Genomic DNA, 72,089 nt, shown 5'->3' with positions numbered 1-72,089 from the left:
CAGTTGCATACAGAGTTACTTGCGACTCAGAATTAGGCTGTATATGAGGAAGTACACAGTGATTTGGTACAACACAGGTGCTGATTCAGAGGGGGACACTGTTTCCTTATTTCCTCAGTTTGCCAATGGTTGGAGGACTGCACATGTGTCAGAGATGTAGTGTGCTCGTGCCTCCATACAGCTGTGACGTCGATCCCTAACCCCAGAAGCCATAGCATGACTGACAAGCTGCTGGCGTTTTGGGGCATTGATAGGGAGAATTCCATAAAACTGTGGTATGTCGGCTCCATTTCCTGGAGGTGCCGTTGCCAGAGTCCTCAGATGCAATTTTATTGGCCCAGAAGCGTAGTTTTGCTGTACATCCTGTGGAAACTTAGGTCTACACCAATGTTCGATTGGCCAGTGATGTTTGCACGTTAGATATAATGCTGCATCTTCCAAAACAGCCAGCGGTGGCCATTTTTGTACACAAGACGTCAACTGTGACATTAGCATGTGCTCTGCGATCCGCCGCGACCAAAGATGCAGCACTGACCCACACTGCATTCACTGCTAAATACACCCAACAGTAAGCAGTAACTTATTTACTATAGGATGGAGGTGAGAACTTGTATCTGGACCATGGTACTGTGCCACCTCGCCAGAGCCAATACAGTGCATGGTTGCGCTCCTGTGCCGGCCCCGCCCACTGAGTCTGAATTACGTTATTACATCACGTCGAAGTGGGCATGACTGGCAGCTCTGGTAAGTGCAGCGTTGACTGGGCACCCTGTGGATCAGCTGCATATGCCGTGCAGGGTGCCCATCTGGAGCATACACAGGACTCTCAGCAAGTGCTGGAGCAGAAATTCTGGCTTCAGAGTATGGTTCCAGGTACCCTGCTAGCCAGGAGTGAAAACCGAGGGGGTGATGGTGCCACCCACAGAGCCACTGCGCTCTGGGCCTGATTCAGACTCGGACGGTATCTCCAGTCTGTTCGCAATTGCCTATGGTTGCTAATCTGCGTGCTGCTTACCTGTTGCAATTGGGTCGGTCCGTCCCTGGCTGTACATCCCTATTGACTGCGGAGCTTCCACAGGATACTAGGCTGTGCTGCTGTAATTTTTCCACTTCTGTGAGATGCGTTCTCTTGTTCCCGGCTGCAGTGGTAAAGGCCGGGAACTGAGAGCGGGTTGGTGGTGGGCATGTGCATCACTATGAATTGGCCAATAGCAGATCCGGGAGGCAGAACGGGGATGGGCTGCTTTTGCAGTGAGGTGGCTGGTCCCTGGGGCGGAGCCAGCAACCAGGAAGTGTATTAGTAAGCTGGAGCCGACCCCAATGAGGGAAAAACTTTTAATATATGTATGAAAAAAATTTAAATCTGCATATAGCAACCCCCTGAGCTGTCAGCCCACCAGGAAAGTACCCGGTGAAGTCTATGGCCAATCCACCCCTGGCAATAGCTAGTTACGGCCCTGCATCTCCCTTCTAGGTACTAATGGCCCTGGTTATATACTTTATATATAATATATATATATATATATATTAGGGGTGTGCACTGGCCACTTTTCGTGTTTTGGTTTTGGATCTGGATCTTTCTTCGTGTTTTGGATCTGGATTGGTTTTGCCAAAACCACCCTTCCATGGTTTGGGTTCAGGGTTTTGTGTTTTGGATCTGTATTTTTTTTTAAAAAAGCATAAAAACAGCTTAAATCACAGAATTTGTGGGTTTTTCTGCTCCTATGCTATTATTAACCTCAATAACCTTCATTTCCAGTCTATTCTGAACACCTCACAATATTATTTTTATGGCCAAAAGGTAGCTGAATGACTATGCTAAGCGACATGAGTGGGCGGCACAAACACGTGGCCCATCTAGGAGTGACACTGCAGTGGCAGACAGGATGGCAGTTTGAAAAACTAGGCCCCAAACAGTACATACTGCGAAGAAAAAAAAGAGGTGCAAGATGGAATTGTCCTTGGGCCCTCCCACCCACCCTTTTGTTGTATAAATAGGACATGCACACTTTAACAAACCAATAATTTCAGCGCCAGGGTCTGCCACATGACTGTGGCTGAAATGATTGGTTCGTTCGGGAGCCCACAAAACAAGCTGGCAATTAATGTGTCCCTGCACAAACTGGCTCTACGGAGGCAAGATGTCGTCCTCATCCTCCTCATCCACCGATTCCTTGGATAAAACTGGAAAAAGGGATTTAGGTGTCCCTGGACTGCTTACGGTCTTAGCCAAAGTTTCTGAACCTGACAGTAACTTTTTATGAATGCGCTGCAGGTGCCGTATAAGGGAAGATGTTCCTAGGTGGTTAACGTCCCTACCCCTACTTATTTCTCCTTTACATATGGTACATATGGCAAGACAGTTGTTGTCCAGATTTGGATAGAAATATTGCCAGACCAAAGAGGTGGAATGTTTGGTCTTCTGCCCAGGCATGACCGTGATGGGCTTTTTCATCCCACAGACAACAACTGTCTCCCCCGGAGCCTGATTTAAACAAACCACATCACCATCAGAATCCTCCTCGCCAACTTCCTCCTCAGCGCCAGCTACACCAGTATCCTCATCCTGTTGTACTTCAACAGTGACATCTTCAATTTGCATATCAGCAAGTGGACTGTGGGTGCTCCTTTCAGCACTTGCAGGGGGCGTGCAAATGGTGGAAAGAGCCACCTCTTCCCATCCAGTGCTGGGAAGGTCAGACATTGCAACTGCCACCACACTTGGACTCTCCTTGGGGATTTGTGATATCTTCTTAGAACGCACAGTTCTTCGCTGTGCTTTTGCCAGCTTAACTCGTTTGATTTTTTTAGCGGGAGGAGGGCTTCCACCGTCATGTGAAGCTGAACCACTAGTCATGAACATAGGGAAAGACCTTAGCCGTTCCTTGCCACTCCGTGTCATAAATGGCATATTGGCAAGTTTACGTTTCTCTTCAGATGATTTAAATGTTTTTTTCAAGGTCATTTTCCTGAACTTTGTCATTTGGGATTGTATGTGCCCTCTACTATGACATTGGGCATCGGCCTTGGCAGACGACGTTGATGGCATGTTATCGTCTATGCCATGACTAGTGACATCAGCTTCAGCACTAAGAGGAAGTGGTTCTTGATCTTTCCCTATTTTATTTTTATCGGAGAAAGTTTGGTCCTCCATTTATGTTATATTGATATATACGTGCAGCTAAGGCGCACACAAACACAGAAAATAATATTTTATTTTTGTTGGAGACTAGTGCACTTTATGGGTTACACCACCCTTTAAGAAATGAGCCAGCCGGCCCTTTACTTATGGGACACAGGCGCACGCTTGGCGCTGCTCCTTTGTTGATGCACGTGCAGCTACAGCCCACACAATTCACAAACACAGAAAATATTTTTTTATTTGGTTTGGAGTGCCCTTTGGGGGTTACAGCACCCTTTTGCAGTCAATCCAGCCGGCCCTTTATTTATGGGATACAGGCGCACACTTGGCACTACTTTGTTGATGCACGTGCGGCTACTGCGCACACAATTCACAAACACAAAAAAATATATTTTTTTATTTTGTTTGGAGTGCCCTTTGGGGGTTACAGCACCCTTTAACGGACAAGCCAGCCGGCCTTTTACTTATGGAACACAGGCGCACGCTTGGCACTGCTCCTTCGTTGATGCACGTGCAGCAACAGTGCACACAATTCACAAACACAGAAAAAAAAAATTTATTTTGTTTGGAGTGCCCTTTGGGGGTTACAACACCGTTTAGCGGTCAATCCAGCCAGCCCTTTATTTATGGGACACAGGCGCACGCTTGGCACTACTTTGTTGATGCACGAGCGGCTACTGCACACACAATTCACAAACACAAAAAAATATATTTTTTTATTTTGTTTGGAGTGCCCTTTGGGGGCTACAGCACCCTTTAACGGACAAGCCAGCCGGCCTTTTACTTATGGGACACAGGCGCACGCTTGGCGCTGCTCCTTCGTTGATGCACGTGCAGCCACAGTGCACACAATTCACAAACACAGAAATTTTTTTTTTATTTTGTTTGGAGTGCCCTTTGGGGGTTACAGCACCCTTTAGCTGTCAATCCAGCTGGCCCTTTATTTATGGGACACAGGCGCACACTTGGCACTACTTTGTTGATGCATGTGTGGCTGCTGCGGACACAATTCACAAACACAAAAAAATATACTTTTTATTTTGTTTGGAGTGCCCTTTGGGGGTTACAGCACCCTTTAATGGACAAGCAAGCCGGCCTTTTACTTAAGTGACACAGGCGCATGCTTGGCTCTGCTCCTTTGTTGATGCACGTGCAGCCACAGTGCACACAATTCACAAACACAGAAAAAATATATATTTTTTTGCACTTTGGGGGGAGCACCCCTGATGGACAGAGCACCCCCTGGACAACACTACAGCACACCTTTAGGACTGGGACACTGCACAGGACTTTGGAGTGGACACAGCCCCTATGGAGAACTGACTGCACAACACAGTCCAGCCAGCCCCTATGGACTTTGAAGTAGTGGACACAGCCCCTAGGGACAACAGCAGCACAGCGCAGCACAGCACAGCACTACACTGCACTACACTACACTACACAGCCCAGCCAGCCCTAACTCCCACCCTCCCTCTTTACTGTCCACAGCCGAGTGAGAAAATGGCGCCGACGTGGGTACCTTATATAGGATCCAAAACCTGCGAGACCCAGAAGGCGGGATGATGACGTTTTGCCTCGATTTCAGATCCGAGTCAGGCGGGAAAAGTCGAGCCTGACTCGGATCGGCCTCGGATCGGGGGGGCTCGGGGAGCTCGGGGGGGTTCGGATTTCAGAAATCCGAACCCGCTCACCCCTTTTATATATATATATATATATTAGGGGTGTGCACCGGCCACTTTTCGTGTTTTGGTTTTGGATCTGGATCTTTCTTCGTGTTTTGGATCTGGATTGGTTTTGCCAAAACCACCCTTCCATGTTTTGGGTTCTGGGTTTTGTGTTTTCGATCTGTATTTTTTTTTAAAAAAGCATAAAAACAGCTAAAATCACAGAATGTGTTGGTTTTTCTGCACCTATGCTATTATTAACCTCAATAACTTTCATTTCCACTAATTTCCAGTCTATTCTGAACACCTCACACCTCACAATAGTGTTTTTATGTCCAAAAGGCTGCACCGAGGTAGCTGGATGACTATGCTAAGCGACACGAGTGGGCGGCCCAAACACGTGACCCATCTAGGAGTGACACTGCAGTGGCAGACTGGATGGTAGTTTGAAAAACTAGGCCCCAAACTGTACATAATGCAAAGAAAAAAAAGAGTTGCAAGATGGAATTGTCCTTGGGCCCTCCCACCCACCCTTATGTTGTATAAACAGGACATGCACACTTTAACAAAGCAATCATTTCAGCGCCAGGGTCTGCCACACGACTGTGGCTGAATTGATTGGTTCGTTTGGGCCCCCACAAAACAAGCAGGCAATTAATCTGTCCCTGCACAAACTGGCTCTACGGAGGCAAGATGTCGTTCTCATCCTACTCATCCACCGATTCCTCACCCTCTTCAGTGTTGTGTACATCCTCATCCTCACAGAGTATTAACTCGTCCCCACTGGAATCCACCACCACAGGTCCCTCTGTACGTTCTGGAGCCTGGTCTCCCTGGAAGAGTTGAAAATTCATTTTGATGAACATCATCTTCTCCACATTTTGTGGAAGCAACCTCCTACGCCTTTCGCTGACAAGGTTCCCAGCTGCACTAAACACTCTTTCGGAGTACACACTGGAGGGGGGGCAACTCAGGTAAAATAGAGCCAGTTTGTACAGGGGCCTCCAAATTGCCTCTTTTTCCTGCCAGTACAGGTATGGACTGTCTGACATGCCTACTTGGATGCTGTCACCGATGTAATCCTCCACCATTCAGTCAATGGTGACAGTATCATATGTAGTGACAGTAGACATGTCAGAAATTGTTGCCAGGTCCTTCAGTCTAGACCAGATGTCCAAACTTGGTCCTGCCTGCCCTGCATCACCGCCAGCGGGTTGCTTAGGATAGCTAAGTTTTTTCCTGGCAGCCCCAGTTGCGGGAGAAAATGAAGAAGGAGCTGTTGACGTGTCACGTTCCGCTTCAGCTGACAGTGTGTTCACCAGCAGGTCTTTGCACCTCTGCAGGCTTGTGTCGGCCGGAAAGAGAGACACCACATAGGCTTTAAACCTAGGATCGAGCATGGTGGCCAAAATGTAGTGGTCTGATTTCAACAGATTGACCACCCTGGAATCCTGGGAAAGCGAATGAAGGGCTTCATCCACAAGTTCCACATGCCGAGCGGAATCGCTCCGTCTTAGCTCCTCCTTCACTTTCTCCAGCTGCTTCTGCAAAAGCCTGATGAGGGGAATGATCTGACTCAAGCTGGCAGTGTCTGAACTGACTTCATGTGTGGCAAGTTCGAAGGGCTGGAGAACATTGCACAACACAGAAATCATTCTCCACTGCGCTTGAGTCAGGTGCATAACCCCTCCTTTGCCTATGTCATAGGTGGATGTATAGGCTTGTATGGCCTTTTGCTGCTCCTCCATCCTCTGAAGCATATAGAGGGTTGAGTTCCACCGCGTCACAACCTCTTGCTTCAGGTGATGGTGGGGCAGGTTCAAGAGTGTTTGCTGGCGCTCCAGTCTTCAGCACGCAGTCGCTGAATGGCGAAAGTGGCCAGAAATTTTTCGGGCCACCCAAAGTGTCTCCTGCATGCCCCTGTCGCTTTTCAGAAAATTCTGCACCACCAAGTTTATTGTGTGAGCAAAACATGGGACGTGTTGGAATTTGCCCAGATGTAATGCCCCCACAATATTGGTGGCGTTGTCAGATATCACAAATCCCCAGGATAGTCTAAGTGGGGTAAGCCACAGGGCGATGATTTCCCTCAGTTTCTCTAAGAAGTTGTCGGTGGTGTGCCTCTTACTGAAACCGGTGATACACAGCGTAGCCTGCCTTGGAACGAGCTGGCGTTTCTGAGATGCTGCTACTGGTGACGCTGCTGCTGTTGCTGCGTATGGTGATACATCTACCCAGTGGGCTGTTACAGTCATATAGTCCTTAGTCTGCCCTGTTCCACTTGTCCACATGTCCGTGGTTAAGTGGACATTGGGTACAACAGCATTTTTCAGGACACTGAGGACACTTTTTCTGATGTTTCTGTACAGTCTCGGTATCGCCTGCCTAGTGAAGTGGAATCTAGACGGGATTTGGAACCGGGGACACACTACCTCCATCAATTGTCTAAATCCCACTGCACTAATGGCGGATACCGGACGCACGACTAACACCAACATAGCAGTCAAGGCCTCAGTTATACGTTTTGCTTCAGGATGACTGCTGTCGTACTTCATCCTCCTCGCTAAGGACTGTTGGAGGGTCAATTGTTTAGTAAAAGTAGTGGTGTTCCTCCTTCCTCTATGGGATGATGAACGACTCCCAGCAGCAGCAACAGCAGCAGCGGCAGCAGGAGGCATAGCAATGCAGGATCCTCCGGAGGAATCCCGGATAGGAGAGTCAGTCATGCCAGTGACATGGCCTGCAGGACTACTTCCGATCCTGACTAAGGAGGAAATTGACGAGGAGGGAGTTGACGGTGTGGTTTGCTGGCGCTTGGATACAACAGGACAACGGGATTTAGGTGTCCCTGGACTGCTTACGGTCTTAGCCAAAGTTTCTGAACTTGACAGTAACTTAATATGAACGCGCTGCAGGTGATGTATAAGTGAGGATGTTCCTAGATGGTTAGCGTCCCTACCCCTACTTATTCCACCTTTACATATGGTACATATGGCAAGACAGTTGTTGTCCGGATTTGGATAGAAATATTGCCAGACCAAAGAGGTGGAATGTTTGGTCTTCTGGCCAGGCATGACCGTGATGGGCTTTTTCATCCCACGGACAACAAATGTCTCCCCTGGAGCCTGATTTAAACAAACCACATCACCATCAGAATCCTCCTCGCCAACTTCCTCCTCAGCGCCAGCTACACCAGTATCCTCATCCTGTTGTACTTCAACAGTGACATCTTCAATTTGCATATCAGCAAGTGGACTGTGGGTGCTCCTTTCAGCACTTATAGGGGGAATGGAAATGGTGGAAAGAGCCACCTCTTCCCGTCCAGTGCTGGGAAGGTCAGGCATCGCAACCGCCACCACACATGGACTCTCCTTGGGGATTTGTGATGTCTTCTTAGCACGTACAGTTCTTTGCTGTGCTTTTGCCAGCTTATCTCGTTTGATTTTTTTAGCGGAAGGAGGGCTTCCATCGTCATGTGAATCTGAACCACTAGTCATGAACATACTAGTCATACTAGTATGACACACACTTGTCATAGGGAAAGACCTTAGCCGTTCCTTGCCACTCCGTGTCATAAATGGCATATTGGCAAGTTTACGTTTCTCTTCAGATGATTTACATTTTTTTTTAAGGTCAATTTCCTGAACTTTGTCATTTGGGATTGTATGTGCCTTCTACTATGACATTGGGCATCGGCCTTGGCAGACGACGTTGATGGCATGTTATCATCTATGTCATGACTAGTGGCAGCAGCTTCAGCACTAGGAGGAAGTGGTTCTTGATCTTTCTCTATTTTATTTTTATCGGAGAAAGTTTGGTCCTCCTTTTATGTTATTTCGATTTGATATATACGTGCAGCTAAGGCGCACACAAACACAGAAAATATTTTTTTATTTTTGCTGGAGAGTAGTGCACTTTGTGGGTTACACCACCCTTTAAGAAATGAGCCAGCTGGCTCTTTACTTATGGGACACAGGCGCACACTTGGCACTGCTCCTTTGTTGATGCACGTGCGGCTACTGCGCACACAATTCACAAACACAGAAAATATTTTTTTATTTGGTTTGGAGTGTACTTTGGGGGTTACAGCACCCTTTAACGGTCAAGCCAGCCGGCCCTATACTTATGACACAGGCGCACGCTTGGCGCTGCTCCTTTGTTGATGCACGTGCGGCTACTGCGCACACAATTCACAAACACTGAAAATATTTTTTTATTTGGTTTGGAGTGTACTTTGGGGGTTACAGCACCCTTTAACAGTCAATCCAGCCCGCCATTTACTTATGACACAGGCGCACGCTTGGCGCTGCTCCTTTGTTGATGCACGTGCGGCTACTGCGCACACAATTCACAAACACAGAAAATATTTTTTTATTTTGTTTGGAGTGTACTTTGGGGGTTACAGCACCCTTTAACGGTCAAGCCAGCCGGCCCTTTACTTATGACACAGGCGCACGCTTGGCACTACTTTGTTGATGCACGTGCGGCTACTGCGCACACAATTCACAAACACAGAAAATATTTTTTTATTTGGTTTGGAGTGTACTTTGGGGGTTACAGCACCCTTTAATGGTCAAGCCAGCCGGCCCTTTACTTATGACACAGGCACACGCTTGGCACTACTTTGATGATGCACGTGCGGCTACTGCGCACACAATTCACAAACACAGAAAATAATTTTTTATTTGGCTTGGAGTGCACTTTGGGGGTTACAGCACCCTTTAATGGTCAAGCCAGCTGGCCCTTTACTTATGACACAGGCGCACGCTTGGCAATACTTTGTTGATGCACGTGCGGCTACTGCGCATACAATTCACAAACACAGAAAAAATATTTTTTTTTTAGCACTTGGGGGGAGCACCCCTGACGAACAGAGCACCCCCTGGACAACACTACAGCACCCCTTTAGGACTGGGACACTGCACAGGACTTTGGAGTGGACACAGCCCCTATGGACAACTGACTGCACAACACAGTCCAGCCAGCCCCTATGGACTTTGAAGTAGTGGACACAGCCCCTATTAACAACAGCAGCACAGCACAACACAGCCAGCCCCTATGGACTTTGAAGTAGTGGACACAGCCCCTATGGACAACAGCATCACAGCGCAGCACAGCACAGCACAACACTACTCTGCACTACACTACACTACACTACACAGCCCAGCCAGCCCTAACTCCCACCCTCCCTCTTCACTGTCCACAGCCGAGTGAGAAAATGGCGCCGACGCGGGTACCTTATATAGGATCCAAAACCCGCGAGACCCGGAAGGCGGGATGATGACGTTTTGCCTCGATTTCAGATCCGAGTCAGGCGGGAAAAGTCGAGCCTGACTCGGATCGGCCTCGGATCGGGAGGCTCGGGGGGGTTCGGATTTCAGAAATCCGAACCCGCTCACCCCTATATATATATATATATATATATATATATATATATATATATATATATAGAAAATTTATCTGTTACTCCCTACTAGGCAACCAACACCCGCTTATGCTTATGTGGGCATATAGGTCGCTAATATAGCAATGTTTATTATCCATGTCCTGCTTTGTATTGTACTGTAAGTCGCTGGTTACTTATTTGTTCATGTACCTTGTAAGGCGCTGCGGAACACTTGTGGTGCCATATAAATAGATGATAATTATAATAATATATAGAGAGAGAGAGAGAGAGAGAGAGAGAGAGAGATGTTTAATACTGTCACATGTTTTCATACATTAGTTTATATTAATCTGCACAAGTGACTATGAGACCGACCTGTGTACACTCCCTCACACTTCAAGAGACTAAAATGAATCGCAATCTGCATATTTATGAGCATCAAACGTAAGCAATAAAATAAAGCATTATTAAGAGCATGAAAACAGCAGCAGTCAGAATGTGCAGTTTGGTAATGCAGGTAAATTAGCAAAAATTGCCCTTACAACACATTTATGCGAAGGGGCTTAGTGTCAGATGGAGTGGTTCCAGGCAACGTACAAACGAAATCTACCGATACCACACAAACAATAAAAGCATCAACTTTCCATTGTGACAACAGCCTCTTAGGAATTGCTATTCAGACAGCAAAGTGCTTGTCAAGATCAAAATGCTAATTATTCTTTGCTGAAATAGTCTCTTGTTTTCATCTGCAGAGGCGATATTATGCAGTACATAGCAGCTGTACCTTATTATGGAGCTGCTTCACTGTATCAGTGTTTTTAGCCACAAGATGTTTTCTGATGAGTCCGGGCAAATTTATAGAGCATGTAACACTATTTCCCATATTGCTTGCAAAATCTGAATGGGCGACAATAGACCATTTATTCCTAAATTAGTAGATTTCCCTCTCCTGATAGTCACTGGCAAATGCTTTCTCTGGGATCCTCTGGATGCTCCTTATTTATATTTTCAATCAACTGTCTGTAGCATGTGTGGCAGATAGAGATGATAAATGATAATTTGGTTACAGTAGTTAGTTGCTCAGGATAAGGTAGATTAAGGGTACATTACATTAGGAATTCTGAATGCTTTACTTTCAGTATGATTAAATCATCCATTTGAAGATGTGATTACATCCAAAGTAAATGTTTCATGTAATCTGTGCAGTGTATAAATGAAGTGAAATATGATGTCAGGATGTGGCAGATGTATATACCCTCAGAGGGGTCAATAAGGATTAATTGCCTATAGATTTATTACTTTACTTATAGACGAGTCAGGATGGAAATATAGAAGCCCCCTTGTGGTTAAAGAATGCCCTTTGTATTCCACCTTGAGTTTAAAATATGAATGTGTAAATAGCAAAAACTCTACTTACAAATACTGAATATTAATACAAATTCAGAACAAGAGAGATGGTTAGCAAAAGTAGGTCACAGCTTTAGTTCTAAATATACTGGAAATGGTGGCCCAGAAAGCAGTTGCTCTCTATACGCTGCAGCCAATAACCAAATACCGAATGGGGGTCAGACATACCCTCTGACTCAACTTGAATTGTGGAGAACCCATCCCACTTTCCTGAACATTCACTAAATATTCCACAGCAAGGTGACCAGGACCTCCCATTAGGGTGGTGACAAACTTGGTGCTATTTTAAGAAGAGTGCTCCACAATCACCCTCTGCACCACCTATGGGCATGTAGTGAAATGCTTTCCCAATTTGCTGCCACTCTCCTATGGAATAAGGGAATGAGTATGAAGTCCCGGCGGCTTAATATCTGCTGGTTCATATCCTGATGCCGGCAGCCCAAAGAGAGAAGATCCCAACAGGCAGGTAAGTAGCCTATTCGTACCCCTCTCCCCCCTCTAACCCTTCCTTAGTGGTGCCTAACCTTCCACCTTAGTGCCTAACCCTAACCTCCCCCCGGAGGTGCCTAACCCTAACCTCCCTTACCGCACCCTAAACCTAACCCTCCCGGGGGGGTGCCTGATCCTAACCCTCCCGAGGGGGTGCCTAACCCTAACCCTACTGGGGTGTGCCTAACCCTAACCTCCCCCGGGGTGCATAACCCTAACCTCCCTTACCACACCCTAAACCTAACCCTCCCGGGGGGATGCCTGACCCTAACCCTCCTGGGAGTGTGCCTAACCCTAACCCTACTGGGGGGTGGCTAACCATAACCTCCCCCTGGGGGTGTCTAACCCTAACCTCCCTTACCGCACCCTAAAACTAACCCTCCCAGGGGGGTGCCTAACCCTCCCGAGGGGGTGTCGAACCCTAACCTCCCCAAGCGGATTGCTTAACCCTAACCTCCCTCCGGGGGTGCCTAACCATCGCCCCTTGGGGTGCCTAACGCTAATCTCCCCTCCAAAAATTTGAACCCTAACCCCGCTATGCTTCCTAAACCTAAAGCCCCGCGACTAACGCTAAGAGTGCCCAGGACTTACCTCATTCGGCATTCCGACATCGGGATTAAGATAGGCATCTGTATTTCGAAGCCTATCTTAAGTTCCTTGTCAGGATTTGGATGACGTTATTGAGTCTCATAACTACATCCCGTAATAAGCCATGTTAGTTTATAAGTAAACACAACTGGTGCAGCAACAGCAATAGGCTGGATGGGAAGGAATCCATGAGTCTAAGAGAAAGAAGAGCACTACAGCCCACTTTTTTCATTGCTACTATTGTTAAAAATCCAGCCAGGATTTACCTTTTAGGAGGCATAAGTCTTATGGCTACAAGAGGGTTAGTACAACACTACACAATGATGATGAATATCACCAACTTCACCTAGCAGCTTGTGGCTCAGGGTGTAGCGATGCCTCCAGTACTTAGGGACTGATTCATTATGGATCACTATTGCGATTGCAGTTGCGAATACGCACGCAGTTCTGCTGTGAAAATATGCTAATGTTTGCAACTGCACAGCAAGCTTAGAGACACCCACTACCACTTTCTCACATCCGTAAAACCTTGCAGTCCTGCGTAAACATCAGTAACATCGAGTAACATCGGACCCTCAGCAGGCCTGACCTGTCTCAGAAATTGCAACTCTCATTGCACGTAGCGAGTACTCATTTATGCACTCCCAGTAAATGGCGTTTAAATGGACAGTCACGGCTGCGGTTCTCCAACCACTCTCCCGTCACCACCCCCAAATGCTGACGTCCTGTCACTCGCTCTTGGATGACTTTGTATCTGCATGTGTGATCGCAGTGTGATTGCAATCCTAAACTGCGCAAGCACTCTGTGGTGTATACGCACGCGCAGTACGCACCATCAGCCGATCTGCGTATGCTGTTGCAATTGCAATCTGTGATGAATCAGGCACTTAATCATCAGCATTGTGTCTCCATAACATCAAGTCATGATTGTCTATTTATTGAACATTACTTAATAGACATTTTCATTTTGACTACTGCCACTACTACTGATGTTAATAATATCTTCAAAAGTAGATATGGAGGTGAAGTTTTGGCTCTGGATTCATCTTTGTGATTTGGTTTTGCAAAACTAGAGATGTGCGCCGACCCCCGTGTTTTGGTTTTGGTTTTGGATCTGGATCTCCCCTGGTTTTGGATCTGGATTGGTTTTGCCAAAACCTCACCTCCGTGTTTTGTTTTCGTGTTTTGGTTTTGGATCTGGATTTTTTCTTAAAAAATCAAAATAACAGCTAAAATCACATAAAATGGGCCTTTTTTTGTTCCTGCAGTATTAATAACCTCAATCACATTTATTTCCACTTGTTTCCAGTCAATTTTGACCACCTCACAGCACACAAGGGGACCAGGAAGTGTGCTTTCCAAAAATAAATAAACAATTGACTTAAATAATGCTTTGCAAATCTTCTATAAAGGCATTTCCCAACCTATACAGGGACATAAAAAAAAATAGTTAGTGGCCTTCAAACTGCCGTTGTTCCCATTGTCCACTTAACCATATGAGATATATTGTGAACAAGCGGAACAGAGCAGGAAATGCAACATTTCAGACTTAAGGTTTAAGTATTACGTTGTGTCTTTCTTTTAAATTCTTTCTTGAGCGCCATGCCTGCTTGCTGGGAGTTGATTTTTTTCATCCCAGAAGGGGACCAGGAATCATGCTTTCCAAAAATCAATAAGACAATTGACTTAAATAATCCTTTGCAAACCTTCTGTTCTGTAACGGAATTTCCCAACCTGTACAGGGACATTAAAAAAAACAGAGGGCCTGATTCAGAGCCGGACGCTATTTGCGAACGGTCGTTCAGAAAAAGGGGCCGGCTATTTAAATTGGGCGCTCGCTCTTTGCGGTCTGTTGACGCCTCTATGTCTGAGCGAGCGAACGAAAACATGCGCTCGCTATTTTGTAAAGACGCCCCCTGGCCGTTCGCATCATACGTCATCTCCGCTATTTATTTGATTAATCGAGTACATCGAAAGGCGTCTTAACTGCTCACAGTGCTTGTGGTAGGTTTTACTTCCCGCAATCACTGCGAGCAGTTCAGGCTAAAAGACAACCAAGTGACGTGGTCGATGACGCTGCTTTGTTAATTATGCACACCCATTAAACGCCCGTTTTGACCGTTTGGCACGTCTGCGTTCGGATATCCACTCTCCGTTTTCAAGCACCTTCCCCTGTTACCACCCACAAACACCTCATTCTGTCACTCAAATTAGCAGGCCCTCGCTGTTTTGCGAGCGCACGATTTCCGACCGCAATGACTGGTTGGCGCATGCGCATTACGACCCATACACATGCGCAGATGTGCGAACATCGCTCGGAGCGAACAAGCGGCCACTTACGAGCGGCTATGAATCAGGCCCAGAGTTAGTTAGTGACCCTCAAATTGCCATTCTTCCCTCTGTCCACTTCTCTTAGATATGTGAATGTTAGAGACTTAAGCAATAACTGGGACCTCCATTTACTCCACAAATGCACCAGGTATGTTTTTCAGGTTAAATGCATCAGGTATTTTTTCCACAGTACTGGAGAAATCAGCTTATAGGAAGGGAGGACATTCATTTTTTTCTGTAAAAACATCATAATTTTAAACTTGTTAATGTATATTTAGTCAAATTGTTAATGAGTATAAAGTACAAAACAAGAAAAGAAAAAGAGCCATGTTCCGCACAAGTCTAATGTAGAAGAAGAATCTGTTATATATAGTATCTAGGTAAACCCCTAATATCTAGTAGAGCAACAAAACATGTTATGTTACATTATTTGAAGGGGGTGCTATTATAGACAACAATAATGAAGATCAATGATGGGTAAAGAGGGAAAGGGTTGTCTGTATTTGATGCACAAAATTAAAACATAATTTTTATTAGTCTTTAAAATATGTATCAATGATACAGTCCGTGGATTATTAAAGAACAAAAAATTAAATTAAAGTGTGATATAAGTAGAATTTTTTTTATTAAAAATAGATTCTCGGTACCAATACAGGTCTGTTTTAATGTTTATCTGAGATTTATAATAGTAGTAACCTGGATATCTATATATTATTATTTATTTAGTATATTACAGCAAATAATTATTTAAACCAAGTGCCACGCTGTCAGTGTTATTTCAGACATTAATTATAGTACTGCTTTAAATAAGTATGTACGTGTCCATATAACATAAATAAGTGTGCTCAGAAGCTGCGGGAAATGTAGTCTAATAGGTTGGTCAGATATTTGTACATTTAATTCTCATAGTAGGATATAATTATGGAGTAGCAGAAAACATGCCCTACAGGGAGTCTGACAACTCTCCTGCTTGTCATGAAACTGCTATTCTAGATGGATATCAGAACACACCCATTAGTATTTTTATTTTAAATATATAGATAGTATCATGGGTACCCATTAGGGATTATTATTAACTGAGATTTAGGGCTGTATTCAGTTTGGAGCGAAAAGCAGTTTTTGGCGAAACTTTTTCGCCCATGACGTCATTTTCACCGATTTCATTTATCCCCATATTCAATTTCAGCGTCTTTTCGGGTGGCGCGATAACACAATGCAATGTAATAGACGAAAAAGTTTCGCCTATGAATATACATCGGAAAAAAGTGCAGATTTGGGGTTTTTGGGTGCAAACTTGCGGGGACCACCCTAAACCCTTTTTACACCCCCTTGATGCTAACTGCATCAAAAAATGCAAAAAATTACAAAAAAGGGCACCCCAAAAAAGCACTTTAAAAAAATAGGCAAAAAAAAAGTTGGGGAACAAATTCAAAAACTAACAAAATAGCCTCTGGGGGGGTCTGGAAGTATGGGGGAGTTTTTTTTTATTTTAAGTGCTTGTTAAAGGTGCGTTTTTTTGTGCACTCTAAAGCTTTATTTTAGTGACTTCGAACTATGCTGGCAACCATTTTATATGTACCCCAAATTTGATGGGAATACTTATTTTCCCCAAAAAAAGTATATTCTTCATCACTTGCTCAATGACGCAAAATAGCGCCTATTGAGACCATTTAAAAACCCCAAATACCTTTAGCAGGGATATTCGGGGGTACCCATAGTGAAACCCCCATGTCAGAGCATCTTTAGGGGGGTGTCAGGCTGATTTCCACAAAACAGCTAGAATTTTCCGCCAATTTCCAATTTGCCGGTTCCTGTTTTCGCACATTTGCAATTGAAAATGGGGATATGCAGGGACTTAACTAGGGGGTGTCGAGCAGGGTGCGTGCCCTGGGCGCCGTTGGACCGGCAGCGCGGGGGGGGCGCCGCCGGCCACGGTACCGGCCCGCCCGCCCTAGTTAGCCAGTGTAGGGCCGACCACAATGAGTGCGGTCAGCGCTACACATTTACACAGGACCGGTGCTTGGCTCCAGCGCCGGTCCTGTGCTGCACGCCTGAGCCCGTTCCCTCCCCCTGAGCGCTTGCCCAATAGCACCAGGAGGCGGGCTCAGGCTGTGCATAACACACGCATCGCCGCCAGCGCTGGCGGCGATGCGTGTGTTAAACAGCAGCCAATGAGAGTCAGATAGACTCTCATTGACTGCTGCAGCACCCACTGCAAGAGCCGGACTTCCATCCGGCTCCTGCAGAGGGTAATGGGACTGACGTCATGATGTCTGTCCCATAATGCTGAGCGCGCCAGCCCGGGCGGGACCGGCGTCGCGAGCAGGGCCAGGTCCAGTAGCAGAGATTCAGGTAAGTATATTTATATATATATATATATTTTTTTTTTTTTTAACCTATCTGCACAAAGGGGGAGGGGGGTGGCTACTACTGGGGGGACCTCTACTGGGGGAGGGGTGGCTACTACTGGGGGGACCTCTACTGGGGGAGCGGTGGCTACTACTGGGGGGACCTCTACTGGGGGAGGGTTGGCTACTACTGGGGGTGCCATTGGGAGGACCTACTCTACTGGGGACTACTACTTGGGGGGGGAACTACCACTGGGGCATTATAAAAGGGGCCTACTACTAGAGGCACTGCACTCGGGGGACCACTGCTGGGGGCAATAATAGGAAGGGCCACTACAGGGGGCACTGGATAGGGGGGATCACTACAGGGTGCCTGCATAAGGGGACCACTACTGGGAAAACTGCATGGGGGGGACTACTGCTGGGGGCACTATATAAAGGGCACTGCATAGGGGGGGACTACTACTGGGGGCACCATATAGAGGGCACTGCATAAGGGAATACCGCTACTGGGCACACTGCGATGGGGACTGCTACTGGGGGCACTGCATAAGGGGGAACACTACGTGGGGCACTGCATTTGGGGGGCCACTACTGGGGGTACTGAGTAAGGGGAACTAATTGGGGGCTGTATAAGGGGGAGCACTACTGGGGATACTGTATAAGGGGCACTACTATGGGCCTGCATAAGAGGGACCACAACTGCATACTGGGGGTACTGTATAAGGGGTACTACTGGGGTTAAGGTGCATACGGATAGGAATGTTCAGCGTGAAAATAAAGGGGTATGTCATGTTGACACGCCCCATTTTTAAGTGACAACGCCCATTTTTTTTGCGCGCACATCTGGGGATGTTGGGGGGGGGGCTCCCTTTTCAAATTTGCCCTGGGCTCCAAATACCCTAGTTACGCCACTGCGCACAGCACTTGTTAGCCGGCAAAACCTCCGATGACGTGAAATGTCCGGACTCTGACTTTTCGTTCCAAATTGAATACGGCCCTTAAACTTTATTTGTTATACTGTATAAGGGATATATTGGTACTGCAAAAAATGTATACATATGCATGATACTATCTATATATTTAAATTAAAAATACTAATGGGTGTGTTATGATATGTTTCATGAAAAGCAGGAGAATTATCAGACTCCCTGTAGGGAATGTTTTCTGCTACTCCATAATTATATCCTACTATGAGAATTAAATGTACAAATATCTGACCAACCTATTAGACTACATTTCTCACAGCCTCTGAACATACTTATGTTATGTTATATGGACACATACATACTTTATTTAAAGCAGTACTATAATTAATGTTTGAAATAACACTGACAGAGTGTCACTTGGCTTAAATAATTATTTGCTGTAATATACTAAACAAATAATAATATATAGATATCCAGGATACTACTATATATCTCAGATAAACATTAAAACAGACCTGTATTGGTACCAAGAATCTATTTTTAATCACATTTTTCCTACTTATATCACACTTTAATTAAATTTTTAGTTTTTTAATATTTCACAGATTGTATCATTGATACATATTTTAAAGAGTAATAAAAGTTATATTTTAATTTTGTGCATAAAATACAGACAACCTTTTCCTTCTTTACCCATCATAATGAATATAAAGTATAGTGCAGTTTATAATACAATACAAAAATGGTGCTGTATTCTCTGCATGTACATGAGACACTAACCCCTGATTTATGACTGACGGAAAAGCAAATTGGTTTGTTAGGAGATGATTATTAGAACCTCTTGTACGTTTTGTTGCCATCTGCTTTTTGAATAACGTGTTTTGAAATGCTTTTACATAGATTGTATTAAGAAAATAAGCAGATCATAATACTGTAGCTGCAAGTATGAAGCAATACAAAATTAATCGAAGGCCTTAGGCCTCTGCGGTGTAAGGAGTCACCTTTCCACCCTCGATAATGAAGGAGAGACAAAGAAAATAAGGTCGATGGCAATTACTGTAGCTGCAATAAATACTCGTCCTTAATCAAGACATTTTTTTTAAAATCTCATTGACTTGGAAAATGGCTCAATTCATCAAATGGAATCATACGTTGCAGAAGCCATATTGGATTGGTGATTACCAGCAATCTTCCCCTTAAACTCATTGCTACAAATTCCAAACTGAAGCAATCAGCGGTGGCAATGTGATTTTCCATTTTATTGTCTATTCTTATTTATGACACATTGAGGTGTCAGAAGATTATCTGTATGTTTCTATGCATGCATAAAGAGCCAGTGGCAGCTACCTGCATTGGGTGAGAATAAATTACATTCAGTGGTGCATGACAATGAAAACCCAGCTGTCAATCTATAAAATAATTACACATGCACAGTGTCTATTGACGTTCTTTATGTGCAAATTCCCAGTCTTCCCTGCATGAGAAGGCTACATGTATCACATGTGTATGCTGATAAAGGTTCAGGAACTTGTTAAAACTAAATAGAAAGGTCTATATTTTTTAAATAGGCAAACTCTGCACATACTGTACTTAGAGCAGCATTGTGCACAGAAAACTCATGCAGTTGTCAGAGATTTGCCTCAACGTCAGGCACTTATTTGCTATACATAAGGTGCATATATAATTGCCTGAAATGGCATTGTATAGTTAGGATGAACTAACAATGTACAATGTCAAGTTAAACTTAAAATTAGGGATGTGCAGGCTCGGATAGCTTCGAGTTTGCATGCTGAGATCGGATTTTTCCCTCCAAAAAAAGGGAACTCAGAAAGAGGCAAAACGTCATCTTGCATGGACAAACATCATCATTCCTGGACAAAAGTCCAGGAATGATGATGTTTGTCCATGCAAGATGACGGTTGCTATGGGCAACATCTCCACTTCTAAAAACTCCAATTTTAGTAAAACAGTTCGCCATGTGGCATGAGACGCCTGGCGCGAGTGAGCCCACAGTTCTCGTGCGACTTGGCTTACTCCTAAGATTGTTTTTTGTGTTGCAATTAGATATGACAAGCTTCATCACCAGACTACAATGATTATTATGATATGTTACTGAATCTGTATACTAAGCGCAATGGAACTTTTCATCGTGGCACTATGTGTACAGATTCAGACTTAGATATACAAGTAAAACATATCAAATTAATATAAAATTAATTAGTGCAGTCTCAAGAAGTGTTTTTTCCTCATCCGATTGTGAATAAGTTGCATTTTCGGGTGAAAAAGACCCCAAAAAAATGCTTGACGCAAGCCGAGTCTCATGGGTCTGGCACGCCCAGAAGTGCTGTTTGGTGTGACTGCAGCGATTGTGTATGTGGAGTCATCTGTATACTCTAATTGGAAGACAGCATAGCGAAGAAAAGAGCAGCAAGTGTGGCTCATAGTGGAGATTGGGACAGTTGTGAGGGTGCACTAGTGTTTGTAGAATAGGTGGGAGTAGGGTAAGCTGAAATAAAGAGATGGGTTTTCAGAGAGAGTTCAAAGATTTGAAGGCTGAAGAGAATTTGATTAGGCATGGTATCAACTTCCACAAGTGTTTAGTGGCACAAGAGAAGTCTTGTAGGGAGCAAGGAGAGCAGGTTACCAGAGATTAGGCAAGTTGCAGGTTAGAGGTAGATCTAAGAGGGTTTGAGGGACAGTATTTTTAGAGGAGATTTGAGACGTACAGTATGAAGGGTGGATCTTGTGGAGGGCTTTGTAAGTGAGATGATTATTATATACTTATTTGTATATTGTGCAGGGTGTGGTATCTTAGCTTGACAGTTATCATGTCGATATGCATCAGATTGACATTGCCAACATGGCCAAATGTAGGCATGTAGCATGTCAACATGCTTTGCATGTTGACAGTGACCATGAAAACATTCATCTTGTCTACAAGGATGACATGACAGAATGTCGACCTAATGTCCTTGGTAGCCCAGCGGTCACTTACCTGGTCCCGGCGGTGGCAGTGCATTTTTGGATCCTGGCAGTGATAGACCATCACTTCCAGAGTAGATTTCTGACGGAGCGGTGTTTTGCGTTAGTATTGCCTGGGTATTTCTAACCCCTATCCGTAACCCTCACCATAGTGCCTAACCCTGACCCCCAAGCAGCCTAACCCTAACCTCTCTCTAGTGCCTAACCCTAACCCTCCTAGTGGTGTCTAAGACTATTATTGTGGACATGTCAACATTCTGAGGATATCAGCATGGTGCTTGTCAACATGTTGAACCATGTCGACATTCTGATATCGACATTGTGGTGTCGACATCATGAATGTCGACAATGTAATTGTTAACAATGTAACTAGATCCTTACTGTGAGCTGCTACTGACAGCTATGGATACCTCTTCTCACAAACTTATGAATCCAAAGGCATCAGACTGTATTTGTAGCTTTTTGTTATATTTTTATATCCTGAAAATAGAATTTGATACAGAAATTATGTTATTAAACATGGACATAAAATGCTGTGAATTCAAACAAGGGGCATTTTAACAAAGATTTTCTAAAATAATGCCATAATAATAAAAAATGACTGAGAGATATAATTTTATTGTTGCTTTAAATTTCTAATAAAAATATTTCAACTGCTAGGAGACATGGCTAGCAGATGGCTAAGCCTTTAATTAGCATTGACTTGTGCTGCCCAGCTTTATCTTAGTCTTTAAATTTGCTTTACTTATTTTTGTTAAGGCCTGTGGATATTAATTTAAAATCTAATGGTTATTTCTTCATCAAGCTGTTCGCTAATATTTGCTAACCTCTGACTTTTTACAAATGTGAAAAGTGTTGAATACTGATGGACGAGCAAAAGAAAAGTTCCTGTTCAGTGACTCTGAAAAGCCATTATATCTTATGTTCTGTACTTCCAGATATTGCCTGGCAAAGGCTAGGAAATGTTTGTGAGATAAAATGCAGATTAAGGTGTGCATGAATCTTTATTGGCAATTAAAAAATGGACTAGAACTTCTGGAACAAATGTAGGAATTAATCATGTAACTTACTTTTATGAAATCATAATCAATGTTTTATTGAGAATCATTTCTATCTGAGAGCGCGGAAGATCACTAGGCACAGAATCCACCATGGCGTAATATCTTACAGTAGTGTCTCAGGGAGTGTTAGGCTCATGGCGGGTGTTCTTACTGATTTACAGGTACCTGTACATGCCTGTGTTAACTCCCCTGCTATGCTACTGTGTCCAGTGATATCAATGGCAACACCCAAGTTCATGCAAATACTTCTACTAGAGGTTACCCTAGTCACTGTGCACCTTCCATTATTCATAAAGAGATTCTGTTAATCCAGCTGAGATTAGCTACAAAGTCTTTCACTTCTGACCCAGTAATGATAATTTTAAAGTCCACCCTTCTTTTGTCCATTGGGTGTCCATAATGTAACCTGGAAGAACACTGGCAACCTGTGAGCCGTGGAATGTCACAATGCAGAAAGTCAGGTGGGATGCACCAGGTCAATATGGGGAAGAGTGAAAGTGTTTCAGGGGCATCACAAACTGTGGACTACCTGCATGGTTGGCAAAGTGGTTAGCATTACTATCTTACAGTCCTTTGGTCTTTAACTCAATTCCTAAAAAAAAAAAAAAACGCTATCTGTGTGGAGTTTGTATCTTCTCCTCATGTTTGTGTGGGTTCCTCCAGGTACTCCGGTTTCCTCCCACACTCCATAAAACATACTGATAGGTTTATTTGCTTCTGACAAAAAAAATTAATCCTAATGTGTGTGTCCATGTGATATAGACAATATAGATTGCAAGCTCTAGTAGGGCAGGGACTGATGTGAATGACTGAATACTGTAAAGTGCTGCGTAATATGTCTGCCCTGTATAAATAACTGATAATAAATATTAAATCAGAGAACCTGGTATGCTGTAGTTGCCTCTTCAGATGATACATCTTCTGTAGCTTTAGCCAAGTGATACCCAGGCAGCAGGTAATCAAGGCAAATCAGCACTCAAAGTTTGTCTGATTCCTCACACATAAAATTGTGTATCACTTACAAGTCCTGTTGCAGTCTGTGTAATAAAATGGTGGCTGATGATGACTGGAAAATGCTGCTTTACTATAACAGTGCATGCGCATTACTGTACAACAGCCTAGTCATAAACCCAGAAGTGATAACATCCATGGGACAGGTATTTATCACAGGGCTGTCCTGGAAAGAAGTAGGTTTGAAGAATACCGGTGGACCTTACCATAGATAAGTAGGCGATGATGTTGGCACTATAAATGAAAGCATTAACACATCTCACCCAAATTCTCTAGAAATCCTGGTAGTGGAATTAACCTTTGCTTTTACTATTGATTTTCAGTCTGTAATTATACAAGAATTTACATTCAACCTCAGTAACCTGATGATTAACAAGAATGTAACAGGTGGAATATCACTAATTCCACACTTGCCCCTAATAACAAACATGATTGCTTCATCAAAGGGTAGAACAATTAAAATATGCCCTTCACAATTTACCATAATATTGGGTTCATTTTGTTAAAAAAAGTTTGGCTCTTTTATTACAAAGTAATTGGTGACATATATCATAAAGCAAATTATTGTAAGTGTGCTTTGTTGAAACGTGCATAACATTTTTAGGGAATTGTATGAATTACCGATGAACGGGATGCAGGGTGTCAGTACACTGACAGCGGCATCCCGATGGTTCAAATCCTGACAAGGGAATGGTAAGTAATGTTCCCCTGTCCTATTTACCCCCTAATGCCCATTTCCTGTGCCCTCCCTACCCCGCACCCTAACCCTCCCGGTAAGTGCCTAAACCTAACCCTCCCCCCTTAGTGTCTAACCCTAACATTCCCCCCTTAGTGCCTAACCCTAACCCCCCCTGGTGGTGCCTGAAGCTAAACCCCCTACCTGGGGCCTAACCCTAACCTTCCCCCTGCCCGAAGCCTAATGCGAACTCTCCCCGGGGTGCCTAAACCTAAGTGCCCCCCCACCCCTCGGCTTATACTCACCTTTCCGCGGTGTCCTTAAGATCAGGATACCATCTGTCGGGATTCTAACATTGGCATCCCGAGTCCTGATGGGATTTCACCACCGGCGTTCGGGATTCCGATGCCGGGGTTCAACCAGACGGCATCCCGCTTGTTGGGATTCTCACCATATCCCCATTTTTAGATATTGATGCATATCGGTTAGTTTTTTCACCTTTTTAGTTATTAATTCATCACTGAGAATAGCTATTGTGGCTGGTCTGGAATTTTCTAATCAAATATACTAACTGATGTTTAAATTTCAGAACACTCATCATGATCGTCAACATCAACTGTCCACTCGCAAGTGGGTCGATGTTCTGGACTGAGCATGCGCACGACGGAGGGAGCTCCGTCGTGCGCATGCACCAGACGCGACGAGCGAAGGAAAGTCCTTCGCTCGTTGTGTCTGATCAAAGGGGGCGTGCCTTTGGTAGGCGTGCCGGGGGCATGCCTCCCTGACGGGGGCGTTCCCACGGGAACGCCTCCCGTCAGAAGCCGGCCCACTGACATCACTAGTGATGTCAGTGGGAGTGATTTTGGCTCTGATAGAGCCAAAATCACTCCGGAGCTTGCGGTTGTAAACCTCAACCGCAGGCTCCGGCTCGCAGTTTCGATGTGGGTGGTGACCCACGGCTATACGAGCGTCCATGAGGACGCTCCATTTTCATGGAGGCTGGCCCTCATTCAGAGCGTGCGCTCTGCTCAGAGCGTACGGCTCTGAATGAGGGCCTTAATTGAGATTTATTTTTTTCCACTGGCACCTGAATAGCAATTTTCCCAAAATTGGATACTAAGGGGCATATCCAATTACCCGCGGGACCTCTCCCGCGAGTAATTGGGGCTTGATAGTTCCGCGGCGCGGGGTTAAGCTATTCAATAAAATAGCTTTTTCCCCGCGCCGTTAACTCCTATGTCGCACGCGGGAACACACTGTTTCCGCGAGCAAAGCGGAAACAGTGTGTTATAGCATCTAGTGCGAGCCCGATTAGGATGGCTACACGCATATTTTACCTCGCACCTACATGAGGTGCGAGGTAAAGGCCGACAGCGGGGACTCGCACGCGGAGTCTCGGGGACACCCGCGCGTGCAATCCCCGCTAATTGAATTACGTCAAGCACGAGACTAATTGAATATGTCCCTAAGTTTGTACCCCAATGACCTCAACAATTGCTGTTTTTTCTCCTAATATACACTAGGCTATTGATATACTATACTTGTTAGTCTTAAATTAAGAGTTCCAAACTGATACATTTTGATTGGCAACATTAGCTGACTTTTTGGATAATACTTAAATTTAATGAATTATTTTGGAAGCATTCCAGGTGCTTTTTTTTCTTTGAATTATGTAAATGATAAGCAACTGGCATCTATGGAACTATCTTTTAATGCACTTACTGTCGGAAACAGAATATTTTTTCTGAAAATTCATCAAATTTTTTTGTTTGATACCACAGATCCGGTCGGTGGTACTAACACCTGGAGCTAACTACTGTATTTCACATTGCTACTGAACTATAGATACAGTATACCTGCATGCATTATGACTTCCTTTAAAACACCTGCACGTTACACAAGCATTTTTTGAATATTGATTGTTGAATATTACTTAATCTTCACAGATATTGTTAATATGATATGTAAACACAGAGGAGCCCATTCAGAGTTGGATACAAGTAGGGAGTAGGGTGCAATTGCACTAGCACTACATGTACAGAACTTTGGGCCTGATTCAGTAGTTGACGGAATTGCCAAGCAGCACACGAGGAGTATTGTAATTCCGTCCTTGCAATTATGTTAATGCAGCAGAAAGCATCATGCCTCCTGTATGCATTTATGATCCAAGCTGCATCCACGGATGCAGCATTGGATCATCTGCGTGATCCTTGGCAGGCTGAGTGACCATGGGTTCTCGCAGGCTCATCCATTGCATATGTCCAAGAGAGGCAAAGAAATCTCCATCTGCCGATGGAGATCCTGGCCTCTTCCCTCCCCCCCAATGGCAGTGACATGCCTCCATTTTGTAAAACAGAGTCTGTCGTCACCTCCTCCCCGCCCCCAAATGGCAGCAGACTGTCAATCACTGACAGTCTGCTGTTGCTATGCGTGCATCATTCAGGACCCATTCTGCATGAGGACAGAATGGGTCATACGCACGCACAGATTCCCGATGATTGGGAATTTGCTGAATGAGGCCCAATATATGGATATCCACACTGTATGCAGAGATGTACACGTCTAAACAACAGCACTTCCCCTATTCATCCACTAGCCATCCATGTAATCCATTCTCATTATTAGCATGAACTTTCACAGCCCTATGTGTGAATAGGCGAATCGCAGTGACGAGCGCAATACTTTTCTGGAGGCAAAAAAAGTGATGATGGCGAAAACACCGGCAGGCGAAAGTCCGGGACTTTTTGTCGCCAATTGAATACGGCCCACAGACTGCAGAGGACATGTCCCACTCATCCTACACAGTAATGGGTAGAGTGTCCTCCTTCACAAGAAAAAATACTTTGTCCCCACCAGTTTAGATGATCGGTGGAGACTGCCTGCTGCAGCCATGGAGGTGACACCAGCTTGTGCAAACTCCATGGTCACTGTTATGAAAAAAAAATGAAATGTTTATGGTGGGGCCATATAAACGTGATGTGTGGTGAGGTCAATGGCTGGGGAGAGGCACACAGGTATAAAAACGCAGTTTTTATATCAAAACTCTGGCACGTGACAGGGAGTATGATAGGGGAGGGAGTATGACAGGAGAGGCTCTGCCTCCCCTGCCTACCCTAACTGCACGTTCCTGATGTCTGGTGATCACTCTGATCACCAGATGTGGATCCCCTGCATTACAGAAAAATAATGTCCAGGCATGGGGGAAGATCTTCCCCAACCTGGCTACCAATAATTAAGGGACACCCATTTTAAAGGGAATCTCCTGACTTAAATGATGCACTGAGCACTCATTGTCTGGTAATCAATTGTGATTTCCAGACAATATTACTCTGCTCTATGAAAAACAGATGTGTCTGTATATGGGCGGGATGGCAGTACGTGCCCTATCACGCCCATAATTCTACCTGTACTGTAAATGTGGGGTCACACCATATGAAAGAAGATCTTTCAAATCATGAGGCTTTCTTAGCAGCTTTTGTCTGCTGGGACTCATTTAAAAGCCAAAACCAACCTGGTCTTGCCTTTAAACTGATTGCCACCTTAAAACATGGGTCAGACTCCTAAGGAATCTCACCGATGCCTGCTGGTAATTACATTTACCCCAATTTTCTCCAGTGCTACAGGAATAAAAATATTTTCCATAGATGGGAAGGACACGTTGTGCTCTATCTTTCCAATACTCGTCCACACAAACATGGGGGCACATGGCTTTGAAAAAAATGCATCTCCCCTAGTAGTGGTTATCACCAGACAATAACTAAAAAAATACAGATAAAATAACATTTTGCATGAATGGGGAGGGGTTTAAAGTCCATATCAAATAAAAATGGGGTCTTCTCATTTAGGGGCTGAGTAAAATGCATCTGGTTTTTGTTAGACACTCTACTTGCAACTTTATGCAAATGCTGCTACAAAGTCCTTCCCTGGTCTCCAATGTGCAAGGATTGAGCTTCTCACTGTCATCACCCGCAGGTGCTGTAATACAGAACCATCAAAACTTGCACCAGCCCTAAGACAGGTGCAGTTTCTCTATCTAAGTGCGGCCTCCTATGTGAGCAGTTGGGCATCTCTTTATGCAAGCACTTTCACCCACTATATTTTCAACAAACTTCTGACACTGTCCATCTCCCATGAGCCTCAACTGCAACCCAGACTGGCTGCATGTGTATTGAGACATAGACGCAAGCGCCAAAGAAATTAATCGCTCCACTGCATCTAACATTGGCAGTGCATGCGATTCAGAATTAGGCCCTTAATGTGGTAGGTGGTAATTTAAAACAATTTTAGGCCTTGTGGTGCTACCATATTATCACTATACATATTAAGAGGTATATATATTAAAGTGTGGGTTTTTAGAAGTGGAGTTGTTGCCCATAACAACCAATCAGATTCTACTTATCATTTATCTAGCACCTTCTAGAAGATAATAGCTAGAATCTGCTTGGTTGCTATGGGCAACACCTCTACTTCTTTAAACCTGCACTTAAGCAATCCCTTTAGTATCCCTTTCACATCGCAAATGTAACCCAGGATATTGCCAGGTCGACCCGGGTCGAAGTGCAGTGTGAACGCGCCCAACCTGGGTTGTCCAACTCTGGACTTAGCAAATACCACTGATTGGATGTTCCTGGGTCTCACTTGATGATGTCAGCAGCCAAACACACAGACATTACACTGCAGACAACAACATAGGCAGTATTCTGGCAGCCTGGAAGGGGTTAATATCACTACTGTCATTACAGTGATGGCTAATTGGAGTGAAGAGGAAGTGATCTGTACACTATGCTGTCAGAAGCTGCATCATGCTTTCACTGGCTGATACAAACAGCAGTAAAACACACACACTCATGAACTTGGGGCTACACAGTGGTAATCCATCAGCCATGATTCCTGCAATGCTGTGAGCAGTTCCCAACCCTCTCTTTTGTTCCCTTTTATCTGTGTGAGCATGAAAAAGTCTGTGTTTAATTACATCCATAGGGTTTTACATGGCCGACCTGGGTTCAGTGTGAACAGGGCCAACCTGGCAATAACCCTGTTCGAAGTTGCAGTGTGAAAGGGGTCTGACCTGGGTCGCAGCTGGGTTGGACTAGCATTCAAAATCTCGGGTCAAAGACGAGTTTGTGATGTGAAAGGGGTATAAGTAAATTCCAGATCTGACCCGGAGGTTGGAACAGGGGACCTGATTCAGACCCGCTCGCTAGCTGAGTTTGCAAGCTAGATGCGTATGCAAATTCTGCAAGACAGGTTATCGCATGGCAAGGCATTACCACGCCCACTATGTCTTAGCGTGCGATCGCATTGTGCATGGAGACGCCCACCAGCCTGTCTTAAGACGCCCACTTGCGCACGTCATACCCAGGAAGTGTACGCAACCATCAGTATCATCGAGTAACATCGGATACGATCGCAGTAGTTGTGGTTGACCATACCCTGCCGCAAGCACTGCGAGTGAATACTACCAAGTGACGTGTACAATGACGCTGACTTATAATTATGCACGCCTCTGAAACAGCATTAAGACGCTTAGGCACGCCTGCATTCGCAACTCCTCTCCCCCGTTTCTAGCAGCCAGCCCCTGTCACCACCCACAAATGGCTTCTCCTGTCACTCATTCAGCCGGGCTGTCTATGCGAGCAAACGCTTCCTAATCGCTCGCACTGGTTCACGCATGTGCATTGCGATGCGCATGCATGCGCAGAATGCAGACAATTGGCTGGCTGTGTGCGGACGAATCCAAAGGAGAGGGTCTGAATCAGGTCTAAGGTTCCAAACCAGATCAGACTCGGAATTTAGCTGGCGCCAACCTAGGATATTCCTGATTTGGCGCCGTTCACACCGGAGCCAGGTCTGCATTGACCCTGCTCTTCCGATTGGAAGTGGACGCTTGGATATGATGTCATCTTCAAGCACCACTGAGGCTGGCATGCAGCGCGCTCCAGATCATGGTGACCTGGATCGCGATGTTTACACTGCAGGGTTTCATGGGTAATTCCCGCAAAAACTCCTGCAAGTTACCTGGGTTGGATTGCCAGGTCACTCGACCTGGGAATCAAACCTTGTCCCCTTTTGCACCAAGGAGTTAACCGGGTTAACCCTGCAATAATCCGGGTTTTAGCTCTGGTGTAAAAGGGATATAAGAGACAGGAAAAGAAAAAAAATGCATTAGAATTTACAAGTGCATATTTTTTTGTGTGTAAACAAACACATAGATGTCTGATTTTTGCTATTTTGGAAAAGTGAATTAATGTAAAAATAAGATCCATAAATTATTCCTTTATGTGTTTATAAAAAAATAAAATTTTGGTTAATTTTCTTGAAATTTCAATAAAGAAATTTTGGCCACTTTGGTGCATTTCTAGTTGCATGTTAGAGTAATCAAATAGACTAATGGTATTCTAAGACAACACGAAGTTTCATGAAAAAAACAAGGTACAGTATAATATGTGTTGGTACTGCATAAAAAAAAAAATCAGTGATATATTGATGTTGGAATGTAACAAGCATTAATGTTGAAAAATGGCCTCAGCACGGGGGTTTTTAAAACCCTCAGCAGCAAAATAGTTAACAATATGGAAATGCTGTAAACTATTTGTTAATAGAAAATATTTTCTTCTTGATACAAGCCAATGTATCTATATCATTCATTATTTAGTATAGTTTTTGTTTAATTTACAAAAATAGATGTTATTAGAAGATGCAATCAACAGCATGTGATATAAATAGTGTCCATCTCCAGGGATTCTGTATATTCAAAATGTTTGTCTATGAATTCATTGTTTAGCTGTAAATTGATATTTAGCTTTGCAGATAATGTGCACAACTTGCTGGTGAACCTCAGCATTCAACAAGCTGCACATTAAAAAGACTATTCATTTCCTGTCCCAGAGGCACAGATAAATATAAAGATTTCCAGCACATATTTCCACTAGGCAAATCCCTTCAGTAGCTTCCAATTTCTATCTGAATTGAACTCAAAATATTCAATGTATCATATAAATCCTTCAAATTATGTTGCTTCTTCTCGAATGTCTGTCATTTTCTCTAAATGGATTACACCTTCTTTCCTCATATATCCTATATGAGACCCTGGGAATTATGGGATATTGAAGGTCCCAACTCAACACATTTCCAAACCACAATTCTCCATAATGCTGGTCTTCCTGGAGCAGATAGTTTAGATGTAGTAATAATAATAATAATAATAATAATAATAATAATAATAATAATAATAATAATAATAACTATTATTATTATTATTATTATTATTATGATTATTATTAGTAGTAGTAATAATAATAATAATAATAATAATAATAATAAGAACTATTATTATAATAATAACTATTATTATTATTATTATTATTATTATTATTATTATTATTATTATTATTATTATTATTATATCTAAACTATCTGCTCCAGGAAGACCGGCATTCTGGAGAATTGTGGTTTGGAAATTTGTTGAGTTGGGACCTTCAATATCCCATAATTCCCAGGGTCTATTATTATTATTATTATTATTATTATTATTATTATTTCAGTTGCAAACCACACTCTCCAGACTGCTGGTCTTATAGATAGTTTAGAAATAATAATAATAATAATAATAATAATAATAATAATAATAATAATAATAATAATAATAATAATAATAACATATTTACATATACACAATGCTTTTTATATATGAAAAACTCACCTGAAGTTACAAGCTGATATAACAGTAGCTTCCACCATCTTGATAAGTTTTGCAGATACTTATACTTATTTTATTAATTTCTGAAATTATTCACTGATTTTTTTTTCTGTTTCTGATTTTTTTTCTGTTTCTGGAACTAGTTTTAAGAATGAAAAAAAAAACCAGGTGTCTTCATACACTGAACATTTATACAACATATGGGGAGATTGGGAGGAGTCATGTACTTTAGTCGCATCACATACGCGTAGTTAACTAGAGATGCTGGACTGCAACATTAACCAAGGATAAATTGGTGTAGAACAGATAGTCACAGATAAAGCACAACAAATCTTAGAGTGAGGAAAAGCCTCAGCTGGTCACGATGGAGCCCTTCTTACACAGATCCTGACCCAGCCGCACACAGATATACAATGTCACACTGATCAGTGTACGCTAGCAAAGTAGTTTTGTCACTCCCAGTTGTTTTACTTATGCGAATAAGACACACATTTTTGAGCAAAAAAGATGCTTGGTGCAGCAGAGTCATTCCGAGCCTGGTGCACTGAAAGGAGCTTATTGGTGTGACTGAAGCCATGGTAGAAAAGGACGCATCTGTGGATCAAAATATAAGTGGCCATGTAACAAAATCTCCATATTTATCTCCCTTTTGTTCCCTCTTTTTTTTCATTGTTTCTAAAATGGAATACGGTATATCTAGTCATATAGTAGTTTGATCTTATTCCTCTATACAGACTGATTTAGGGGATGATTTAGAGTGGCATGCAAGTCCACTCTGCAGATGGATCTTGTGAAACGTACATATGCAACTATCAACCATTCAAAATTGTGTGTCCACTTGCAGCTTAATTGGTGTAACTAAGTGGCAATTGGCCATTCGCACACAGTTTAAGTGTTCTGGGATTATAGTTAGCATTGCATAATCAAATAGTTTTAAAAAACAGGAGAGCTGAAACATGTGTTTGGTATTGTGCAGACAGCTGAGAGACTAGATCACCTAGATCCTCTACAAGGGCTTCGGAGTTGGACCTCATTGGAGTCTGGCCCACACCCTTTGGCAGCTTCTTATTCCCCTACTTTAGGCCTTGCCACAACAGTAGTGATTAAAGTACTATCAGTTAAAGAAATCCATATGATAGCAACAAATCAGAAGTGACAAGATGCTACTGCAGATACAGATGTCATCATCCTCCTTGTGTGTCCGGAAATAGCAGAGATGTGATCACTTGCTCATTCCATGAAACTCATGGTCAGGCTCTTGTAACACTAACCCATAGTATTAGAGCTTCTTTTTACATGGGGATGTAGTCATACTGTTGACATTTACAATGTTGACACTACAATGTCAACAGTTATGTCTGTATTGTTGAAATGCTGATATTGAACATGTTGGTTTCTATTCACAATGTTGACTTGTGAAATATGTGAAATGTTGACCTGTGAAATGCTGCTATTCTGCAAGGATCAGCAGTGGTGGGTAAGGCTACAGGAGTAGAGGGTTAGGGTTAGGCACTAGAAGGAGGATTGGGGTAAGGAACTTTGCGGTGGGTTAAAGTTAGGCTATGGGTGGGGAGTTTAGGGTTAGGCACTAGGGGGAGGGTTAGGCTATGGGAAGGGAGGTTAGATTAGGCACTTGGGGAAGTGCTAGAATTAGGCTATGGGAGGGGAGGTTATGGTTAGGCACTAGGGTGTGGGTTAGGGTTAGGCTACAGGAAGGGATGTTAGGATTTGGCAATAGGGGGTGAGCTGCAATTAGACTACAGTAGAAGATGGTTAGGGTAAGGAACTAGGGGGTGGGTTAGCGTTAGGCTATGGGAGGGAAGGTTAGGGATAGGCACTAGGAGGAGTGTTTGGGTTAGGCAATGGGAGGGGAGGTTAGGCACTAGGGGAAGGGCTGGGATTAGGCTATGGGAGGGGAGGTTAGGGTTATGCACTAGGGAGTTGGTTAGGGTTAGGCTACAGGAAGGGAAGGTTAGGGTTCGGCAATAGGGGGTGGGTTACAATTAGACTACAGTGTGTGGAGGTTAGGGTTAGGAACTAGGGGGAAAGTTAGGGCTATTCATACTTACCAACAGAAGTGCTGTTGAAGTTGAATCAATTGTGAAACACAATTCTGGTTTTGTACCAAATTTTTTTTTAATCACTTCACACATAAGTACTTTTGGACATACACATTACATCTTTGCCAAGACAAAAGCTGCAGTAGCTTCAAAACATTCACAATAGTTACTGTATAGTATGTCGGCAATATGTCACTTTTTGCTTTAAAATCGATTAGCAAACTTCCTGCGTTTTGTCTCACCATTCCAGTCTGCCAATTTTGACATGGAACAAATAAAGTTTTGTGCATAGAGTATATTATTTTCAGTATTACACAGCCATCTGTGTTCTTTTGTAACTTGTATCCTTTTTACTGTTGAATCGGCCCATTTCTGTATTCATCTAGTCCACTTTACATAATTAGTGAGAACCATGTGTTTGGTTGCAAAACAACTATGAGTCTTCAAAGAAGTCCTGTGGAATTTTGTGAGGCCCTCTAATCTTTTTTTCTTTTTAGTTGGTATATATTCTATTAATATATGTGCATGTGTGATGTCAGAGGGATTGTTTTGGGCTTTTAAGAGAGAAAAGTAATTCACACACAAATGGCTCTCACAACCTGCTCCGGCATTAATACTAGTTTGCAGTAATAATGATCTACATAAAATTCCAAATTTTTATCTCATTTTAGCAAGGTCATAATAATATATGTGTTTCTCTTTTACCTGTGGTAGTAATTAGAGATGAACGGATCCGGTTCTCCGAGAACCAGACCCACCTGAACTTTGAGATCCAGACCAAGATCCGAACGTGGCTCAAAGTATCCCATGTGACTCAAATCTCAAAACGAGGCAAAACATCATCCTCCCATTGTTGTATTATCACGGGTTTTGGATTATATAAGGGTCCCTGTGATCATCGCCGGCTGTGAAGAAAGAAGCTAGCAGACGTGTAGTCAGTCACTGTCAGTCACTCGGTGTGTGTGTCCAGTCAGGGTCTTGGGCTGAAGGGTGCTGCTGTGTTGTCCATAAAGGGGCTTAGGATGCAGTATGTAAAGGGGGTCTTCCTTCAGTGGGTGCTGCAGCTGCTGTGTCACTTGTCCTGTCAATTAACTGTAGCTGCTGCTATGTTGTTGTCCTGTCCATCAGGCTAGGGCTGCAGTCCATAAAGGGGTGCTGTGTTGTCCAGGGGGTGCTCTGTCAAATAGGGGTGCTCTTCCCCAGTGTAAAAAAAAATCAAAGTACTTTTTTTTATTTCTGTGTGCACTAGCAATTTTGCTGCACTATTATTGTTCGGTGACACTGCCGCATTTTATCGTCCACGTATTTGTGACTCTGCATGTGGTCTCCCTGAACTTGGCAGGGGTGTTTTGTTGTCCATAAAGAAGGAGTGATGTCTGTGTTGTTCATCAAGGGGCTGCTGCCTCATTCAGGGGTGCTCTTCCCCAGTGTCAAAAAAAATAAAAGTGTTTTTTGTATGTGTGTGTGTGTGTTAGCAACTTAGCTGCGCTATTATTGTTTGATGACACTGTCAGCCAGACCGCAGTTTATTGCAAACATATTGTGACACTATAAGTCGTAGCGCACTGTGTTATTCTTATTCATAAAAAATATTGTGACACTGTAAGTTGAAGTGCAGTGTTTTACTCATAAACAATCTTGTGACACTGTAAGTGGTAACGCAGTCTAATATTCAACTTGTCACTTCTTTCCTCTATCGTGAATAAATGATTAATCTACACACCGACTACAAGACCACAACAAAGTGCAAAATAACATGTGTTATATATAAACCATAATGACATCACTGTAAGTGGTAGCGAGGTGTGTTATTCTTTTCTTATTCATAAAAAATCTTGTGACACTGCAAGTGGTATCGCAGTGTGTGTTATTATTTCTTATTCATAAAAAATCTTGTGACACTGTAAGTGGTATCGCAGTTTGTTGTTATCTTATTCATAAAAAATCTTATGACACTGTTAGTGGTAAAGCAGTGTGTTATTCTTGGCAGCGCAATGTGTTATTCTTTAATAATTCATAAATAATCTTGTGACACTAAGTGGCAGCGCAGTGTGTTATTCTTTTCTTATTCATAAAAAATCTTGTGACATTGTAAGTGGTAGCGCAGTGTGTTATTCTTATCTTATTCATAAAAAATCTTGTGACATTGTTAGTGGTAGAGCAGTGTATGATTCTTATTCATAAATAATCTTGTGACACTAAGTGGCAGCGCAGTGTGTTATTCTTTTCTAATTCATAAATAATCTTGTGACACTGTAAGTGGTAGCGCAGTGTGTTATTCTTATTCATAAATAATCTTGTGACACTGTAAGTGGTAGCGCAGTGTTTTTTTCTTATTCACAAATAATCTTGTGACACTATTTGGTAGCGCAGTGTGTTATTCTTTTCTTATTCACAAAAAATCTTGTGACACTGTAAGTGGCAGCACAGTGTGTTATTCTTATCTTATGCATAAAAATTCTTGTAACACTGTAAGTGGTAGCGCAGTGTGTTATTCTTATTAATAAATAATCTTGTGACACTATTTGGTAGCGCAGTGTGTTATTCTTTTCTTATTCACAAAAAATCTTGTGACACTGTAAGTGGTATCTCAGTGTGTTATTCTTATTCATAAATAATCTTGTGACACTAAGAGGCAGCGCAGTGTGTTATTCATTGCATACTCATAAAAAAATCTTGTGACACTGTAAGTGGTAGCGCAGTGTGTTATTCTTTTCTTATTCATAAAAAAATCTTGTGACACTGTAAGTGGCAGCGCAGTGTGTTATTATTTTCTTATTCATAAATAATCATATGACACTGTAAGTGGTATCACAGTGTGTTATTTTTATTCATAAATAATGTTGTGACACTAGGTCATTGATACTGCAGTGTAATATTTAAAATTGGTACAAATTGACACGTGTGCTTTACCCCAATTAATTTGTGTTTGTTGATATGGAGAATGATCAGTTGAGATGAGAGCAGGAACCACATACTATTGCTGGAGCTGCTGCCAGTGCCACCAGTCATGATGATACTAGTCCTTCTACATCATCTACTAAAGCCGATGCCCAAGGGCATACATGGCATAAGTCAGGGCATCTAAAATCAAGAGCCAATCTTTTACAGTTGTAAAGAAAAAACATAAAAGGGAACGTTAGCTGCAGAAAGACATAAAATTGGCAATATGCCTTTCACCACACGAAGTGGCAAGGAAATGCTAAGGCCTTGGCCTTTATTTATGACTGGTGGTTCTGCCTCTTATGATGATTTAAGCACAAGTGAATATGCTGACATAGAAATCGAGGATGCTTCTGTGGAAGTGCACCAGGATGAGCAGGATATTTGTGTAACTGACGCTAATAAGGATGTTGTTGATGAGGATGTTGTTTGTGTAAATAAGGGACCAGTGGAAGAAACAGTTATTGCCCATAATAAGGAAAAGCCCATTGTCATGCCTGGGCACAAGTCAAAAAAAATCCACTCTTATGTGTGGAATTATTTCTACCCAAATCTGGACAACAATTGTCAAGACATCTGTACCCTTTGTAAAGTCAGAGTAAGTAGAGGTAGGAACCTTAACCATCTAGGAATCTCCTCCCTGTTATATCATCTGCAGCGCATCCATCCTAAAAAATGTTGTGTTTTGTGTTGAGTCATGTGAATCACCTTTAGGGAAAGTTTTGTTTTACCCAGCAAATGCACTTGATGGAGAAACTGAAGGAGAAGCCATCGCTGCAACACGTGCCACTTAAGCTGACAATTTGCTTACCAACAGCTATTTGCATCTCTTCAGATCTGTGTCCATTGGGAAGAAAGACACAACGTATGACTTAAACCTTATGTCTTAAATCTTCCCTTTGCTCTGTTCAGCTTGTCCACATATCTGTGATTAAGTGGACAGTGGGTACAACGGCATTTTGGAGGCCACTAATTACGTTTTTTTTAATGTCCTTGTACAGATTGGATATTGCTTTTCTTTTGAAGTGGAATCTTGATGGAATTTAGTAACAGGGACACAGGACCTTAATTAACTGTCTTAAACCCATGGCATTATTGGCGGATATTGGATGCACATCTAATACCAGCATAGATGTTATGGATTCAGTGATCCGCTGTGCAACTGGATGACTGCTGTCATACTTGCTCCCCCTTGCAAAGGATTGTTTAACAGACAATTTTTTTAAAAGTACTACTAGTAGTCTTCCTGGTCCCCTTCTGTGATGAAAATCCACTCCCAGTAGCAGCAGCAGGCAATGCCATCAAGGATTCTTCTGGGGCAAGGACTGATGTGAATGATTTAAATATTTTTTGTAAATGCCCTCTTCCCCTCCCCTCCTCCCTCATAAACTTGCTTTAGAATCAAAAAATTAAATTAAATGTTCTACTACTCAAATTTTCCTTTCCCTGCCTTCAACTACATACATACTCTAACTCCCTCAGGCCTCTTGAATAATAAAAACATTTGTTTCCTGATGTGTTATGTTGGAAGTTGAACTGCCACTGCTGCTGCATTCTTTGACATGTGGTTCCTGAATGCCAAAAATGTCCAGAAATGTTTATGGCCACAGACATCATCTCCTGCATGCCCCTTTCATTTAAAAACAATATTCTGTACCACCAAGTTGATTTTGTGGGCAAAACATGGGACATATTGTTCACCCATACTCTCCCCTTCTCCATCATAAATTTTCTTCAGAATCAAAAATTTTTATTAAATTTACTACCAATAAACCCTACCTGTCCCTGCCTTCAACTACATACATGCTCCAACTCCCTCAGGCCTCTTGATTAATGAAAACATGTTTCCTTAAGTTCCATTTACAAGTTGAACTGCCATGTGTTTGTGTCACCCACTGCTGCCACTTAGCTTAGTCAACCAGCTAGCTTGGTGCAAATTTTGGGCCTAAACTGGATGAAAACAATATTGTGAGCTGTGAGGTGGTCAAAATTGACTGGAAATGAGTGAAAATTAATTTATTAAGGTTAATAATACTGTAGGAACAAAAAAAATCTGTGATTATAGCAGTTTTTATCAATTTAAAAAAAAATACAGATCCAAAACCAAAACATGCAAAGGGACGGTTTTGGCAAAATCAAATCCAGATCCAAAACACAAGGAGATACAGATCCAAAACCAAAGCCCAGGTTTTTGCGCACAGTCCTAGTAATAATATTATTGATCTCACACCATTAAGTGCTGCAGTAATATATTTTTTTAAATCCATTATATTCTCTATGTTCTCTATGTATAAGATTTCCCTGTTAGACTTTGGCAGCCATCAAGACACAATAAGAAATATTCTACCTGGTGCAGTCATTCTGACGGGTTTACAATGTCAATCAATAGGTAAATCTTCTTTCTTTCAGCAAGTTGAAAATATAATTTGAGCACCTGATTCATAAGTACAAGAGAGCATCAAACCATCACTTATGACATTTAGATGCAAATAAATTATTTACTAATCTTGTATAGGTAGCATATACAAGAGCAGCTTAGCTTTATTAACCATTAGGGCAAAAACATATTAAGCCATTAGGAAATCTAATGACTTTGATAAGGAGAAGAGATCATTGATAGCTAATATAAACAGCCTCTGTTGGGAAAACACCATCTCTATTTCAAGTAATATATTGAACTAATGTGTATTATGGAGAGATGAGTGGTATCAATTCTGGGATAGAATATAGTGGATGTAGAGGTCATGTCAAATGCTCCCTGGTATACTAATTAGTATAAAGCCTGACAGGGAGGTGCCTGTTTTAAATTGCTAATTTTAAATTGCATTATATTTACAAACTCCTGATAATGATACAAAGATGAAGAAACAAGTATATTTTCAGAAATGCTTTTAAATTGTCTTTCAATCCCCTCTTATACCCCACCACCACACAAACACACACATTTTTTGTCTAGCAGATTATTCATACATACAGTAAGCACTTAAATCAAGATTAAAAAACTACACATAGAGGGGCAGATTCAGCATAGCACATAAGTGCAAAGCTGAACACAGATTCCTAATTATCGGGAATTTGCACATGCACAGGACCTGTTCTGCAAATGTGCAGAATGGGTCCTGTGTGTCCACCATGTTTTCCGGGAGTGGCAAGTCCAGGGGCTGCATCCACGGATGCAGTTTCTTGGCCTTGCAAGCCAGCCAGCCTGAGAAAGCTGAGGCTTACTCAGCTGGGCCAGAGACCTGGTGTCATCCACCATCACAACCGATGGTTGCAATGGTTATCCCACCTTGGTCACTTTGGACCTTGGTCACAGTGCTGGGTTCGCAAATGCAGCAGGGGGTGCCTGAAACCTCCTTCTGCATTTGCATATTTGCAAGGATGGAATTGCAAAGCTGCTTGAGTACAGCTTTGCAACTCCGTCCATTGCTGAATCACCTCCAGAGTTCAGATTTTTGCCGTTTTGGAAAGGAATAACAATTATATATACCGTATGTATATATATATATATATTTATATATATATACATATATATATAACACAGAGGCGGCACTCAGAGACCTTCAAACGGAATATGTAAAAATAGAAATTTAATCCATCAACGTTTGGGACCTCCCGTCCCTTCCTCAGGATGCACAGTACAGAATCATCATATGTATCAGGGGCGCTGTTCCCTGTAAGGAGGGCACCGGAGTAGGTATATTTATACTACTTATTGGGAGTGCCGGATCAGCTGTGTTTATATATATATATATATATATATATTAGAGATGTTTGCATTCCCCATGTTTGGTTCTAATTCATCATCGTATTTTGGTCTTGTCACCCAAAACCACCCTCAGGTGTTTTGGATCGTATTCGGCTTTGGTTTGGTTTTGGATTCCTTAAAAGATGATAAAATAAAATCAATAAAAACAGCTAAAATAAAGTACTTTAGACATGTTTACATGTAATGCAAGACCTGACTTCTTTCTTTAAATCCAAGTTGAAAACTGACAGCAGAACCAAGCCGGGACTCGATTTGACTTGGAACCTCTAAGTTTTGGTGTGTTCGTATTTAAGGAACACTGAACTGTACATAACTAATATAAACACTATGCATACAAAAGTGATTGGACACCCCCGCGCAAGCAAAATTCATACCTTGCATACCATTGCACACAAGTTCCAAATGACCATTAATGTGGCAGTTTCGACAAGAACACTTTGTAGGGAGACCCATGCACTTGCAGTTCTATGGAAACAACTAATGTTTTTATTAGGACAACAATGTCACCTGTCATGTTTCCAGGGCAACAGTGGACTGGTATACAGAAAATTTAGGAAACCCGGATTGACTGGCCAGTTTAAGTCCAGATCTTAACCATACTAAGAACCTCTTGGACATTTTGGAGCAACGGGTGCATTTCATGCCGACTCGACTTTCTTCAGTGTCACAGTTGGTCACTGTACATAAGGCGGAATGGCAAAACATACCACCTGCTGTTGCCAAGAAGGTAGTTTGCAGTAATCACTGCACATGGTGGACCTACACTACAGTAGTACCGATGTCAATAAAATCTTGTTGATCTATTTGCTGTCAGTGTCCAACTACTTTTGTCTACATAGTGTATATATACTGTACAGTATCTATCTATCTATCTATCTATCTATCTATCTATCTATCTATCTATCTATCTATCTACTTATCTATCTGTCTGTCTATCTATCTACATACATATCCAATAGTTTCTTCCACAAACAGGGAATAACAGAGGGCACTCACCAGAGGTACAAAGTTCACACTATTTTATTCATCACTGGTAAAAATGATTGTCGACGTTTCAATCCAAAAGGACCTTTTTCAAGACATCAAAACCATAGTATACACCATCATTGTGCAAACAATCACATCACCAGGTCATGTACATAAATATAACAAACAATCTCCATTTATACCCAGAGTAATCAAAACTGATGCAACTCACCCTAAATGCTCAGAGCTGAATGCCATGCAGGGCAGCTGTAAAGACCGGGAGCCAGGTGCCATGAAACGGAAGTCACGTCATGCCCCACCTTGGTCGCCTGGCAACCGCTACAAAGCATCGCTGATCAACCAGCATGTAACATTATGCGTCATGTGTCTGTCACGTGATACCATCACGTGAGAAACGACGCTACCATAGCAACACATAAAAACATTCTAAAGTTACCTAGTGTCCTCGGGCAAATTATCCCACATCACTACACATTACAAACCCCAACGTCACACCTACTAGTGGGGGCCGATACCAGGATCTCCCAAATATTTATAGTGTGGGATCAACAGTTAGCCATACATTCACCTTATATGCATATACACACATGAAGTGTGTCCAGGGAATCCCCCTGTGTTCGCTTACAGTCTCTATTGATGACACAATTTGATCCAACACTACAGATAAAAATCTTTTAACATCATATCGGGAAAAAAACTAATTATGTCTTTTTTATTATGTGCATCATATGATGTGGTAACAATTCTCATGATCTGCAAATAATCAAAAACATAACTGTTGTACAATACATGAGATCAGAATGTATGCTAATTAAAATTATCAACAGTGCATCATGTTTAAGGCAATCTGGGTACAAATAAAGATATCAATATTTACAAACACACTAACAACACATAACAAATACAATATACATATTGCTGAATTTTCAGACAGATGACCCATATGGTTCAAAGACACCCATCTATTTATTTCAAAAATATATTCAAAGGATTCGATTCATTAAGACCTCTTGGTGTCATGGTCCCCAATTTATTTATCCACCAACTCTCAAGTTTCCGTAATTTTAGCGCCCTATCGCCACCGTGTACTAGGGGAGGCACCCAGTCAATTAACCGACACTTCAGTGTCGCCACTTGATGATGTAATTTCAAGAAATGTATGGCAACTGGTTTATCCGAGATTCCAGAGTTCAATGCTTGGCGAATTGACAATCTGTGATTTGCCATCCTTTCGCGGAAACACCTAGTGGTCATGCCCACGTAACCCAAACCACATGGGCACGTGAGTAAATATACTACATGATCCATTGTACACAAAAGTTTGTACTTAATCCACATTTTACTTCCTGTTAAGGGATGTGGGAAAAATGATCCAGTCTGCATAGCCCCGCAAGTTACACATCCTGTGCATTTAAAACACCCAGGTTTTTGGCTACGTAGCCATACTTGTGAGGTCTCAGGAGTGGGTCTCGCAGTAGGTCTCATCAGTATCTGTTTAAGATTTGGTCCATGCCTATAAGCCATTAATGGCAGCGCCTTGCCTATGTCCTTCAAAACTGGATCTGACGACAGTATTGGCCAATGCTTTTTGATGCTCTTTTTGACCAAACTAGATTTTGTATCATATGTGCTTACATAGACCATCCGTGTATCGACTTTTGGTGTTTCCAGCTTGTCTTGACCTTGTTTATAGCGTGCTCTGGTTTTTTTGAGGCACCTCTGGACAGTTTTTATATTATATCCACGCTCCAAAAATCTTGCCGTCATCTCAGTCAATTGCTTTTGTGTATTTCTATCATCCGTATTATTTCTGAATACACGGAGGAACTGTGAGATAGGCAGACTATCATTCAGATGAACAGGATGAAAACTTGAGGCCTGTAAAAATGTATTCCTGTCCGTATCCTTCTTGTACAAAGTGGTACCCAACAATGCACCATCTTTATAGATCGTTAAATCAAGAAAATTGATTTTATTTTCATCAATCTGATATGTAAAACGGACTGGATTATCCAAACCATTTAAATGGGTCATCATGTCTAGAAAACCTTCTCAAGTGCCGCTCCAAACCAAGAAAACATCATCTATAAATCTTTAAAAAAAAGAAATGTACGACTGGAACAGCGGGAAAATGTACTTAGTCTCATACTCCGTCATGTAAATATTCACATTAACCGGAGCGAGATTTGAACCCATCGCTGTCCCAGACCGTTGTAAGTAATAATCTCTTCCATACAAGAAAACATTATTACTTAACACCAATTCAGTCATCTCCAAAATAAATTCAACAGGGGGATGATACATAGGTCTACTCATGGGGTCAGCTCTAGATAATACTTCACGTAGAGCACTAAATCCACCAGCATGTGGGATTATGGAATACAATGAACATACGTCCATTGTAACCAAAAAGCTATTAGTAGGGAACTCACCTGCCTCATGCAATTTTTCAAAAAAATCCCCGGTATCTCTGATGTAACTCAGACCCATTGTTAAATAGGGTTGTAATATGGTGCCTATATAGATAGCCAGGGGTTGTAACAAGGAACCCTTTGCAGAGATTATAGGTCTCCCAGGCAGATGCAAGGGGTCCTTATGGATCTTGGGGAGTGTGTATATAATCAGTGTTATTGGATACTCAACCGTTAAAAACTCTGCAATGTCCTTATCAATCCAGTTGTTGAGTAACCCTATGCCAATCAAATCATCCACTCATTTTTTTATTTTATCAATGGGATTATGTTGCAACCCTACGTAAGTATCAGTATCAGCCAGCTGCCTCATTATTTCCTTGTTGTAATCAGACCAATCCTGAATCACAATTGCACCCCCCTTGTCAGCTGGTCTAAAGACCAGATTCAGATTGTTCCTAAGGGAACTTAAGGCCTCTCTCTCCTCTTTAGTCAAATTATCAAAAATTCTAGGACCAACATCATTCAAAATATCAAAGTCAGTTAATCTCAAAAAAGTCTTAAGGCTCGCATTATTGGAGGGGGGATCAAAGGAAGATGGCTTCTTCAATTTGGTCCCCTCCTTCAACACGTCAGCAGACGATGAAAAATATTCCCTTAGTCGAACCTTCCGTCCAAATTTGTAGTGATTGATACTCCACTTGAAATCATTACACCTATATGTTGGCACAAAGGTGAAACCTTTAGATAAAAGTCTCATTTCGGTTACAGATAGGGGAGTACTAGACAAATTAAATATCAAATTTATTTCCTCCTCCTTCTGTACCTTCTTCTTGTAACCCCCCCTCCGCGTATGTTTTCTGTGCCTCTGTTGTGATTTATTGCACTCGATGCCCCTAAAAAACCACTAGGTGGTCTATTCCCAGGGTTATCAGTATCAGAGGTAGATAAAGATGATACCGTATCCACTGTGGTGAAACTAGTACGTGTATTAGATTTAGTAAATCTCTGAGAGACCTTTTTGAACTCTGATCACCTGTAAGCCACTTATAAACGGTGTGATTTTTATAATCATTATTGACAGTGGCCAATTTTTTACGTTTAAAGGCCACTAGTTCTTTTTTATATGTGTCAATCTGATTTGCAAGTTTATCAAACCACTTATCTGTTTTATCATTCAGCAGTGTCTGTTCATAGGTTCCATTAAACTGATTAATATCCTCTTTGTTTTTTTTTAACTCAGACCCTACCTCCTCTACAACAAGTAAAATGAGGTCTAGGGAGCATTTATTCAACACTGCACACCACCGGCTGCAAAAAATCGGGTTGTTGCGGCCGATGGTGGGCACGTTATTCACCCTAAAACCTCTTGGGATCTGTTTGGTACGGAAGTATTCGGACAAAAATTGTCCATGTAATTCAAGGTCAATTTCTCTGCGCTTAAACCTCAATAGACGATAATAAAGGTCTACTGAAGTTTCCGCAGGAAGGCCCTGAAATTCAAATTGATCAAAAAGAAATTTGTCTGCATCATCATCTGTGAAAGATAATACCCCACATTCAGCTTGTGCGAGTAACTCATCATCCAGAAAACTAGAGGCTATTTGTGACATCATCAGGTTACCAATATATGTAATTAGTCTCTGTTGAAGTGACACTCAAGAAAAACAGCAATACAATATTTAAATCAATAAAGCTAATTCACATATAACACATTTCTACAACAACATATAATTAAAAATATGCAAATAATCTGTAGACATGAAATATCCAGCTCTTGCAGCTATTAACAAGACGGGTGTCAGGCAAAAAAGCTCTTCAAGAATCCCAAAAAAATTACTTGAATCCAGCCAATAACAGATCAATCCATAGCCTGCACTCACATCATACCTTCAGAATTCAACTTACGGGGTGCAGTCCTCAAACCATAAACATGGTCCATTGTATATCCAATAGTTTCTTCCACAAACACTGGTAAAAATGATTGACGACATTTCAATCCCGAAGGACCTGTTTCAAGACATCAAAACCATATGTCATGTACATAAATATAACAAACAATCTCCATTTATACCCAGAGTAATCAAAACTGATGCAACTCACCCTAAATGCTCAGAGCTGAACGCCATGCAGGGCAGCTGCGAAGACCGGAAGCCAGGTGCCGTGTAACGGAAGTCACGTCACACCCCTCCTTGGTTGCCTGGCAACCGCTACAAAGCATCGCTGATCAACCAGCATGTAACATTATGCGTCATGTGTCTATCACGTGATACCATCACGAGAGAAACGACGCTACCATAGCAACACATAAAAACATTCTAAAGTTACCTAGTGTCCTCGGGCAAATTATCCCACATCACTACACATTACAAACCCCAACGTCACACCTACTAGTGGTGGCCGATACCAGGATCTCCCAAATATTTATAGTGTGGGATCAACAGTTAGCCATACATTCACCTTATATGCATATACACACACGAAGTGTGTCCAGGGAATCCCCCTGTGTTCGCTTACGGTCTCTATTGATGGTAACCTGATGACATCACAAATAGCCTCTAGTTTTCTGGATGATGAGTTACTCGCACAAGCTGAATGTGGGGTATTATCTCTCACAGATGATGATGCAGACAAATTTCTTTTTGATCAATTTGAATTTCAGGGCCTTCCTGCGGAAACTTCAGTGGACCTTTATTATCGTCTATTGAGGTTTAAGCGCAGAGAAATTGACCTTGAATTACATGGACAATTTTTGTCCGAATACTTCCGTACCAATCAGATCCCTAGAGGTTTTAGGGTGAACAACGTGCCCATCATTTGCCGCAATAACCCGATTTTTTTGCAGCCAGTGGTGTGCAGTGTTGAATAAATGCTCCCTAGACCTCATTTTACTTGTCGTAGAGGAGGTAGGGTCTGAGTTAAAAAAAAACAAAGAGGATATTAATCAGTTTAATGGAACCTATGAACAGATACAGCTGAATGATAAAACAGATAAGTGGTTTGATAAACTTGCAAATCAGTTTGACACATATAAAAAAGAACTAGTGGCCTTTAAACGTAAAAAATTGGCCACTGTCAATAATGATTATAAAAATCACACCGTTTATAGGTGGCTTACAGGTGATCAGAGTTCAAAAAGGTCTCTCAGAGATTTACTAAATCTAATACACGTACTAGTTTCACCACCGTGGATACGGTATCATCTTTATCTACCTCTGATACTGATGACCCTGGGAATAGACCACCTAGTGGTTTTTTAGGGGCATCGAGTGCAATAAATCACAACAGAGGCACAGAAAACATACGCGGAGGGGGGTTACAAAATGAAGGTACAGAAAGAGGAGGAAATAAATTTGATATTTAATTTGTCTAGTACTCCCCTATCTGTAACCGAAATGAGACTTTTATCTAAAGGTTTCACCTTTGTGCCAACATATAGGTGTAATGATTTCAAGTGGAGTATCAATCACTACAAATTTGGACGGAAGGTTCGACTAAGGGAATATATTTCATTGTCTGCTGACGTGTTGAAGGAGGGGACCAAATTGAAGAAGCCATCTTCCTTTGATCCCCCCTCCAATAATGCGAGCCTTAAGACTTTTTTGAGATTAACTGACTTTGATATTTTGAATGATGTTGGTCCTAGAATTTTTGATAATTTGACTAAAGAGGAGAGAGAGGCCTTAAGTTCCCTTAGGAACAATCTGAATCCGGTCTTTAGACCAGCTGACAAGGGGGGTGCAATTGTGATTCAGGATTGGTCTGATTACAACAAGGAAATAATGAGGCAGCTGGCTGATACTGATACGTACGTAGGGTTGCAACATAATCCCATTGATAAAATAAAAAAAACGAGTGGATGATTTGATTGGCATAGGGTTACTTAACAACTGGATTGATAAGGACATTGCAGAGTTTTTAACGGTTGAGTATCCAATAACACCGATTATATACACACTCCCCAAGATCCATAAGGACCCCTTGCATCCACCTGGGAGACCTATAATCTCTGCAAGGGGTTCCTTGTTACAACCCCTGGCTATCTATGTAGACACCATATTACAACCCTATGTAACAATGGGTCTGAGTTACATCAGAGATACCGGGGATTTTTTGGAAAAATTGCATGAGGCGGGTGAGTTCCCTACTAATAGCTTTTTGGTTACAATGGACATATGTTCGTTGAATTTATTTTGGAGATGACTGAATTGGTGTTAAGTAATAATGTTTTCTTGTATGGAAGAGATTATTACTTACAACGGTCTGGGACAGCGATGGGTTCAAATCTCGCTCCGGTTAATGCGAATATTTACATGACGGAGTATGAGACCAAGTACATTTTCCCGCTGTTCCAGTTGTACATTTCTTTTTTTAAAAGATTTATAGATTATGTTTTTTTGGTTTGGAGCGGCACTCGAGAAGGTTTTCTAGACACGATGACCAATTTAATTAGTTTGGATAATCCAGTCCGTTTTACATATCAGATTGATGAAAATAAAATGAATTTTCCTGATTTAACGATCTATAAAGATGGTGCATTGTTGGGTACCACTTTGTACAAAAAGGATACGGAGAGGAATACATTTTTACAGGCCTCAAGTTTTCATCCTGTTCATCTGAAAGATAGTCTGCCTATCTCACAGTTCCTCCGTGTATTCAGAAATAATACGGATGATAGAAATACACAAAAGCAATTGACTGAGATGACGGCAAGATTTTTGGAGCGTGGATATAATATAAAAACTGTCCAGAGGTGCCTCAAAAAAACCAGAGCATGCTATAAACAAGGTCAAGACAAGCTGGAAACACCAAAAATCGATACACGGAAGGACTATGTAAGCACATATGATACAAAATCTAGTTTGGTCAAAAAGAGCATCAAAAAGCATTGGCCAATACTGTCGTCAGATCCAGTTTTGAAGGACATAGGCATGGCGCCGCCATTAATGGCTTATAGGCATGGACCAAATCTTAAACAGATACTGATGAGACCTACTGCGAGACCCACTCCTGAGACCTCACAAGTATGGCTACGTAGCCAAAAACCTGGGTGTTTTAAATGCACAGGATGTGTAACTTGCGGGGCTATGCAGACTGGATCATTTTTCCCACATCCCTTAACAGGACATAAAATGTGGATTAAGTACAAACTTTTGTGCACAATGGATCATGTAGTTTATTTACTCATGTGCCCATGTGGTTTGGGTTATGTGGGCATGACCACTAGGTGTTTCCGCGAAAGGATGGCAAATCACAGATTGTCAATTCGCCAAGCATTGAACTCTGGAATCTCGGATAAACCAGTTGCCATACATTTCTTGAAATTACATCATCAAGTGGCCACACTGAAGTGTCGGTTAATTGACTGGGTGCCTCCCTAGTACACGGTGGCGATAGGGCGCAAAAATTACGGAAACTTGAGAGTTGGTGGATAAATAAATTGGGGACCATGACACTAAGAGGTCTTAATGAATCAAATCCTTTGAATATATTTTTGAAATAAATAGATGGGTGTCTTTGAACCATATGGGTCATCTGTCTGAAAATTCAGCAATATGTATATTGTATTTGTTATGTGTTGTTAGTGTAATTGTAAATATTGATATCTTTATTTGTACCCAGATTGCCTTAAACATGATGCACTGTTGATAATTTTAATTAGCATACATTCTGATCTCATGTATTGTACAACAGTTATGTTTTTGATTATTTGCAGATCATGAGAATTGTTACCACATCATATGATGCACATCATAAAAAATACATAATTAGTTTTTTTCCCGATATGATGTTAAAAGATTTTTATCTGTAGTGTTGGATCAAATTGTGTCATCAACAGAGACCGTAAGCGAACACAGGGGGATTCCCTGGACACACTTCGTGTGTGTATATTATAAGGTGAATGTATGGCTAACTGTTGATCCCACACTATAAATATTTGGGAGATCCTGGTATCGGCCCCCACTAGTAGGTGTGACGTTGGAGTTTGTAATGTGTAGTGATGTGAGATAATTTGCCCGAGGACACTAGGTAACTTTAGAATGCTTTTATGTGTTGCTATGGTAGCGTCGTTTCTCACGTGATGGTATCACGTGATAGACACATGACGCATAATGTTACATGCTGGTTGATCAGCGATGCTTTGAAGCGGTTGCCAGGCGACCAAGGTGGGGCGTGACGTGACTTCCGTTTCACGGCACCTGGCTTCCGGTCTTCACAGCTGCCCTGCATGGCATTCGGCTCTGAGCATTTAGGGTGAGTTGCATCAGTTTTGATTACTCTGGGTATAAATGGAGATTGTTTGTTATGTTTATGTACATGACATATGGTTTTGATGTCTTGAAAAAGGTCCTTCGGGATTGAAACGTCAACAATCATTTTTACCAGTGATGAATAAACTAGCATGAACTTTGTACCTCTGGTGAGTGCCCTCTGTTATTCCCTGTTTGTGGAAGAAACTATTGGATATACAATGGACCATGTTTATGGTGTGAGGACTGCACCCCGCAAGTTGAATTCTGAAGGTATGATGTGAGTGCAGGCTATGGATTGATCTATCTACATACATATATATATATATATATATATATATATAATATATATATATAAAAGTCCAGAATGTCCACACTTTAGTAGAAATCCATAGAGGTGGGTTGCTCAATTAAAGTCCATAAATAGTCCATTTAGCGTATAAAAATAGATATAAATCGGCACTCACCAGCTATTTGACAGAATAAGAATATTTATTTACCACTCATATGTAGAGATAAAGTGCAGAAAGTCATATGTATATATATGTATATATATATATATATATATATATATATATATTAGGGGTGAGCGGGTTCGGATTTCTGAAATCCGAACCCCCCCGAGCCCCCCCGATCCGAGTCCGATCCGAGTCAGGCTCGACTTTTCCCGCCTGACTCGGATCTGAAATCGAGGCAAAACGTCATCTTCCCGCCTTCCGAGTCTCGCGGGTTTTGGATCCTATATAAGGTACACACGTCGGCGCCATTTTCTCACTCGGCTGTGGACAGTGAAGAGGGAGGGTGGGAGTTAGGGCTGTGTAGTGTAGTGTAGTGTAGTGCTGCTGTTGTCCACTACTTCAAAGTCCATAGGGGCTGGCTGTGTTGTGCTGTGCTGCTGTTGTTAATAGGGGCTGTGTCCACTACTTCAAAGTCCATAGGGGCTGGCTGGACTGTGTTGTGCAGTCAGTTCTCCATAGGGGCTGTGTCCACTCCAAAGTCCTGTGCAGTGTCCCAGTCCTAAAGGAGTGCTGTAGTGTTGTCCAGGGGGTGCTCTGTCCATCAGGGGTGCTCCCCCCAAGTGCTAAAAAAATAATATATTTTCTGTGTTTGTGAATTGTGTGCGCAGTAGCCGCACGTGCATCAACAAAGTAGTGCCAAGCGTGCGCCTGTGTCATAAGTAAAGGGCCGGCTGGCTTGACCGTTAAGGGTGCTGTAACCCCCGAAAGTACACTCCAGTCCAAACCAAAAAAAAAATTATTTTCTGTGTTTGTGAATTGTGTGCGCAGTAGCCGCACGTGCATCAACAAAGTAGTGCCAAGCGTGCGCCTGTGTCATAAGTAAAGGGCCGGCTGGCTTGACCGTTAAGGGTGCTGTAACCCCCGAAAGTACACTCCAGTCCAAACCAAAAAAAAAATTATTTTCTGTGTTTGTGAATTGTGTGCGCAGTAGCCGCACGTGCATCAACAAAGTAGTGCCAAGCGTGCGCCTGTGTCATAAGTAAAGGGCCGGCTGGCTTGACCATTAAGGGTGCTGTAACCCCCGAAAGTACACTCCAGTCCAAACCAAAAAAAAAATTATTTTCTGTGTTTGTGAATTGTGTGCGCAGTAGCCGCACGTGCATCAACAAAGTAGTGCCAAGCGTGCGCCTGTGTCATAAGTAAAGGGCCGGCTGGCTTGACCGTTAAAGGGTGCTGTAACCCCCAAAGTACACTCCAGTCCAAACCAAAAAAAAAATTATTTTCTGTGTTTGTGAATTGTGTGCGCAGTAGCCGCACGTGCATCAACAAAGTAGTGCCAAGCGTGCGCCTGTGTCATAAGTAAAGGGCCGGCTGGCTTGACCGTTAAGGGTACTGTAACCCCCGAAAGTACACTCCAGTCCAAACCAAAAAAAAAATTATTTTCTGTGTTTGTGAATTGTGTGCGCAGTAGCCGCACGTGCATCAACAAAGTAGTGCCAAGCGTGCGCCTGTGTCATAAGTAAAGGGCCGGCTGGCTTGACCGTTAAAGGGTGCTGTAACCCCCGAAAGTACACTCCAGTCCAAACCAAAAAAAAATTATTTTCTGTGTTTGTGAATTGTGTGCGCAGTAGCCGCACGTGCATCAACAAAGTAGTGCCAAGAGTGCGCCTGTGTCATAAGTAAAGGGCCGGCTGGCTTGACCGTTAAGGGTGCTGTAACCCCCGAAAGTACACTCCAGTCCAAACCAAAAAAAAAATTATTTTCTGTGTTTGTGAATTGTGTGCGCAGTAGCCGCACGTGCATCAACAAAGTAGTGCCAAGCGTGCGCCTGTGTCATAAGTAAAGGGCCGGCTGGCTTGACCGTTAAAGGTGCTGTAACCCCCGAAAGTACACTCCAGTCCAAACCAAAAAAAAAATTATTTTCTGTGTTTGTGAATTGTGTGCGCAGTAGCCTCACGTGCATCAACAAAGTAGTGCCAAGCGTGCGCCTGTGTCATAAGTAAAGGGCCGGCTGGCTTGACCGTTAAGGGTGCTGTAACCCCCGAAAGTACACTCCAGTCCAAACCAAAAAAAAAATTATTTTCTGTGTTTGTGAATTGTGTGCGCAGTAGCCGCACGTGCATCAACAAAGTAGTGCCAAGCGTGCGCCTGTGTCATAAGTAAAGGGCCGGCTGGCTTGACCGTTAAAGGGTGCTGTAACCCCCAAAGTACACTCCAGTCCAAACCAAAAAAAAAATTATTTTCTGTGTTTGTGAATTGTGTGCGCAGTAGCCGCACGTGCATCAACAAAGTAGTGCCAAGCGTGCGCCTGTGTCATAAGTAAAGGGCCGGCTGGCTTGACCGTTAAGGGTGCTGTAACCCCCGAAAGTACACTCCAGTCCAAACCAAAAAAAAAATTATTTTCTGTGTTTGTGAATTGTGTGCGCAGTAGCCGCACGTGCATCAACAAAGTAGTGCCAAGCGTGCGCCTGTGTCATAAGTAAAGGGCCGGCTGGCTTGACCGTTAAGGGTGCTGTAACCCCCGAAAGTACACTCCAGTCCAAACCAAAAAAAAAATTATTTTCTGTGTTTGTGAATTGTGTGCGCAGTAGCCGCACGTGCATCAACAAAGTAGTGCCAAGCGTGCGCCTGTGTCATAAGTAAAGGGCCGGCTGGCTTGACCGTTAAAGGGTGCTGTAACCCCCGAAAGTACACTCCCGTCCAAACCAAAAAAAAATTATTTTCTGTGTTTGTGAATTGTGTGCGCAGTAGCCGCACGTGCATCAACAAAGTAGTGCCAAGAGTGCGCCTGTGTCATAAGTAAAGGGCCGGCTGGCTTGACCGTTAAGGGTGCTGTAACCCCCGAAAGTACACTCCAGTCCAAACCAAAAAAAAAATTATTTTCTGTGTTTGTGAATTGTGTGCGCAGTAGCCACACGTGCATCAACAAAGTAGTGCCAAGCGTGCGCCTGTGTCATAAGTAAAGGGCCGGCTGGCTTGACCGTTAAAGGGTGCTGTAACCCCCGAAAGTACACTCCAGTCCAAACCAAAAAAAAATTATTTTCTGTGTTTGTGAATTGTGTGCGCAGTAGCCGCACGTGCATCAACAAAGTAGTGCCAAGAGTGCGCCTGTGTCATAAGTAAAGGGCCGGCTGGCTTGACCGTTAAAGGGTGCTGTAACCCCCGAAAGTACACTCCAGTCCAAACCAAAAAAAAATTATTTTCTGTGTTTGTGAATTGTGTGCGCAGTAGCCGCACGTGCATCAACAAAGTAGTGCCAAGAGTGCGCCTGTGTCATAAGTAAAGGGCCGGCTGGCTTGACCGTTAAAGGGTGCTGTAACCCACAAAGTACACTCCAGTCCAAACCAAAAAAAAAATTATTTTCTGTGTTTAGCCGCACGTATATATCAAATCGATATAACATAAATGGAGGACCAAACTTTCTCCGATAAAAATAAAATAGAGAAAGATCAAGAACCACTTCCTTCTAGTGCTGAAGCTGCTGCCACTAGTCATGACATAGACGATAACATGCCATCAACGTCGTCTGCCAAGGCCGATGCCCAATGTCATAGTAGAGGGCACATACAATCCCAAATGGCAAAGTTCAGGAAAATGACCTTGAAAAAGACATTTAAATCAGCTGAAGAGAAACGTAAACTTGCCAATATGCCATTTACGACACGGAGTGGCAAGGAACGGCTAAGGTCGATCCCTAGTATGTTCATGACTAGTGGTTCAGCTTCACATGACGATGGAAGCCCTCCTCCCACTAAAAAAATCAAAAGAGTTAAGCTGGCAAAAGCACAGCGAAGAACTGTGCTTTCTAAGAAGATATCACAAATCCCCAAGGAGAGTCCAAGTGTGGTGGTGGTTGCGATGCCTGACCTTCCCAGCACTGGACGGGAAGAGGTGGCTCTTTCCACCATTTGCATGCCCCCTGCAAGTGCTGAAAGGAGCACCCACAGTCCACTTGCTGATATGCAAATTGAAGATGTCACTGTTGAAGTACAACAGGATGAGGATACTGGTGTAGCTGGCGCTGAGGAGGAAGTTGGCGAGGAGGATTCTGATGGTGATGTGGTTTGTTTAAATCAGGCTCCGGGGGAGACAGTTGTTGTCCGTGGGATGAAAAAGCCCATCACGGTCATGCCTGGGCAGAAGACCAAACATTCCACCTCTTTGGTCTGGCAATATTTCTATCCAAATCCGGACAACAACTGTCTTGCCATATGTACCATATGTAAAGGTGAAATAAGTAGGGGTAGGGACGTCAACCACCTAGGAACATCCTCCCTTATACGGCACCTGCAGCGCGTTCATAAAAAGTTACTGTCAAGTTCAGAAACTTTGGCTAAGACCGTAAGCAGTCCAGGGACACCTAAATCCCGTTGTCCTGTTGTATCCAAGCGCCTGCAAACCACACCGTCAACTCCCTCCTCGTCAATTTCCTCCTTAGTCAGGATCGGAAGTAGTCCTGCAGACCATGTCACTGGCATGACTGACTCTCCTATCCGGGATTCCTCTGGAGGATCCTGCATTGCTACACCTACTGCTGCCGCTGCTGCTGTTGCTGCTGCTGGGAGTCGTTCATCATCCCAGAGAGGAAGTAGGAACACCACTACTTTTACTAAACAATTGACCCTCCAACAGTCCTTAGCGAGGAGGATGAAGTACGACAGCAGTCATCCTGAAGCAAAACGTATAACTGAGGCCTTGACTGCTATGTTGGTGTTAGACGTGCGTCCGGTATCCGCCATTAGTGCAGTGGGATTTAGACAATTGATGGAGGTAGTGTGTCCCCGGTTCCAAATCCCGTCTAGATTCCACTTCACTAGGCAGGCGATACCGAGACTGTACAGAAACGTCAGAAAAAGTGTCCTCAGTGTCCTGAAAAATGCCGTTGTACACAATGTCCACTTAACCACGGACATGTGGACAAGTGGAACAGGGCAGACTAAGGACTATATGACTGTGACAGCCCACTGGGTAGATGTATCACCTTACGCAGCAACAGCAGCAGCGTCACCAGTAGCAGCATCTCAGAAACGCCAGCTCGTTACAAGGCAGGCTACGCTGTGTATCACCGGTTTCAGTAAGAGGCACACCGCCGACAACCTCTTAGAGAAACTGAGGGAAATCATCGCCCAGTGGCTTACCCCACTTAGACTCTCCTGGGGATTTGTGATATCTGACAACGCCACCAATATTGTGCGGGCATTACATCTGGGCAAATTCCAGCACGTCCCATGTTTTGCTCACACAATAAACTTGGTGGTGCAGAATTTTCTGAAAAGCGACAGGGGCGTGCAGGAGACGCTTTGGGTGGCCCGAAAAATTTCTGGCCACTTTCGCCATTCAGCGACTGCGTGCCGAAGACTGGAGCGCCAGCAAACACTCTTGAACCTGCCCCGCCATCACCTGAAGCAAGAGGTTGTGACGCGGTGGAACTCAACCCTCTATATGCTTCAGAGGATGGAGGAGCAGCAAAAGGCCATACAAGCCTATACATCCACCTATGACATAGGCAAAGGAGGGGGTATGCACCTGACTCAAGCGCAGTGGAGAATGATTTCCATGTTGTGCAAGGTTCTCCAGCCCTTCGAACTTGCCACACGTGAAGTCAGTTCAGACACTGCCAGCTTGAGTCAGGTCATTCCCCTCATCAGGCTTTTGCAGAAGCAGCTGGAGAAAGTGAAGGAGGAGCTAAGACGGAGCGATTCCGCTCGGCATGTGGGACTTGTGGATGAAGCCCTTCATTCGCTTTGCCAGGATTCCAGGGTGGTCAATCTGTTGAAATCAGACCACTACGTTTTGGCCACCGTGCTCGATCCTAGGTTTAAAGCCTATGTGGTGTCTCTCTTTCCGGCTGACACAAGCCTGCAGAGGTGCAAAGACCTGCTGGTGAACACACTGTCAGCTGAAGCGGAACGTGACACGTCAACGGCTCCTTCTTCATTTTCTCCTGCAACTGGGGCTGCCAGGAAAAAACTTAGGTATCCTAAGCAACCCGCTGGCGGTGATGCAGGGCAGGCAGGACCAAGTTTGCACATCTGGTCCGGACTGAAGGACCTGGCAACAATTTCTGACATGTCTACTGTCACTGCATATGATACTGTCACCATTGACAGAATGGTGGAGGATTACATCGGTGACAGCATCCAAGTAGGCATGGCAGACAGTCCATACCTGCACTGGCAGGAAAAAGAGGCAATTTGGAGGCCCCTGTACAAACTGGCTCTATTTTACCTGAGTTGCCCCCCCTCCAGTGTGTACTCCGAAAGAGTGTTTAGTGCAGCCGGGAACCTTGTCAGCGAAAGGCGTAGGAGGTTGCTTCCACAGAATGTGGAGAAGATGATGTTCATCAAAATGAATTATCAGCTCTTCCAGGGAGACCAGCCTCCAGAAGGTACAGAGGGACCTGTGGTGGTGGATTCAAGTGGGGACGAGTTAATACTTTGTGAGGATGAGGATGTACACACTGAAGAGGGTGAGGAATCGGTGGATGAGGAGGATGAGGATGACATCTTGCCTCCATAGAGCCAGTTTGTGCAGGGACACATTAATTGCCAGCTTGTTTTGTGGGGGCCCAAACGAACCAATCATTTCAGCCACAGTTGTGTGGCAGACCCTGGCGCTGAAATGATTGGTTTGTTAAAGTGTGCATGTCCTGTTTATACAACATAAGGGTGGGTGGGAGGGCCCAAGGACAATTCCATCTTGCACCTCTTTTTTTTCTTTGCATTATGTACAGTTTGGGGCCTAGTTTTTCAAACTGCCATCCTGTCTGCCACTGCAGTTTCACGCCTAGATGGGTCACGTGTTTGTGCCGCCCACTCGTGTCGCTTAGCATAGTCATCCAGCTACCTCGGTGCAACGTTTTGGACATAAAAACACTATTGTGAGGTGTGAGGTGTTCAGAATAGACTGGAAATGAGTGGAAATTAAGGTTATTGAGGTTAATAATAGCATAGGAGCAGAAAAACCTACAAATTCTGTGATTTTAGCTGTTTTTATGCTTTTTAAAAAAAAAATACAGATCCAAAACACAAAACCCAGAACCCAAAACACGGAAGGGTGGTTTTGGCAAAACCAATCCAGATCCAAAACACGAAGAAAGATCCAGATCCAAAACCAAAACACAAAACACGAAAAGTGGCCGGTGCACACCCCTAATATATATATATATGGAGTATAAGGGCACAGTCGTGCCATTATATTAAGGCTGCATCTAAAAAAATGGATTTCTCCATAGAGAATTTCGAAGGGGGGGCAAAGTGTTTAAGGGGTTACACCTCAAAAGCTATAGGATGTACTGAGTTGAAATTTGGTAGGGGTTGGTAGAACTGTTGCACAGTGCTGCATGCCAAATTTCAGGACATAAACATAAAAATTGAGGATTTGGGAGTAATCTAAAACTCCAACTGTCACATTTTTCTGACATTCTCAGTTAAGACCACTTTTCTGCTATAGTCTTAGGGGTTTTTTGGGAAGGCAAAACTCAGGGTAGGTTGTGAATTTAGACTTGGGGTTTGTTTTATTAGGTAGCTATTGTGCCAGGATACGTGCTTTTGGGGTTCAGGTAAATTAGAAAGTTACAGTTTTTAAACTATTACCTCAAGAATGCACCATTGTAGAAATAGGACTTTTCAACTTGTTGCACAGCCTCAGTAGGAGCCTCCAGCAGTTGTAGTCATAGTGGCTTCACTTGGGTGCAGCAAGATGGCCGTCATTTGTGGGCGGTAGCCGGGACCGGGGGGCGGGAAGCCGGCGTTTGCTGCAGCCAGGATGCTAGGGAGAGGGGGTAGGGGATAACGGGCATTAGCTGTGGCCGGGAACTGGGGACGGTAGTGGGCGTTAGCGGCGGCGGTGCAGCGGTTGGGCTGCAGGTGTTAGGACCCGAGGGAGGTAACAGCACACAGTGCAGGCTTGGATCTGAAAATTCCATTATACCTGCATCTGTGTTTAAAAAAACAAACACAGAAGCACGGACGGGTCAATGAGACCTGTCTGTGCTTCTGTGTTTAAAAATAAAAACACTGTAAAAAATAATTGGCGTGGCCCCCTCCCCCAAAAAAACAACCAGCCCTGGGCTATGGAGCCCCAGTACTGGTTGTGCTAAATACAGGGGACAAATGACGTAGGGGTCCCCCGTATTAAGCACAACCAGCACCAGGCTTTTCAGAACCAGTCCTGTTTGCCAAAATATGAGGGACAAATGATGTAGGGGTCCCCCATATTTAGCACAACCAGCACTGGGCTCTGGAAATACAGGGGCAAAAAATGCATAGGCCCCCCCTGTATTTCCCAGAACTAGCACCGGACTCATTCTAGCAGGGGGGTGATGCCACAGTCAGGGGGGCCCTTTCGCCGGGATCCCCAGCCACAGCATCACCCCGGACCGCTAGTCAGCCCAGGACGGGGATCCCTGGGGAGTTGGGGACTCCCCCAATAAAAGGGTCCCCCTCTCCAGGGCACCCCAGGCCCAGGCTGATAGCCCGGGGCTATCCCCAGCACCCCTGGGTGGTGGGTGCCGGGTTGATTATTTAAAGTGTGGTGCAATTAAATTTTAAATATTGCCTTTTGCTGTGGAACTACAGATCCCAGCAAGCCTCCACCGCATGCTGGTACTTGGAGAACCACAAGTATCAGCATGTGGGGCATTACGGGCATGCTGGTAGCTGTAGTTCCACAACAAAAGCAATATTAAAAAACACACAACACACACCGTAGAAAAATATAATTTTATTAAAACAAACATGCACATAGACATGTACTCACACATGCATACACACTATCTCACAAACTCACCTATGTATCCTTGAAGCCAATCTGTCCTCTTCTCCAGTAGGTAATCCAATGGTGTACCTGTAATAAAAAAATTCATACTCACCTCCTCCTATGCGTCCATCTGTCCTCTTCATTCCAAAGTAGGCAAATCATGGGTCTTGGCAAAAAAAAAAAACACAAATTACCCGAGCCCACAGACATTAGTAGTGTCCTCTAAGGACACTACTACCTGAATGACAGATCCGCTGTGGGATTTCAGTCCAGAAATCCCAGTGCAGAGCGCTCATTTGCTGAAAGAGGCGAGCCCTCCGCCTCTCAGCCAATAAGCGGTTCTCACCATTGAATTCAATGGTGAGAACCGAGTGTGCTTCAGCGCCATTATTGAAATTTAAAGATGGCCGCTGCGAGCCAATCATGGCTCGTGACATCACCGCGGAAGCCCTGGATGGGTGACGGCCAGATAAAAGAGCTTAAAGGCCGTAGTCCTCTAGGTGAAGACACCATAGAAGTCCTGGGGAAGCGGCAGCCATGTAAAAGAGCTTAAGGCTGCCGCCCCCCCAGGTGAAGGTCCCGCTAAATAAAATATAAAAAAAAACAGTGTTTTTCTGTTTTATTTTAATATTTCTTTTGCAGGGGTACTATAGGTACCAACAGGCCCTTAGTGCCCAGCCTGCTGGTACTTGTGGTTTTCCAAGTGCCAGTATGCGGGGGATGCCTGCTGGGACCTGTAGTACTACTGCAAAAGACAATATTTATATATTCATATACACCACACATCACAAATCAACCCAGCACCCACTACCCAGGGGTGCTGGGGATAGCCCCGGGCTATCAGCCTGGGCCTGGTGTGCAATGGAAAGGGGGAACCCCTTCAATGGGGGGTCCCCAAATCCACTGGGATCCCCAGTCTGGGCTGACTAGCAGTCAGGGGTGATGCTTCGGCTGGGGGGCCCGGTGAAAGGGCACCCCTGGCTGTGGCATCAACCCCCTGCTAGAAAGGGTCTGGTGCTGGTTCAGGGGAAATACAGGGGGTCCCTATGCATTTTCCCCCCTGTATTTCCAGAACCAAGACCGACTCAGAGCCCAGTGATGGTTGCGCTAAATACGGGGGACCCCTATGTCATTTGCCCCCCTATTTTGGCAACCAGGACTGGTTCTCAAAAGCCTGGTGTTGGTTGTGCTTCATACGGGGAACCCCTATGTCATTTGTCCCCTGTATGTAGCACAACCAGTACTGGGGCTCCAAAGCCCGGTGCAGGTTGTCCTCTAGGGGGTGGGGCAATGCCTTTTTTATTTACACATCAAATTTTTAACAGATGTGTAGATGGATCTCACTCCTGCATTCGTGCATCTGTGACTTATTGATTTGATTTTCTCACGTGAATACGCACTACCAGTGAGCCCTCTGTCACCCACTGATGCCCCCTTTGCACTGCACCGTTGCCACTGCTCTGAACCACCGCTGCTGCCGCTACCCTACAGCCATCTCGCACTCTGCACCTCCCAAACCAACCTCTTGGGTTAGTGTACCATTTTGTTGCAATTCTCTCCTGCAGGTGGCCCGGTTTTCTCATCCAAACCTGATAGTTAATAAATTTTAAAAAAAGCTATGAAATTCCATAGACAAAAAACCTTACGGTTTCACATGTCCCATTGAGGCTGCTAAGACATGATCTGAATATTCACAAAATCTATTGATTTTCTGCCAGTCAAACTTCAAAAAGCAATGAAATTACGATCATTAAGGCTGATGCCTTAATGGACGTGTTCCTTGCGCAATATAGATGTGATATGCCATCACACCCTGTGGTTAGCTGCAGATTCAGCACTCCCACAGAATGAGTTTGCTGTCACTCACAAAATGGTTGGAGCTGCTAATTCACAGAATTGTGTGCTCATTGGAATACACATGGAATATATATATATACAATCACAGATGGCCTGGCACTCCCAATAACACACGAAAAATATCTGCTGCCGGTGCCCTCACAGATTCCTAGAATACAAATAGCCAAGGTGTGGCACTCGTGGCATAGCTTCAATAAATAAATGATGTGTGACGTTTAGTGTTCAACGTTTCAGTTCTTTACTGAACTTTTATCAAGATAACAAATATGCATAACAAACATACCTTTATACATGAAAAGTACCACGTGTAAAACCAGGAGCCGGGGCCGGGACCACCCACCCGTCTGGTGGCACCAAAAGATGACATCATGACGCACAAGCGTCTAGGCTCGGCCTCCCTCAATCGTGTCACCATCACCATAACTACCATATAAACAAAGACAAAGTCTAAAATCAATTGGCACAGTTATAAAGCAACTTACAGATAACACAGACGGGATCAATCATACTAATAATTATATAGTATTAGCAAATAATGTTCTATAGTGAATATCATTTCAATATTAATGAATAATCCCCAAGCATGACGCAAAGGTATCACAAATCAAAAAATTATTTAACACTCTCAGGACATATCAGTAAAGGTCCAGTTAATCATAAATAGGTTATAGGAAGCTGTTATATGAGATATTCTCATTAAGTCCCTTAGGAGAGATGACGTCTAACCGGGCTATCCAGCATGCCCCGCATTGTAATAGCTTGGTGGCGCGATCACCACCTCTTATTAGAGGGGGGATGTGATCAATCATTCTGTACTTGATGCTAGATAAAGGATGATTAAGCTCAGCAAAATGACGCGCCACCGACTGTTCGCTGGTACCACTCGCCAATGCATTGCGAATGGCTGAGCGATGCGCTGCCATTCGTTCTTTAAATTTCCACTCGGTTTTGCCGACATAAGATAATCCACAGGGACAAATAACCTGGTATACCACAAAGCAAGTGTTACAATTCAATTGGTATCTGATAAAAAAAAAAATTTCCACTATGGGGATGTGAAAATGTATCTCCTCCTATCATAAATTGACAAGTTACACATGTGCATTTAATGCAGCCAAGTTTCTTATTAAGAAAAGATTGTGGTTTATTACCCAGGTTTGATATATCAGTCTTAACTAAGAGATCACATAAATTACGCCCTCTAGAGTAGCTGGGCATCAGCTGGCTGCCCTGCAAATTCAGTGTATTATCTGATTCGATTAGAGACCAATTAGATTTAGCAATGTGGCCAATCTTAGAAGATGATGTATTAAATCTGTTGACCCAAGGAAATCTATTATCAAGAGATTGACGCTTATCCTTTTTAGCTAATAGTTGTTTACGGTCCAGTGCTAGGACTTTAGCTTTAGTCAGTTGTAGGGACTTAAATGAATACCCCCGAGCACAAAAGCGCTTGATTAAATCATCAATTTGAATAATGGCCACATTTGGGTCACTGTTAATTCGTCTGACCCTGATCATTTGACTATATGGTAAACCCTGAATAAGTTTCTTCGGATGGCAACTCTGGGGCCTGTAACAACAGGTTTCTATCCGTGAGTTTAGAGTAGAGTGTTGTCTCAATGGCATTGTTCCTAATTGAGATCTTAACATCCAAAAAATTCACCTCTGTCAAACTCATTCTGTAGGTAAATTTAATTGGAGAGCTGCTCTGGTTGTGATTTACCATGATGTGATTGAAATTCTGCAGCTTCACCACACCAAAACACTAAAAGATCGTCAATAAAGCGTGAATATAGCATCATTTGAGATGCAGTGTTAGAATTAGAAAAAAACAGGTCATTTTCTATCTCAAACATCACAATATTTGCATACACAGGAGCTGCGCTAGAGCCCATTGCGCAGCCCCTGTGCTGCATGAAGAATGATTTATCATATAGAAAAAAGTTATTTGTTAAAAACAATTCAAATAATCATAATATACAATCACTCATAGCGTCCTCAAATGCAGCTTTTATATATATATATATATATATATATATATATATATTCAGGTCCATAAATATTGGGACATTGTCAGATTTTGGCCTCTATTCACCACCACAATGGTTTTGAGATGAAACAAACAAGATGTGCTTTAACTGCAGACTTTCAGATATAATTTGAGGGTAATTACATCCAAATCGGGTGAATGGTGTAGGAATTACAACAGTTTAAATATGTGCCTCCCACTTTTTAAGGGGCCAAAAGTAATGGGACTATCAACTCAAAAGCTATTTCATGGACAGGTGTGGGCTATTCCCTTGTTATTTCATTATCAATTAAGCAGGTAAAAGGTCTGGAGTTGATTCTAGGTGTGACATTTGCATTTGGACTCAGTTGCTGTCAACTCTCAATATGAGATCCAAAGAGCTGTCACTATCAGTGAAGGAAGTCATCATTAGGCTGAAAAATCAAAACAAACCCATCAGAGAGATAGCAGAAACAATAGGTGTGGCCAAATCAACTGTTTGGAACATTTTTAAAAAGAAAGAATGCATCGGAGAGCTCAGCAACACCAAAAGACCCAGAAGACCATGGAAAATAACTGTGGTGGATGACAGAAGAATTATATCCCAGGTGAAGAAAAACCCCTTCACAACAGTTGGCCAAATCAAGAACACTCTCCAGGAGGTAGATGTATATGTGTCAAAGTCAACAATCAAGAGAAGACTTCACAAGAGTGAATATAGAGGGTTCACCACAAGATGTAAACCATTGGTAAGCCACAAAAACAGGAAGAACAGATTAGAGTTTGCCAAACAACATCTCAAAAAGCCATTACAGCATCCTATGGACAGATGAGACAAAGATCAACTTGTACCAGAGTGATGGGAAGAGAAGAGAAGGAAAGGAACTGCTCATGATCCAAAACTTACCACCTCATCAGTGAAGCATGGTGGTGGTAGTGTCGTGGCGTGGGCATGTATGGCTGCCAGTGGAACTGGTTCCCTTGTATTTATTGATGATGTGACTGCTGACAAAAGCAGCAGAATTAATTCTGAAGTGTTTCGGGCAATATTATATGCTCATATTCAGTCAAATGCTTCAGAACTCATTGGACGGCGGCTTCACAGTGCAGATGGACAATGACCCGAAGCATACTGCAAAAGCAACCAAAGAGTTTTTGAAGGCTAAAAAGTGGAATGTTATGCAATGGCCAAGTCAATCCCCTGTCCTGAATCCGATTGAGCATGCATTTCACTTGATGAAGACAAAACTGAAGGGAAAATGCCCCAAGAACAAGCAGGAACTGAAGACATTTGCAGTAGAGGCCTGGCAGAGCATCACCAGGGATGAAACCCAGCGTCTGGTGATGTCTATGCGTTCCAGACTTCAGGCTGTAATTGCCTGCAAAGGATTTGCAACAAAGTATTAAAAAGTGAAAGTTAGATTTAGGATTGTTTGGTTTGTCCCATTACTTTTGGCCCCTTAAAAAGTGGGAGGCACATATAGAAACCGTTGTAATTCCTACACCGTTCACCTGATTTGGATGTAATTACCCTCAAATTTAATCTGAAAGTCTGCAGGTAAATTACATCTTGTTTGTTTCATTTCAAAGCCATTGTGGTGGTGAATAGAGGCCAAAATCTGAAAATTCTGTCAATGTCCCAATATTTATGGACCTGACTGTATATATATATATATATATATATATATATATATATTAGAAAGATGTGTACCGACCCCTGTGCTTTGGTTTTGGATATGGATTAACTTTTGTAGTTTGGTTTTGGATATGTTTTTTTTTTAATTGATAGAAACTGCCAATTTGGGCTTTTTTTATTCCTACAGTATTATTACCCTCAATGACATTCATTTCCCCTCATTTCCATTTAATTTTGACCCCCTCATAGCTCACAATATTGTTTTCATCCTGTTTAGCCAAAAAGTTGCACCAAGCTAGCTGGCTGACTATGCTAAGCAGCAGCAGTGGGTGGCACAAACAAGTGGCAGTTCAACTTCCAACATGGCAAATCAGGAAACAAAGGCTTTCATTAATTAAAAGGCCTGAGAGGGATGTATATAGTTGAAGTCAGGGAAATGTTGTGTTAATTCATAGTACATTTAATTATTATTATTTTTTTATTTCAAAGCAAATTTATAAGGTAGGAAGGGAGAGCATGGGTGAACAATATGTCTCATGTTTTGCACACAAAATCAACTTGGGGTTCAGAATATTTTTTAAATTAAAGGGGCATGCAGGAGATGCTGTCTGTGGCCATAAACAGTTCAGGATATTTTCAGCATTCAGCAACCGCATGTTGAAGATTTCAATGGCTGTGGCAGTTCAACTTTCAACATGGCACATCAGGAAACAAATGTCTTTATTAACCACTTGCCTGGCACAGTCGTATCAGATATGACCATACCAAAAAGGGCTTTCCCTGACATGGTTGTATCTGAGTCAGCCTGGCACCCCGCAGCTCCCACACCCAATAGCAGCAGCGTCATAACTAAGAGATCACATAAATTACGCCCTCTAGAGTAGCTGGGCATCAGCTGGCTGCCCTGCAAATTCAGTGTATTATCTGATTCGATTAGAGACCAATTAGATTTAGCAATGTGGCCAATCTTAGGAAGATGATGTATTAAATCTGTTGACCCAAGGAAATCTATTATCAAGAGATTGACGCTTATCCTTTTTAGCTAATAGTTGTTTACGGTCCAGTGCTAGGACTTTAGCTTTAGTCAGTTGTAGGGACTTAAATGAATACCCCCGAGCACAAAAGCGCTTGATTAAATCATCAATTTGAATAATGGCCACATTTGGGTCACTGTTAATTCGTCTGACCCTGATCATTTGACTATATGGTAAACCCTGAATAAGTTTCTTCGGATGGCAACTCTGGGGCCTGTAACAACAGGTTTCTATCCGTGAGTTTAGAGTAGAGTGTTGTCTCAATGGCATTGTTCCTAATTGAGATCTTAACATCCAAAAAATTCACCTCTGTCAAACTCATTCTGTAGGTAAATTTAATTGGAGAGCTGCTCTGGTTGTGATTTACCATGATGTGATTGAAATTCTGCAGCTTCACCACACCAAAACACTAAAAGATCGTCAATAAAGCGTGAATATAGCATCATTTGAGATGCAGTGTTAGAATTAGAAAAAAACAGGTCATTTTCTATCTCAAACATCACAATATTTGCATACACAGGAGCTGCGCTAGAGCCCATTGCGCAGCCCCTGTGCTGCATGAAGAATGATTTATCATATAGAAAAAAGTTATTTGTTAAAAACAATTCAAATAATCATAATATACAATCACTCATAGCGTCCTCAAATGCAGCTTTTATATATATATATATATATATATATATATATATATATATATATATATATATTCAGGTCCATAAATATTGGGACATTGTCAGATTTTGGCCTCTATTCACCACCACAATGGTTTTGAGATGAAACAAACAAGATGTGCTTTAACTGCAGACTTTCAGATATAATTTGAGGGTAATTACATCCAAATCGGGTGAATGGTGTAGGAATTACAACAGTTTAAATATGTGCCTCCCACTTTTTAAGGGGGCCAAAAGTAATGGGACTATCAACTCAAAAGCTATTTCATGGACAGGTGTGGGCTATTCCCTTGTTATTTCATTATCAATTAAGCAGGTAAAAGGTCTGGAGTTGATTCTAGGTGTGACATTTGCATTTGGACTCAGTTGCTGTCAACTCTCAATATGAGATCCAAAGAGCTGTCACTATCAGTGAAGGAAGTCATCATTAGGCTGAAAAATCAAAACAAACCCATCAGAGAGATAGCAGAAACAATAGGTGTGGCCAAATCAACTGTTTGGAACATTTTTAAAAAGAAAGAATGCATCGGAGAGCTCAGCAACACCAAAAGACCCAGAAGACCATGGAAAATAACTGTGGTGGATGACAGAAGAATTATATCCCAGGTGAAGAAAAACCCCTTCACAACAGTTGGCCAAATCAAGAACACTCTCCAGGAGGTAGATGTATATGTGTCAAAGTCAACAATCAAGAGAAGACTTCACAAGAGTGAATATAGAGGGTTCACCACAAGATGTAAACCATTGGTAAGCCACAAAAACAGGAAGAACAGATTAGAGTTTGCCAAACAACATCTCAAAAAGCCATTACAGCATCCTATGGACAGATGAGACAAAGATCAACTTGTACCAGAGTGATGGGAAGAGAAGAGAAGGAAAGGAACTGCTCATGATCCAAAACTTACCACCTCATCAGTGAAGCATGGTGGTGGTAGTGTCGTGGCGTGGGCATGTATGGCTGCCAGTGGAACTGGTTCCCTTGTATTTATTGATGATGTGACTGCTGACAAAAGCAGCAGAATTAATTCTGAAGTGTTTCGGGCAATATTATATGCTCATATTCAGTCAAATGCTTCAGAACTCATTGGACGGCGGCTTCACAGTGCAGATGGACAATGACCCGAAGCATACTGCAAAAGCAACCAAAGAGTTTTTGAAGGCTAAAAAGTGGAATGTTATGCAATGGCCAAGTCAATCCCCTGTCCTGAATCCGATTGAGCATGCATTTCACTTGATGAAGACAAAACTGAAGGGAAAATGCCCCAAGAACAAGCAGGAACTGAAGACATTTGCAGTAGAGGCCTGGCAGAGCATCACCAGGGATGAAACCCAGCGTCTGGTGATGTCTATGCGTTCCAGACTTCAGGCTGTAATTGCCTGCAAAGGATTTGCAACAAAGTATTAAAAAGTGAAAGTTAGATTTAGGATTGTTTGGTTTGTCCCATTACTTTTGGCCCCTTAAAAAGTGGGAGGCACATATAGAAACCGTTGTAATTCCTACACCGTTCACCTGATTTGGATGTAATTACCCTCAAATTTAATCTGAAAGTCTGCAGGTAAATTACATCTTGTTTGTTTCATTTCAAAGCCATTGTGGTGGTGAATAGAGGCCAAAATCTGAAAATTCTGTCAATGTCCCAATATTTATGGACCTGACTGTATATATATATATATATATATATATATATATATATATTAGAAAGATGTGTACCGACCCCTGTGCTTTGGTTTTGGATATGGATTAACTTTTGTAGTTTGGTTTTGGATATGTTTTTTTTTTAATTGATAGAAACTGCCAATTTGGGCTTTTTTTATTCCTACAGTATTATTACCCTCAATGACATTCATTTCCCCTCATTTCCATTTAATTTTGACCCCCTCATAGCTCACAATATTGTTTTCATCCTGTTTAGCCAAAAAGTTGCACCAAGCTAGCTGGCTGACTATGCTAAGCAGCAGCAGTGGGTGGCACAAACAAGTGGCAGTTCAACTTCCAACATGGCAAATCAGGAAACAAAGGCTTTCATTAATTAAAAGGCCTGAGAGGGATGTATATAGTTGAAGTCAGGGAAATGTTGTGTTAATTCATAGTACATTTAATTATTATTTTTTTTTTATTTCAAAGCAAATTTATAAGGTAGGAAGGGAGAGCATGGGTGAACAATATGTCTCATGTTTTGCACACAAAATCAACTTGGGGTTCAGAATATTTTTTAAATTAAAGGGGCATGCAGGAGATGCTGTCTGTGGCCATAAACAGTTCAGGATATTTTCAGCATTCAGCAACCGCATGTTGAAGATTTCAATGGCTGTGGCAGTTCAACTTTCAACATGGCACATCAGGAAACAAATGTCTTTATTAACCACTTGCCTGGCACAGTCGTATCAGATATGACCATACCAAAAAGGGCTTTCCCTGACATGGTTGTATCTGAGTCAGCCTGGCACCCGCAGCTCCCACACCCAATAGCAGCAGCGTCATTGTCTCCCTCCCACCCACCCCTTCTGCCCTGCAAGCGGCAGCCCAGCGGGAGCCACACTTAGCGGCTGCAGATGTCAGAGCAGCTGCCGGGAAAATAACAGCCAGTGCTGTCTGCATTGTGCTCTCCTCCCTCTCTCTGCCCTGTTAGCGGCAGCCCTGTGGGTCCCACATCCGACAGCTGCAGATGTCAGAGCAGCCGCTGGGAATATAACAGCCAGCGCTGTCCGCGCTGTGTTCTCCTCCGTCTCCCCCCTGTAAGCGGCAGCCCTGTGGGTCCCACATCTGGTGGCTGCAGATGTCAGAGCAGCCGCCAGGAAAATAACAGCCAGCGCTGTTGGCACTGTAGTCTCCTCCCTCTCCCCCCTGTAAGTGGTAGCCCTGTGGGACCCACATCCGGCGGCTACAGATGTCAGAGCAGCCGCCGGGAAAATAACAGCACAGCGCTTTTGGTGCTGTGTTCTCTTCCCCTGATCCCCCCACCCTGGAAGCGGCAGCCCTGTGGGACCCACACACCACAGCTGAAAATGTACTGCACAGTGCGCTGATAGCACTGTCATCCTCTCCTTCCCCAAGCCCTGCTAGAGCCCAGGGGAACAGGAGCAAGCTCCACTCCACGAGGTATACCCTGCCTTCAAATATATATATATATATATGTGTATGTGTGTGTATAATATATATATATATACATTATATATATATATATATATATATACGAAAGAGGTAGTACATGGCGCTGAGTCCTAGAAAGTCAAATTAATCCTAAAGCGATTTCAATAACTGTTCATCAAAAGACGCACTCCCCAGGTATATAGGGTGGCTGCTCCTACTCCCATGTACTGCTGCCCAAACAGCATAAAAATCTGTAAAACAAAAGGTGGAGAAAGAGCGCCTCCTAGTGCATTAAATTAATAAATGATGTCACCATCACCAAAGGTAATTACCCTCTGTGCAGATGGGGTGTACCTTGTATAGTGGAATTCACCACTTGATTAACAGCAAGAACAATCGCAGTAATCCTTATTTGTCCACTTTCTGGAAACCATCAGACTTTTCCCTCCATGCAGACCATAATGAATCAACATATAGATAAAAATGGAAAGACCATAGTGTAATACTATACACACAAATTTATTCAACAAAAAATAAGCATATCAAATGCCCGTACATGAAATATAAAATGTTCAAGCTTATCTGCATATATGTGTCACTGGCAGAGGATCATACCACACACCACCTCAACACGTTTCGTCCGTCACAAGGATTTTGGACTTCATCAGGAGGATAATGGAGGGTACTGTTCATGGTCCTTATATACCCCAGTCTATTAATCTTAATTGTGGGCGTGAGTACCGCCTAAAACGGGCTCCGTTGCATGCGTTCCGCCAACCTGTAAGTACTGGGCGCTTGCATTCCAATATGCGGAAGCGGAAGTCCCGCCATCGCCCAGGACGCCTACTAGCTCTAGGTGTAATACCCTATTTGTTCCCCATGAGTGAGACCAAAGCGGCACTCTGGATATGCTGTAACGGTCACAGTGCCGTCAGCTCCAGGCACCGCCCTAGCCTCACCCTATCTGTATATCTAAATGGCGGTGGCCATTTTGTTGAGGTCTTTTGCCTCTAGTGTTCAGCCAGCGGCCATTTTGCCTTAGGCTGACGCTGTTCTTAGCGCTTAGAGGATGAAATCTTAGTATACTTAACACATAGGTAGGGAAATATATATATATAGGACCACTATAATAACAATATTAATATATTCACAACAATACCAGATAATCTAAAATGGATAAACATGACAATAAAACATAATGGATTCATATATATATATATATATATATATATATATATACATAATATATATATAAAATACAAATATAAATATATATCTAATAAAAACAAGAGTATAAAAATGTAAGAACATACAAAAATATAAGAATGGCAATATCAATATAAATAAAAACTCTCTAAAATACTTCTAATAAAAATCAATCTTATCTCAGTGAATTCACGTTAAAAAAGGTGCAATTTCATAATTATCGTACAATACATGTGGGACCAGAGTATTTAGTGTATAAATCCAAAACATCTCTCTCTTGGATAATTTATTCTCTATATCTCCACCACGTTCTCCAATCTCCACATGTTCTATGGCTTTGAATATAAAACCTTCTAAATTTGAATCATGCACTGATTTAAAATGTCTGGGGACACTGTGATTTTCCTGTTTATTCTTAATGCTACGAACATGCTCCTGTATTCTCATTTTTAATGGTCTTTTTGTTTTTCCCACGTACTTTAATTTACAGGGGCATTCTAATACATAGATGACCCATGTTGTTAGGCAGTTCATACGCTCTTTAATCATAAAACTTTTTGAATCATCACAGTTCATAAAACTTCTAGAAATGGGATTTGTGAACCTACATACATTACAGTGACCACATTTGAAAAAACCTTTTTGCTGATTTCCCCAAATGTTTCTGTTTATGGATTCTTTTTTCTTCAATTGGCTAGGTGCTAGAATATGCTTAAGATTTCTAGCTTTCTTAAAAACCACTGTGGGTTTATCAGGTAAAATAGTATTGAGGACTCTATCCATTTTTAAAATCCCCCAGTGTTTCATCAGGGTATTACAGATTTTTTTCTCTTCTCTATTGAAAGGGGTAATGAATAAAACCTCCTTACCCTTTTCACAAGCTTTTTCTTTAAACTTCAAAAGATCTTGTCTATTGGTATTTCTGGTTTTATTCATTGATTCCGTTAGAAGATCTTCTGGGTAACCCCTATCCTTGAACCTGCTGGAATATAGTGCCAATTTTTCCTCACATACATCCTGAGTGCTGCAATTCCGCTTTACTCTGCAGAACTGCGAATAAGGTATGTTTGTTTTCCATTGTAGCACGTGTCCACTATCAAAGTGCACATATGAATTAGTGTCTACCGATTTTATAAAGCTCTTTGTATTAATATCAGTTCCAGTGCTCATTAGTATTAAGTTCAAATATTCTATTTGATAATCATCAAATTTATAAGTGAATGATAGATTG

Source organism: Taudactylus pleione, unplaced genomic scaffold (assembly GCF_031769625.1).
Source record: "Taudactylus pleione unplaced genomic scaffold, aTauple2 ptg000195l, whole genome shotgun sequence".
In the NCBI taxonomy this organism is placed as follows: Eukaryota; Metazoa; Chordata; class Amphibia; order Anura; family Myobatrachidae; genus Taudactylus; species Taudactylus pleione.
This window is presented reverse-complemented; position numbering follows the sequence as displayed.